Below are 72,089 nucleotides of genomic sequence, written 5' to 3'. Positions count from 1 at the left end.
ACCTAACTGGGGATGGTCTGGTGGGTACACACCTAACTGGGATGGTGTGGTGGGTGCACACCTAACTGGGAATGGTGCGGTGGGTACACACCCAACTGGGGATGTTCTTGTGGGTGCACACTTACCTGGACATGGTCTGGTGATACACACTTAACTGAGGATGGTCTTGTGGGTAATCTATTTATTATTATTATTATTATTGCCCATCAGTTCTTGAAATAAAAAAAAAAACAATAATGTTAAAAGGTTCATTAAAATAACATTAAAGGAACCAGTTCACTGACGCCTCACTGAATCTACGTAAGACTCGAACCAAGTTTTTAATAGAAAATAATGTTAAAACATCGTAAAAATATAACATCAACCACGTAAATTTCAAATGAAGTTAAAAACATCGATTTCCCTCGGGAACTGGAAAAGGGTGTTCGGACGAGGGGCATTCCGGAACACCAAAAGATCTTCATGGATCTGTCTGTACACTGCTTGTGCCTGATCAGTACCACGCAGATGCCAGCAGTCAATCAGAACGCGATTGACACTTAGGGGGTGGGTGGATCGGAACACACCATGGAGCCCCATCATTTTTCAGAATAAAAAGTGAACAGTCAAACACACAGTCAGCCACAACACAGCCAACCCCACGAACAGACAGACAGAGAGACAGATAGAGATATAGACAGACAGACAGATAGGGAGAATACCCACTGACCACGGTGGCTACGAAGGAGTTCGACAGACAGGCAGACAGAGAGACAAGCAGGGAGAATATATCCACTGACCACTGTGGCTACAGAAGTGCTGGCTATGTTTCCGTAGTGGCCCAGGTGATAAAGCTTCTGCAGCCACAGTCCCGGCAAGGCGCTGATCAGGTAGCACAAAGTGGCCGGACTGAACCTGCGGGGCACAGAGGACTATGATTATACATGTCCCAGGGCACTGTATACATGTCCCAGGGCACTGTATACATGTCCCAGGGCACTGTATACATGTCACAGGGCACTGTATGCATGTCCCAGGGCAATGTATACATGTCCCAGGGCACTGTATACATGTCCCAGGGCAATGTATACATGTCCCAGGGCACTGTATACATGTCCCAGGGCAATGTATACATGTCCCAGGGCACTGTATACATGTCACATGGCACTGTATACATGTCACCGGGCACTGTATACATGACCAAGCTCCAAGCGCTTTACAAACTCGGGATCATTTGCACAACAGGCTGCCTATTTGGGTAGAACCGACTGATGTGGGCTGCCACTGGGCCCTCATCATTCGTTTCCTGTGTCATTCAATCAGGTTTCAGGTACGCATACATACACATTCAGACATACATGGAACATTTACGTGAATGACCGTTTTGTTTATTTACCCCGCACGTAGGCAGATATACTCCATTTTCGGGGGTATGTTCTTGTTTCCACAACACACCGAATGCTGACATGGCTTACACAATATTTAATGTGCGTGTACACACTAAGGGGGTTGAGGCACTACCAGTTCTGCACATACGGTGACCTGAGAGATCGGGAAAATATCCACCCTTTGCATGTCTCAAGGCTCTGTACACATGTTACAGCGAGGGCACTGTATACATGTCACGGGGCACTGTATACATCACAAAGCACTGTATACATGTCACAGGACACTGTACATATATCTTCTTCTTTTATTATATATATTATCATTATCATTTTACGTGTTTGTATTGCAAAGGAGAGAAAAAAAATGCTGGGGAAACGTCAAAGTTGTCCAAATAAAATACTGAAAAATGAAGACAGGTATAAATCACATGCGTCAAATTAACGCACGAACACCCCCCCCCACCACCACCACCCCTCCACACACACACACACACACACACACACACACACACACACATACACAGCTACGACTTACCAATTCCACTCCTGTCCATTTCTGACGATTAATGTGACGAAGTACTCAATGAACAAACAGACGACGCCAATCGCTATCAGCCAATAGGTAGTGCCCAAAAGCACGACTGTCCGCCATATTACGATTGTTGCGTGCATTAAAAACATGCAGCGAGCAAAGGTCGCCTTGAAGTAATCAATATATTCAAAAAGAATTTCTTTCAAAATGCCCATGGTGGTTGTCCAGCGTGTTAAAATCGTTCGTTTCCACGCCAACAGTCAAAGGATGACAACCGGTGATTATTCAGGGATGTAGCCACTTCACGTCGTCATTTCAACAACAACAAAAGAAAGCAAACAAACAAACAAAAAAACCCACTTGTCTCCAAGTAACTGTTGTATGACGGTAGTTTGTTTCCAGGAGGAAAAAGAAGGGAGAAAAATTACAGGACTGCAACAGTCACTTTCTGGTCACCGTGCGGACTGTCGGAATCTCAGAAGTCTCAAACAGTGGAACGTGAACAAAGCAACACAACCAAAAGCATCCAAAGCGAGAAACGGACACGAAAGAAGTAACTTGGAAACTGCAACAAACCAAGACTGAAACTTTGTCAAAACTGAAAGAAAAGAACATCTCCCCAGCACAATCAACAGACGTCTTTCGCGAAAAGGACCCACACGGCAAAACCAGTGGAAGTAACAGTTTTCTTCTTCCTCTCGGGGGTAATGGTCCCACTGACAGGCATACGCGTTTATATATGCGTCATCCCCAACCGTGAACCTGTGCAGGTCAAGTGTAGCCGAACGTCTGGGTGCTTGAGTATTGTGACAACGATTACAACGACTTTGTTTGACGCACAGACTGTGACTTCCGTGTTACTTCTGGCTTAGCGTGACGTCATCACAACACTGTTCCCGTCTAGTAGGTTGTCGACCATGGCTTTGAGGGAACTGGCTGACAAAGTTGTATAGACGTTTTGAAAGCCACTGCACAATTAGTTTGAAATTTCGTAATCTCTCTCTCTGAATTTATCTATCTATCTGTCTATCTATCTTTGTGTGTAATATCATCAATATATCTGTAAGACTATTGTAATCTGTATAGACCTATTTAATTACAGGTGTGAACTTCAAAAAGCACCATAACGTTACTCTCAAACTATGATGAAAACAAAATTAGCGATGACAAAAGATATGAATTTTTGTCATTTTTTGGTCAGGATCATCCAAAACGTCGAAGGCTACGTTCAAACTAAACCTAGCCAGTTGCAGACAACACCTGGCCAGAAATTGTACACACGCCATTTTGCGCATTCTTGCCGTGGATACCGGCGATAAGTGTTCACACTGGCCACCAGCCGTCTCCAGCTAACTTTATGATATTGTCTCGTGTAGAAATATTAGACGGATGGGTGGTGCTAGGGACTGGGACTCTTCAATGACACAAGCAGCGTGAATCCCGATAAAATTCGTTTCTTTCGTCGTAGCTGACGGCAACTGGCATTGTCTGACTGAAGTGTGTTGCTGTGTCAGGCTGACGGCAACTGGTATTGTCAGACTGAAGTGGGTTGCTGTGTCAGACTGACGGCAACTGGCTGTGTGTGACTGAAGTGTGTTGCTGTGTCAGGCTGACGGCAACTGGTATTGTCAGACTGAAGTGGGTTGCTGTGTCAGACTGACGGCAACTGGCTGTGTGTGACTGAAGTGTGTTGCTGTGTCAGGCTGACGGCAACTGGCATTGTCGGACTGAAGTGTGTTGCTGTGTCAGGCTGACGGCAACTGGCTATGTGTGACTGAAGTGTGTTGCTGTGTCAGGCTGACGGCAACTGGCTGGCAGCAACTGGTTGGGCTTAACGTGAACGTAGGGAGCACTTTTGCAGAGTTTGTCGAGCACCGATGATTATACCTACTTCTTCTGTCTCACAATCTTCCCCCTTCAGTGAATGGCAGTAGTACTGTTAGCTGATGGTAAGGCATAAATTATGATGGAAAGGTTCATCTTCTCAGTCCGTTATCTCACTTCAGCTTGTCGTAACCTGGCCCATATATATATATATATATATATATATATATATATATATATATATATATTCAAGACGATAGAAAATGCGTTAGCAAAAACATTGATCATCAAACTATTGTGTTCCAGGTTTCTAATGTTATATGAGTCAATATTCAAATCAAAATATCGGACAGGTGCTCATTATCAAACAGCCTATACATGCAAAAAAAAGGCACCCAGAACACTCCCACCCCTCACACACACACTTATTTGTCCATGGAGGCTTTGACTTCGTAGCTCTATCCCCTGAGTCAACGGCGGTAATAAAGACAGTGGAGCTCGCGCTACCTGATTCCCACGGCAGTGTTGCCTTTGGACGTTCTGTCAGGGTTGTGACTTGTTCTGCACACGATTCGCTCTGTAACGTCCTATAGCTTTATGTCCTCCTGCTTTATTCTGTCAGAGCTCAATATCCTGAATATGGAACATGGCGGAGTGAATGCCCCACTCTTTTTTGAAACTAGGGACGATAGTTTCAACCAATGCACTCAAAAGAAGTACACCTATTCCAACTGGTCTATATTCTCAGAGCTCAGTATCTCTAGCTCAGTATCATCAGAACTCATGTGTTACAATATATCTAGACTCCACAGCTCTATACATATAGTATAAATGTATACTGCCACAGCTCAAATCACAACAGCTCTGTCTTCTTAAAGTTTAATAAGATCACATTTCTTTATAATTACCACCACTCAAATCCGCAAAACTTTTCCATCGGTCAATATTTCAACATCAATGTAATGGAGCTTTAAAAGCAAACAAATCCATGAAATACGATTCCCACCCCCATGCCAGTGTGTGTACATGCCTGGCATACAAATCAATAAATATAGTTTCGTTAATTAATCCAGCTGGAAATTATACGCGTTTGAGTGCATGTACGTGTGCATGCATACATGTATGTGTGTTAGTACGGCTGTGTGTTTGTTTACATAAGTACGCACGAAATATACCTACCTACTAAAGTGCTTGTAAATGTACATGCGTGGGGGTGTGCGTACACGCGCGCAGGTGTGTGCATGCTATGCATGCGTGATCGTAGTTTGATGGTTACACATTATTCAGAACCCAGTTTCGTGACGACGGTACAATACGAACACACAGGGGGGCGGGAAGGGAAAAGGTGAGGCGGATGGACTGAGAGGTGCTTAACAAAACTGTACATAATCAGAGTGATTGACCAACAAAGTGGTGAATGAATACACTAAGTGCAAGTGGATATATAATAACGAGAGAGACAGAAGACAGACAGACAGACAGACAAACAAACAATTGCATAGTCATGATAATCAGCCTGCTCTAACGTATCATCCTGGCAGTTTTGTTCGTCAATGTAAAACAAAGTAATGAATGAACAGACTAAGTGCAAGTGGATATGTAATAACGAGAGGGAGAGACAGACAGACAGACAGACAGACAGACAGACAGAGACAGATAATTGCATAGACATGATCATCAGCGGAACAAGCACCTGCTCTCGCGTACCTCACCCCGGCGGAACATCCTTACACTTTGTACGTCAATGTAAAACAGTGACCAAAAGACGACATAGTGCGCTGTCCTTCGGCAAAGTCCCGCCACTGACTGACACCACCCTGACTTGATGGCTGTCTGATGCAGCCAGGGACCCGAAGCATAACCCGTGACAGTGAAGGCACTGAGAAAACTGTTTGTGTAGCGATCTGTGATCACCCCCAACGACTGCCGACATTTAGTAATAATTCCATCCTCGTTCTCAACTCTTTTTTTCCTTTTTTTTTATTGTAAATTATTCACAACAGAGCTTACATGCAGTTCACACACACACATACAGACACACACACACACACACACACACACACACACACACACACACACACATCTCACGCACAATGCAAACAACGTGTCTTGAACACTGTAAAACAAATGAGACGAGTTTTAATTGTTTATTTCAGTATCGGCATACTGATACAATTCTACATGGTTATAAAAATCACCTGCGTTGACTAAGCTTCACTTGAGCGAGTCTCCTGCTCACGTTAAATGTGCAGCCCTCACCCCCTCTCTCTTTCTGTCCCTCCCCTCCACCCCCCACCTACCCCACTCCTCCCACCACCGACCAGGAAATAACTTTTTGTCCAACTGCCTGGAGGTGTGCTCTAGTGTTTGCTCACCTCCATTCACGTGGTTCGTGGTTTCTTGACCGCTGCCCAATGGTCAGTGGTCACGCCTAGCGCCTGGCTTGGACTTCAAAAGTACTTTAGTTCAAAGTGCAAAATCTTCATAAAGATCCAGAAAGCTTGCTGAAACAATCCACCAAAGATCTGCTTAGGGAGATATACAGAGGAGAAAACAGAAAAAAATGGACAGAACCACCCTGCCACCCCAAAATAAATAAATAAATAAATATACATTTTAGAAAATAAAAACGTGATAAAAATAAATAAATAAACAAATAAACATCTTTAAAAACAAAAAATTGACAAAAAGAAGTAAAACAAACGAAAAAAAAACACTTGCAGAATTGACGAGGAAACCATAATTATGCTGTTATAGTGTCAGGTTATGGTTGGGTTGTGGCATCCACAAGCCACAGTACACAACCCCTCGTTTACCACCCCCCCCCTACTCCCCCCACCCTATCCCCACTCCTCCCCCACTTGAGACTGTTGGTCATAGGAAGTCCCTTCCCTCTCCACCCCCCTCCCCCCACCCCCACCCCCTCACCCTCCCTCTCTCCGAACCCTCTCCTCCCCTGCTAAGCCCACATGCCTGCTCTGTTGTTAAGCCACTTGCAGGCACCTCACAGTCAAACATAGCCAGAACAATTAGCCTCTCAGACACCACTTCAACTCCCTCCTCCCCCACTCTCCTCATCCCTCCCCCCACCCGTTCCCTGCTGAAGTGTTTGTAGGGATCAGGACAGTGTGTGTGTATTGCATCCCTGACATCAGTCATCTTCTTGTGACCAACCAGAGGTGTCCGTTTGGAACATTTTATACACAGTGTGTTTACAACCAATCAGGTGATGTGTCTCTAAATCATAGACACAGACTGGAGTGTTTGGACCATTGGTCCACTGAGTTGTACCAGTTGGGAAAGCATGAATATAAACAGCAAGCTCACATAGTTGCGGCCTTTTCCCTGCTGTTAGCAATCTAGGAAGCCAGACTGAGAGACTGAGGCTCCACTGAGAAAAACATCTGTTAACCAGGAGGGCTGTGTGCTGCTAACTGCTAACGCTGCTAACTGCTAACTGCAAGGTTATGATGTGCTGCTAAGTTAGGATGTGCTGATAAGTGCTGTGTTAAGTTAGAAAAAAAACACACCTCAATTCATCTTACTAAAAGACACTGCTGTGGTACGAGGAGAGAGCGGATTGTGCACCTATCCTCTGCCTGTTATCCTACCTCTTCTTCCTTCTTCTCCTTCTACCCCTACCCCCCCACCTTTTTACAATGCGAAAACCCATACAACCGACAGACCTGAAGAAATCTGCATGGTAAATAGTTCTGTTCAACGCCCCAATGACTTCACAGTGTTAAGGGGGGAGAAGAGAAGAAAGCTTTAAAGTACATTCGGATCCTAAGGAAATTTGATGTTTCAAAAATACTGTCCACGCCAGTTTTTAATTTATATTTTCTGCATTGTTTTCTCCCTTCTCTGTGTTCCAAGCTTGATTACGGATTTTTGTATCTTTTTTAAAGTCAGTTCTTCAATACCTGAAGCCATGCTTCCCTTCTCAGGGCTTGTCTACCAGTTAGGTAGCTCAAATCACTCAATTTTGAAATAAATTACTCGTTTTCTTTCCTCGTGCCAATCCCAGACCAAGCCTCCACCTCCCCAATCTTTTGAAACACAGAGCATAATTATTAGGCTACATTACAGCCACCACACCTCAGTTTCCATGATATGAATTACAGTTTCCGACGAATCGCAAACAATCGTCTGCCAACCATGAGAACGGAAATGACGTCACCCAGTCTCATGCACGCCAAACGGTGAACTGGAAAAGATAATGATGATGGTGTTAGCTCAAGTCATTTAGTTTCAGTTTCTTGTTGGAAGTCAGTTGAGGTCACACACACACACACACACACACACACACACACACACACACAAAGTGACACACACAGCCAAATGCACGAAGAGCACACACAGACTTTTGACTGGAACTGCAAATGACATAGCAAACTACTGTACTTAATGATGTCGCTGAACACATTTATCTCAAGTGTTGAAGCATTTTTTGTACAGTTTTGTTCGTTAATTTCTTAATGTTTTTGAATTGTTGTATGATTTTAAACTGTTAAGAGACATTAATCAACAAGACAAACTACACTCCCGGTATTTCAGTCCCCGTGCCCAGTCCCACACGGCACTAGCCATCAGCTCTATATCTCTCTCAGTTCGTCAGTTTGCATTGATATATATATATATATATATGTGTGTGTGTGTGTGTGTGTGTGTGTGTGTGTGTGTGTGTGTGTGTGTGTTTCCATATCACACTGAAATTAATTTTCTGTAGAATTTTTTGACAAAGACAAAACTTTGTGGTTGGCGTTGCTCCTTTAAAGCGCGATGTCCACTATGTCTGCATGAATTGTCTCGCCCGGAAGACTTAGCACCCGGACAACCACTCAACAACACAAATTATACTCCAGTCATTACCGCACAGGTAGGGACAGTATCAGTATCAGTTTCTCGAGGAGGCGTCACTGCGTTCGGTCAAATACATATACGCTACACCACATCTGCCAAGGAGATGCCTGACCAGCAGCATAAACCAATGCGCTTAGTCAGGCCTCGAGGAAAAAAACCAAAACCAAAAAAAACATTAAAAAAAATAAAATAATAATAGATAAATGCATAAAAAATGCTACTACTACTACTAATAATAATATTACAAAAAAAGAGAGATGATAAATGAGCAAACAAATGGGAGACATGCAGACACACATTCACACACACATATGCAACAGACATGCAGTTTCACAGATATGAAAGCACAATCAAATACACATAAACGTACATGAGCACCAACACACACACACGCACACAACAGGACAGTGCTGGGACAGTGGGGGCAGTGTAATATAACATGACGTGTGAGTGAGTGTGTGTGTGTGTGGGGGGGGGGGGGGGCGCGCGCAGTTTTCTAGGTACATTTTAGTGTGTGTATGTAACATTGATGTAATGTGTTATGCAAAATATGTGTATTGCACCAAGAAAGCACATATGGACAGCGGTTTTCTTGACTGAGTGCTAGGTATATCAGTGATGTAATGTGTTATGCAAAACATGTGTATTGCAACAAGAAAGCACATATGGACAGCGGTTTTCATGACTGAGTGCTAGGTATATCAGTGATTCAATTATTCACCTTTATCATTATATTTGTTGCAGTCCTTCATTCTCTTTCTGCATGACCAACCTCAGCTTGTTGATGACATGTCACTGGTCAATGCTGGGGATGAACCTGTTTTCATAACGCTAAATTCTTTCATGCGTCTAGAATTTATTTATTTGAGTATTTCGCGCGCGCGCGCGTATGTATGTGTGTGTGTGTGTGTGTGTGTGGTACATGCGGGTCAAAGTTGTAATAAAGCATCATTTATTATAAAAAAAAAAAAGTAAGAAAGAGAAAGAAAGAAGAGTGATAGAGGCTGCTTTTCAAAAAATCCTTATTGATTCTTGCACAGCGATCTGTTATGGTTGAACCATAAACCCATCCGAAGGTTAGAGGTAAAAGGTCAATGCTGCACGATTAAAATGCCCTGTTGACAGATTTCTTTGCATGTCATACCCTCCCTTCCCCCCCCCCCCCCCAACCCCCCCCCCCCCTCCAATTGTTTCATAATTGTGTAAAATCACAACGGGTATCACGTGTTGTTAAGGCCTTGCATTCCTCGATCTATTACTATCACCTGCTGAAAGGATGACAAGGGTTTCCTCGACCGAAAAAAAGAAGAAGAAGAAAAAAAATAAAAAAAATAAAAAAATAAGAACAGTAAACCTCACCAGAAAAAAGTCCCATCCACCATCGGACAAAACCCGTCTATAGAATTTATATCATTCAGCTGATCTCTCGCAAGGTATGTTGCACTGTTTCTCACTGACTGTCACCTCCCTCGGTGTCTTCAGCCAGCTGAACCTCCACTGCACTACGTCGTGGATCAGACAGACCCGCACTTGGTTCAGAAGCAGTTCAGCAGTACTCCCCGATCTGTGCGTCGTAGGACCGTAAGAACCACGCACACCATCGAGTCAACTTGGTTGTCTTCTTCTTCTTCGTTCGTGGGCTGCAACTCCCACGATCACCTCGTATGTACACGAGTGGGCTTCTACGTGTATGACACACGCACACACACACACACACACACACACACACATTGGACAGGACACGTAGCTCGCATGCCAGACTACAGGCTGTCCAAGAGACATTGATATGGTTAGTTTCAACATGGAGTGCAGTCGTATATGTGTTCAGAATAAACGCTTCACTGTGAAAATTTCAATAAAAGCATTTTGGAATGACGCCTGGTAACAAACTGTCATGGATCAGGCAAGGTGGCACCACACCCGAAGACATCGAGAGGAAAGCAGGACAGCTGCAACACACACACACACACACACACACACACACAGAGAAGGCCAGGAAAGCCCATGCTGACAACCCCCAAAGGCACCCCCCTCATCCCTGCCCCAGCGCTGTCACCACAAAGTCCATGCACAGATCGGCTTTTCATCCATCATCCACACACCCGCACACAATCTCACCCCCTTCGTCCTTGGGATGACTGAAGTCATCGTCCCCTTTGACTGGTGGAACGAAAACAGGATGTCACAGACATCGTGACGTTAACTTAGTGTCAGCTTTTCATTGGCTGCTTTTTATGAATTGTCCGAGTCACGATTATTCGCGCTTTGGTTTATTTTCTTGTCTATTTGGACTTGTACCTGAAGGTGTATTTTCCTGTGTGAACTACCTGGTGTATTTTCCTGTGTGGGCGTGTACCTGAAGGTGTATTTTCCTGTGTGGACTTGTACCTTACGACGCCATTTTCCTGTCCATGTGGACTTATCATATCATCATTTCAATATCAAGGCATATAGGCCTGATAAGGCCTTTTGTCCGCTTGAAGTGGGGAAGAAAAGGAGAATCCCCACATAAAAGCATTTTCCAACATTGAGTGCGCATGCTTGTCAGTTCATAAATAACAAAATAGCTACATGAGTTTTGTTACTGAAAATTCTCTAAGTGACTGTCAAGATAATTTTTAAAAGTATTCGTGGTTTCTGCGGAACAACATCTTGTGGCAAATTGTTCCAAACGTTTGTTACTCTGTTAGTATTTTAAAAAAAGTGCAAATAGAAAGTTTTAACTGAAACTTTTAACAGTTTGTGGGAATGGCCAATTGTTATATATATATATAACAGTGTTCTAATTCAATGTAAACAAAGAATGTATAGTTCTACTGTCATGCAATCCAGGAGTCATTTTATACGTTTATATTAATCACCATGCAGTCTCCTATACTCTAAACTAGGTAACTTTAGTGTTTGCAGTTTATTTTCATAGTCCATATCAGCAAAGCCAATAACTCTTTTAGTAAATCTTCGTTTAATATTTTCAATACTGTCTTCATGTTTCACAAAGCGGCGTAAGCCCGTATTCCAAACAACATTCCCATATTCCAAGACTGGCCTGACTAATGACCTAAATAATGGCACCATAATGTTCTTATTTCTACACTGTATATTCCCAACTAACATTCCAGTCAATCTTTCGGCCTTTTTTTATGGTCTCATTAATAAGAACATCAAAAGAAAGATCAGAGTCAACAATGACCCAAAGATCTCTCTCTGATTCAGTCTTCTATATAATACTAAAAAATTTGGATTATTCCTTCTTACTTGTAAAACTTTACATTTATTGCTATTAAATTTAATTTGCCATTTATCAGTCCAGTGTATTAACTTATCAATTCTAACTTGTAACTTCAATCTACCAGCATCAGAATCTACTTCCTCATAAATCTTTGTATTGTCTGCAAAGATTTTCACAAATCAGTCCAGTATATCAGGCATGTCATTTATATTATGTAATACACAAAGAGTGTGGGCCCCAAGACACTGCCCTGAGGAACACAACTCACCATAACAGAACATGATGACTCACTCCCTACAGTGACTTAATGTGTTCTTTCATACAAGAAGTCTTTTATCCATTTCAACTATTTACCCCAAATACCATACCCTTGAAATTTAACAATCAACCTATTATGAGGAACTATATCAAAGGCTTTCTGTAGGTCCAGATAAATTGCATCCATTGGTTCATTGTTTTCAAGTGACTGCATCCAGTCATGTAAAGTATTCAGTAACTGAGTCAAACACGATCTACCACTGGTAAAGCCAAACTGATAATCAGATAATAAATCGTTTTCAATCAAATGATTATTCAAAGTGTCACATACATACTCCCAAAAACATTACAAACAACTGATGTCAAACTTACTGGTCGATAGTTTCCACGGTCATTTTTGTTACCTTTCTTAAATATTGGTTTTACTTCTACTTTCCATGCCTGTGGGATTTTACCATGTGATACAGTTTCATCAAACAAAATCTTTAATGGAATGGCTAAACTACTACTTTTAGCAAATATGGGTAAATTCCATCAGGACCAACGGCTTTGTTTACATTTATATGTAAAAGTTGTCACTTATAATCTTTTCTGAAACCTCAACATTATCTCTCAAGGCCTTGCAGTTTGGTTCAAAGGAAGGATTTGGTGACATTTTCTACTGTAAAAACACTTGAGAAAAACATATTTTGGACCTCAGCCTTTTCTTTGACGCTATTAGTTCCACGAGGTGTGCTTAAGTTCGGAACAATCTCCTTAGGTTTAGTTTATGATGCAACATAATCAAAAAATCTCTTCTGATCACTTTTAATGTTTTTTTAAAACTGACAACTCTTTTTCCTTAATAACCTTTCGTAATGCTCTATTCAACTGATTTTGAGCATGTGCATAAGCATTATAATTTTCAGTCGTCCTGTACTTCTTATACCACCTGTAAGTCTTTCTTTTCAATCTTATCTTTTCCAAAATAGAAGGTGGGGCAGTCTTTTTGTACCTTTTGCTACCAGTAAAAAATTCCTTTGATGGCACATGTAATTCCTTTAACAGTAATACAAGACCAACACTCATGCCAATATCTCCAGTTTATGTCATCAAATTCATTCCTCATTGTTTCATTATCCCCTTTGTCAAAAAAATAACGCATGCCTTATGACTTGTATCTTAAACTGTTATTTTCCTGTCCATGTGGACTTGTACCTGAAGCAAGGTGTTATTTTCCTTTCCTCTCTGTATGCTCTTTAACCTGAAGGTGTATTTTTCTATGTGGACTTGTACATTAAGGTGTTATTTTCCTATGTGGACTTGTACCTTAACATATAAGGCAGAAGAGCTTGGAAGAGTGAGGAATCATCAGAACACATCGTCCAATGATTACATGTGCACCAATCGTCCTGCACAGTTCCGTTCTCACCACAAGAAATCAAACTCCACAACCAATAGTTCAAATAGTTTACTGACAAAGACCAACAACAAAACACTTCATATCACATTTGGAATTCAAACAGCCACTCTATTGACAAGTGTACCATTGGCAGATCCATCAATATAATCTTTACACTGTCCATATGCAAAAATCCATAGCAGTGAATTTTTCAGACTATTCTGTAAACATCTGTGGATGAACACATGCATCATGCAGAGTAACTGATGATGAACTCAGCTAACAGTCACACTGTGCGTAACTGCCCAATTCGGAGATGGCTGGTCACAACAAATGAGATGGTTGCACATGAAAAAAAGGCTGCAATTTGCTCTGAGTTTTGCAGCCATTATGTTTCATTGTCTTTATCATGAAAAGCAAAGGTCTAGATAATTCCTGATTGTTTCAAACCATGTTGTCATTCACACAGAATCCACACAAAATTACTGTCCACCAAAATAATTATATTACAGATCTGCTTACACAGACACACAGCATTCATCACCCAGTACATTTTGTCAAACTTGCGAATGTCATGAATCACCATGCACTGGAATAAACTGTTAGTGTCCTTGACACACATTGGGTAAGCACCATCGTCATTCCTCTACAGCTTTTGGCCCACAGTTTGTGAAGAAGACTCTTTAAAAAAAAAATTTAAAAAAAAAGAGAGAGAGAGATAAAGAAACTAAACAATGGAAAAGTAAGAGACCTGCAATAATCAGGGAAGCTGTACAAGTCTGCCACCCTGAACCAGAATCAGACAGAATGGGAAATGGGTTTCAAGATGATGTCCGGCTTTTAAAAAAAAATTATTAATAGAAATGTTGAGGTTCAAGATATCTGTTGTAGTTCGCTCCTTAACGAAACAAATAAGGGAATAAAAGCATGCAGTGTGAATGCTAAAAAAACAACAAAAAAACAAACACAAAAACAAAAAAACTTGCAAAAGATAATGATGACACCTTTAGTTCAGTTACATTCCTGTCTGTCATTGTTTACAAAGTCCAGAAGCAAGTACATGTGAAACAGAGGAAGCTGAACATTTGAACTGATTTTCACATACAACATACTGATTGACATGCACAAAAATGCGGTGGGAATGTCTCTGGTAGATTATACATTTGCTTTCAACATGGAGTCCCACTTGAAACATCAATACTTTTCAGTCAGTATTGTTCTCATACATAATAAAATGGCAGAACTTCATATTCTTATATGTCAGTTTAGGGCAGATGATTTAGTCAATAATAATTCCTGACAGCAACTGAACATACACGTTACTGAGGCTGAAAAATATGTACAATATAAATGCAGTCTCATGCAAGCTATTACCAAATTTGTTCTCTAGGAATTCAGCACTCATATTTTTCAGCCAGACCACACATTGTCACTGGGTATTTGATCAGAATTGTCATTTACAAAGTTCAATTTCATCTTCAATTTTAGAACAAAAGCTACATTCTGAATTCCCTACAATGTTTAAAGATCTGCTACCCTGTTCCTGTTTTCAAAGGCTGCAACTGTCTGAGTGGAATTTTACATGTGTGATTATTTTACAGGTTTCATCACTTTACATGTCTGATCACTTTCCCTTCCTCTACAGGCAGTCACACTATCAATATCAGTATCAGTAGCTCAAGGAGGCGGCACTGCGTTCGGACAAATCCATAAACGTTACACCACATCTGCTAAGCAGATGCCTGACCAGCAGCGTAACCCAACGTGCTTAGTCAGGCCTTGAGAAAAAAAATTTTTTTAATTTTAAAAATAATAATAATAAATAAACAAATAAAAAAAATAAAATAAATGAAAAAAAAAAAAAAATCAAATCAAAATAAAGTCACACTGTCAGTACTGCTGTACTAAAAACAAGGGAATCGTGCAACAGTGAGTCTATGATGCTAAGACTAGAGACTGCACTTGTTTTTCATCAATGCTCCTCAGGTTCGAACTCCTGTGCCTTCCTGAAGGACGTATGATGCACTGACCACTTGGCCATAGTATTCCACACTGATTTAGTTTTCGTTTTTTTACTTTTTCTAACAGCAGATGTGGTGTAGTGTACAATCTGAATCAATCTGCATGCTCTGAAACAACCTTGAAACTGAAAACGGACATATTCACAGTACTGACAATAAATCACACACACCATGCACTTATCAGTTTAGTCAAAAGTTTTAAGGCCTAACAACTGTGATATTCTAATAATTTAATCTTCTGAATAGTTAAGGTAAACAAATAATGCATGCAATCTATGTAAATATACAATGAGGAAAGTATTGCCTGTACTGGTTAAAATTATCATTCTTAACAATTTTTTTCATCCATGGAATTGCCATTATCAAGTCTTTCAAGTAATGATACTGACAAGAGATCACAGTCATATTTTAAAGAACACAAAGCATTAATTCTCATTTGAGTTGCGATGATCAGTTAACTATTGCAACTTTGAAACAAAATGTGAAAATCATGAAAACAATGTCACTTTTGCAACAATTACACTTCCAGTGCTTAATCACACACACACACACACACACACTCAAACACACTAACACACAAAATCAACAATCATTTTTGTGTTGTTGCATGCCTTCTGATCAAGGGAGATTACACAGCAACATGCTCATAATCATGGTCATTTCATCTCAACAGCACTGAATTGCATGTGAGAACATACTTATCTACCTCAAACCATGTTTTCTGACGACAATTTCCACAATGCAAACATAATCAAAAATAGACTTCATACATCTACACCTAGTAATAACTATTATCCAGTTGGTAAGCCTCAACAATGCGGGTATACGTCAAAACGTTTTGCTACTAAAACATCTAAAACAAAGGGGGAGAAGAGAGAATGGTGACTGGACACCACAAAAAAAACCCAAAATAAAACAACACAAAAAAAAAACCCCCAAAAACAACAACAGGCAAAATAAAAAAAATTGCAAAATCCATAACACGTGTGACTACTATCTCAACCCATACCTATCAGCATTTCAGCATTTTTTTTTTTTTTTTTTTTTTTTGCAACATATATATACCAGATCTGCGTTCAGCAAAACAATTTTCTATTCATATACATTTACATATATACGAGAAGCATCATAATCCTAACGTTTTCGTTTCTTAAAAATTCATTTTTATTTCTTTCTTACAGTCTGGCACTTGCAGACAGAAGCATAAATAAGTTTTGGCAGAACATCTTTGAACTCAAACATCCATTACACATGAAACATTCACACAGTAAACATTCTCAAGTGGTTAACAACAGTGTATGCAAAAAAAAAAACCCAAAAAAAAACACAAACAAAACAAAAACCACCACCCACAGGTACACATTTATGTGTACATGAACTCACACACCAAACAAGTCTTGATGAATCTTCCTTAATGTTCCCAGCTGTGTCCCACTTTTGGCCGCCAAATGACCACTTCCATTTGAGCGAATGTGTTACATCAAACAATGCATTTGCACTGGAAATCAGCAAACACCAAGAAAACAAAACTTGTATCATCTGATAGCCAACAACACTTGTTTTGGGTTTTGTTGGTGTTGGGGTTTTTTCTCCTCAATCATTGCAATATTTTGGCAAGTCAGCAAAAAACTGTCTAAATAAAACACACACACAAATCTAACGGTATCTTTCAGCCAGTAAACATCAGGCCATTGCAGGAATAGTTAGTATTATTGTTTCTTAACACCCTTCTCCCTTCAGCATTCCCTCCCCAGCCCTATTTCTTTCAGTCTGATATCACTGAGATTGAACTGACTTCAAATCAAGCAGAATCATCAATCAATCAGCTAGAAAATACCACTGAGCGAGTTCAGTACTTGCCTTCCACCGCCTGATTAAACTCTGATTTAATTAGACACCACAAATATATTAGGAGACCATTTACCATGGTATTGGATCTTCAGCCCACCCCCGAAAACAGAGTTTGGCTGCCTACATGGTGGGGTAAAAAACGGTCATGGCAGGGTAAAAACGGTCATACACGTAAAAGCCTACTCATGTACATACAAGTGAAAATGTGAGTTGCAGCCCACAATCAAAGATGTATCTTCAGCCCAAATCCAAATTATTCGCTATGGACCCAAAGGAAAAGAAAACTTGAAATCATTAAGGAAAATTGAAAATTATTTAATATACATGAGATACTGTCCTTGCTAACATTAGTCAGTGGATAAATTCATTTTGCTCTGCTTGTCCACAACTGAGGACAGGTTCTGGTGTTTGCCAGAGGTCAGGGGCACAGACTAACCACAATCACCAAGGTGCTGGGATGACATGACAATCTGTACCATGACCCTGCAGTCTTCCAGAAACAGATGCCAGCAAAGCAACAGCTGTGTGGTATTTGTATGCCTTTCAAAGTGTTTAGTCACCACGACTTCAGGGACAGTGATTGTGTTGGGAACAGCTGTTAAATGTCTGACTGCTTTCTTTCTTTTTCTTTTCTTTTTTTAACTCTCTCCATACGAACGGCAAAAGAGACGACGTTAACAGCGTTTCACTCCAATTACCATCATCAAAATATTGCAAGCGGAAGGCTCTTATACTGAAGAGGTGAATGTTGACAAAGATACCACAATTCTGGCGACAGAAGCTAAAGGTTGTGTCATTCAGACACCCACTGGTCATCCGAGGAGTCTGTGTAGAGGAGAAGAGAGGACTGGCCGTACTGAGTGAGTTAATGGGGAACAGCTGTTAAATGTCTTACTGCTTTCTTTCCTTCTTTCCTTTTTTTTATTTTTTATTTTTTAAAGCAGATCCCCTTACACAACTTTCATTTTACATAAGTATGCGTGCGCATGTGTACGTATGTGTTAGATATCCAGGATTCTTCCTGTAACTGACAACTCAGCAATCTCTTTGTAATGTATGTCTCCTGTTACTGACATAAAACAGAACTTGGTAGCGCAAAAACATCCTTCTGATCTGATGTTCAGTCTTCATGGTTTCTTTTAGGTGTGGTCCTAATGCTCAAGGTATGATGTGGAAAACTCCACACTAACAAGACTGGTACAGGTGATGTGTGTAGGTCTTCGTGTGTATGTGCGTATGTGTGCATAAAAAAGTTATGTAAATTCTGACCATTATCATATCCACAAAAAATTTCCTAGGCAAAATGAGACAATCTCAAACTTCAATTCTATAATAGTTTTTTGGGTTTTTTTTTTTTACTTACTGTTCAACAACAGATATTTCAGTAATCATTTACTGCTTCCTTTCACAATTATCACACAACCACAGATACATGCATACACACACTCTCACTGCCCAGCTACAAACATAAGCAACCAACGCACATCATGTAATTCTGCCATGGTACATTTCAACACGAAGAAGCTGCAGAAGCACCCAAAACCCAACACAGACAGTGTGGCTCTTTGCCTGCTGTCCCAGACAGCTCTGTACACATGAAAGCTCCCACAGAACACAGCTCGGACCCACACAGGGAAACGTGCCTCAGGCGTAATACTGATTTCAGCCCACCATACATCTTGGATGACAACAATGTCCAATCACATCAATCTGTCATTCTAAAACCATGGCACCAAGCATTTCTAACAGCACACCACCAGCCGAAGTCACACGTAAACTGTCAACAAACTTCACCCCTTCTCTCTCCATGCAGTATTTCTCGTCTTGTTCATACACAAACAATCACTTCTGTTTTCACCCACACACACACAGTCTTTTTCTGTTCGAACAATTACTTTCACACACACACGTCTGCTCTTTTGTGCACACACTTACAGACATGTATCCAAATCAACATCACACCAAAAAAAAAAAAAAAATTTTTTTTAAATTTTATACACACAAAAATTGTCAGAAATTAGAAAGAAAAGAAAATACAAGGGAAAACACACTACATAAAGGGTAATTGCTGTCCATCAAAGTCAGGGAAATCCTCTGCTATTTTTGCCACTCATGGGATTCCCCATCAGGTCCAGCTGTCCAATCCACACCAGTCCCACGTACAAATCTTCTTTACTGCGGCTCAACATTCCTACAGCACATGCATACAATTTTTATGTGATCCGATCAATCAGTCAAAGTGGTAGCATGACAATTATTATGATTATTAATAACATAAAGAATTATTGTGTATCAAAACCAGACTCAGCTACAATGCAAAGTATGGACACACAGTCAAGTGTTTTTCTTTTTGGATCAGTTGAACATTTTGAGAAAGAAGGGGGAGCTGCCTCAGTTTCCACGCTATATCTGCACAGCTGTCACTAATCTCTGATTCCTCACACCTCTTCACACGCAAGCACTTTCTGCTGGCAGCCAAGCACCTGCAGTCCACTAGAAGCTGTCACTATGACTTGTGCGGCACAAAACCTCCCTCTGTTATCCATGCAGAAAGTTGACACCATTTTGTACACCAGCACATTACTGCCAAAAAGAGGATGTGAAAACCTAGTCGTCATCATCGGCCTCCATACAGGAAGGTTTCAATCAACAATCTTGATGAGAATCAATACATAGTATTTCATGTGGCTGTCAGGCCCTTTATAAAAACAAGTGTGGTTTTTTTTTCATGCCAAGCCAGCACAGTACAGTTACCTTAAACGAACCTCAAAAGAGATATACATTCAACACCAGATCAAAACAATATCATGCATTCTATTTTGAGGCATGCAATGATAATTCATTATTAACCATAACACAATACTATCTTCTGAACTATGCAATAATAATTCATTGTTAACATTACACAATACTGTCTTCAAAAGTATCAAAGCATTTCTATTTGGAATAAACTGACCAACATGCAAATGTAAACAAAAAAAGACCCATATATGAATCTGTATGTATGAAAGCTGTTCAATTCAAAATAAATCAGCTAAAATACAAATCTAAACAATTAAATGTGAATTTGTATGAACATTTTCCAACTGTTTGTCACTTTAAAAGCATTTGAAATATCTAAAATAAATGACTAACCATATCCCAATCACAATATTATCCGTTGACTATTCAATTTTGTTTTAAAAAGTGACCCCCTAAAGAATATGAAGAACATAAGAGGCAAAATGCCTACCTGTAATTCCTAATAGATTTACCATACAAATCACTGTTGGGGAGAAGAAAAAAAAAAGAAAAGAAACCCCAAACAAAGACAGGGGGAAAACCAAAACACAGACAATCAAATTCAAGAATTTCTTGAGCGAAACTGATGAGCTTTTGATACTGTTCATCACATGGTATTAATTAAAATTAGCAATTAACCGGAGAACTGTGGAAGAATAAATAGATAGGCTATCATCAACATTTACAAATATGATGCATGTCCAGGTTTTTTTTAGTGTTTCAATCAAGGCAAAAACCAGACAGTTCTTATCAGCATCTACCACTGTGCCTGGTTTACTTTCTCCACTACTTTCCACTGGTGGGAAAATACTTCTGACACAGACACACAGACAGCTCAGACAGGTTAATACACAAACTCACTCTGTGAACACATGTGAGGCAACAGATGAAAGTTGATCTTTCAAGCAGCAGACATTTGTTAAAATACATCAGAGAAAAAAAACATATATAAAAAACATACCACAAAAGATTAGGGATTTTTCACCCATTCTTCCATGTGTATATTTATTCATACTCAGGTTAAATACACACACACACACACACACACACACATGCACAAGCAAACATTCAAGCATTTCTCACTTACATGAATAATGTTAACATTCAGGTAAAAAGACAGCTGTGTTGAATCACTAAAGTACACACTGTTCTGGCCATGTTCTTCCCCTCCTTGGATCGGTCATGCTTATTAAAATAAAACAACAACAAATAGTGAAGGAGACCAGAAAATGAGCAACTTGGTCATCAATCCGTTTTCATGGCATAGACCACACCCACACATGAGCATTCAATGTCACAGCATGAAACCACGTCACATATATATCTATATATATCTAAACATGAGCATTCATTTCAACAGGAGCAGCACAATTTGTTCCCTCAGCACCTGGCAACTCAGCCGGACAAAGACAAGAATGAAAAAAAAAAGAGAAAAAAAAAGAGAATTGTTCAAACACACAAGCTGAATCCACCCATCAATAAAAACACTTTAAAGCAGGTGTGAAAGTCTTCAAGGTTGTTCAGTGACGATGACGAGGACACAACCACCAACGAAGACACACCACCACCATCATCCAACATTGAGTCACCACCACCACCATCATCCCGCCATAAGTCACCAACACCACCATCCCACACCAACACCACCATCCCACACCAACACCACCATCCCACACCCACACCAACACCACCATCCCACACCAACACCACCATCCTATTCTCAGTCACTCCAGCCGGAAGGCTGACAGTCTGGAAGGTGATAGTACAGCACAGATCTCCACACCAGCCCCAGGCAACATGACACCAGCACACACACACACACACACACACACACACACACACACAGAGTACCCCCCAGGGTGGCTCCAGCACAATGATGCGGGGATGGAGGTGTCAAACTGTGTGTAGCAGTGACATCAAACACACACACACACACACACACACACACAGAGTACCCCCCAGGTAGGTCCATCACAATGATGCAGGGAGGGAGGTGTCAAACTGTGTGTAGTAGTGACACAACACCAGCACACACACACACACACACACACACACACACATTCCCCCCAAGGGCAGGTCCATCACAAGGATGCGGGGAGGGAGGTGTCGAACTGCGTGTAGTATGCCAGCTTGACACGTTGGATCTCGTGGCACAGCTTGATGGCGGGGCCCAGCTTCAGGTCCAGGTGGTCCTGCACTGTGGGCAGACTGAGCAGTAGCAGGGCCTGGCCGTCTATCTCCTGACATGAACACACAGACAGTTAGCCACTCTATGCACTGTCTAAAACTTGTATATAATAATAATATGCAGGCTTATATAGCACGACTGCCCACTTTCAAGAGCAGGCTCTCCACGCTCTATAGTAAAAAGCAGATAGGTAACATTTCAAAGATACAGTAATAATATAAATGAGATAAAACGATTCACACCCACCTATCATTCACTGCATAAAAATGGTATATCACACACAAACACACACACCACTAATAAACCCACCAAAAAACAAACAAACAAACAAAAGAACAAAAAAAAAACACCCTAAAACAGAGAATCAACAAACAGAGGTAAACTAACAAGAGTAAAGTTTTGATGAACTACACATTGTACACAACATCAAATTTATTTACTTAAGTAAAATAAAACACCACAGACACTTCGCATAAAAGTAACCAATTAAAAAATATACTATAAGCATATGAAGTAATAATTCAATCAGACTTTCCCACTCAGTCATATAACACATATATGAACAATATTTAACATGCAGATCATTACTCATGATCACAGCTGACATTTTTTTCCGTCTCTGCCACAGTCAGTCAGTCATCCACTGTTTTCAGTGTCTGCAGCTTACAATGCTTCCATCTATCTCCTGCATGCACACAACCACCTCCCCCCCCTCCCCACGTGCACAAACACCCCCCTACCTGTTCATGAAAGATCTTGGCCACATGAGGACAGCTGGTGATTTTGATGAAGTTGACTGTCTCAGTGACACACACAAACACACTTGTGCACGCATACAAACAAACCCCACCCTCCACATGCACACGCCTACCTGTTCACGGAAGATCTCAGCCACATGAGCACAGTCAGTGCACTCGATGAAGTCAAACTTCTCAGTGACAGTCACACACACACAAACACACAAGCAAAACCCTTCCCCTCCACACACACACCCCTACCTGTTCACGGAAGATCTTGGCCACATGAGCACAGTCGGTGGTCTTGATGAAGTCGACAGTCTCACTGACCGTCCAGTGAAGGGGATTTTTGTCCAGAGGCAGAGGACTGTAGGGTGGGGGCAGGGTGAAGGAGGCACTGGAGGTGGGCAGCGAGAGGGAGGGGGCGGAGGTGAGGGACAGGGGGGCCGACAGTGACCGCGACACCAGGGGGTTCCCAGTGGTCAGGGCAGACGGCCGTCGGTGTTCAGGGCTGGGGGACCGTCGGAACTTGCTGGGGGAGTTCATCTGGAGGTTCTGGGGAAGGAACGACAATGGATCTATGTCACATTAATATATACATATATACACATCCATCTATCTACCCACTGCCTATGTGCCACATTGATATATACATATACACACACCTATCTATCTACCTACTGCCTACCTATAAATCTATATGGATATATATATATGTGTGTGTGTGTGTGTGTAAATACATAAATATCACACACAGAGATATACATACATATATATACACATACACACAAAAACATATAGGCAGAGAGGTAGGTAGGTAGTGGGTAGATTGCTATAGATGCTTTGGATAGATATATATTCCCACTCGATTTACGTAGGTAATGGGTAGATTGCTATAGATGTTATAGATAGATATATATTCCCACTCCATTTACAAATCCAAAACCTACACCATTATGCAGACAGTTTATTTAGATCATGAAGGAAAAAGGATATTATTATCAACAAAGTCATCAAGCATCCACAATGAAGATGCTGTTGTAAGTAGTAACAAGCTAAAATAATATCCCTCATTCTTAATATATCCAAAGCAAACCATCCACAATTATGAGAAGTCACTGTGATGTATACAGACATGTGCACACAATCACAAACACCCACACACCCAAGAACGCCTACACACACACACACAAACACCCACACACCCAAGAACGCCTACACACACACACACACACAAACATTAACACACACACACCCATCCAACTCAAAACACACAGAGACCCCCAACTTCACTCAACCCCTACACCCACCCAACATTCCAAACAAGACCACCCCCTCCACCAACCCACCCACCCACCTGCACAGACTTGCTGCGCAGTCCCGACATCCCTGCAGGGACAGGGGACAGCAGGATCTTTTTGTGTGTGCGCCGCTCAAAGCTGTAGCGCGGGAGCTTGGCCCCCCTGGTTCGGATCTCAGAGGGGGGCGGGATGTGGTGGGTGTACTTCCTCTTAAGCCGCTTGGAGGCAGCGGCCGTGGCGGTGGTGGTGGTGTGGGGCTTGTGGTCCGGCGGCCGAGACATGGCCGTGCTGCTGCTGCTGTCAGCCGTCAGGGAGTCGCTCGTCTCACTCATCTTGTCGTCCCCCTCCTCCTCCTCCTCCCCCCCTCCTCGCTGCTCCTTGTCGCCCCCCTCGGTGCCGGGGTGGGACTTGCGCACCACCATGCCCAGGCGGCGCCGCTTGCGTCTCTTGGTGGGCTTCTTGGGCCCGTTCTCCAGGTTGGTGTGGCCGCCCGGGGGACGCCCGATCTTCCGCTTCTTCTTCCCGTAGTAGTATGCTGTGACACACAGAGTTCAGTGCTGATGTTGGTGTGTGCTGGTAGTTGTGTTAACAAATCTCTCTCTCTCTCTCTCTCCACCCCTTTGTGTATGGGCCGGTGGCCTTCACAATTAAACCTGTGTCAGTGTCAGTGTCAGTGTCTCTCTCTCTCTCTGTGTGTCTCTCTATGTATATTTAAAAATATTAACCATACCATGCAAAAAAATGTCTTCCTTATTAAACAATTTCAATTTAATTATTTAAAAACCTATATCATATTAATTTCTTCATCATACAAAAATCCTTTGAATTGAGACAACCTTTATTTCTCTAACATTTCAAACAAAAAAACAAACAAAACTACACACACACACACATACACAAACTCTGTTCATCACAACACCTGAAACAAACCAACAGATACCACAGACTGCACTGTGTGGACAGTTTCAGTTTCAAGGAGACGTCAAAGCATGTGCAATGACCCATGCACACTGCACCACATCTGCATTAAAATGGAGAGAAAAAAGAAAAGAAATAGGAATGAGGAAGGAAGCTGGGGCCTGACTCAGGCACAGACCCACCATGCTGGTAAGGCCTGGACAGCCTGCAAAATATGGACAGGTAAGTAAAAAAAAAAAATAATAAATTAATTAATTAATAATAACGAAGGAGGAAGGAAACAGACACTTGACATATGCACTGTCTCAGCATGCAGGTAAGGCCTTGGCAGCCTACCACCAAATCTGGACAGGTAAATTAACAACTAAATAAAATTCTTTACAAAAAAAAAAATGCCACTCACTATACTTGGTCTTGGTAAGGCGTGAGCATCGCTCGGGGCAGTTGTCTCCCACAAAGTGCGGGGAGATGAGGTTGGGGCAGCACTCCAACTTGATGCACACCTGGCGACAAAAGTCATCCAGCTGACTCGTGGTGCGGCAGATCTCCACCACCGCACGGTAACTCTTCGCCTTGTACCTGCCCACACAGCCACCCAGTCAGGTGTGGTGATACTTCAAGCTTCTGAAACACTGCTCAAACCTTTTCCAAAGGGATAAATGATAATAATGATGGTGAGCATTTATGCCTAATCTTGAAAATAGGCCCTAGATGTTTACAAATAGAAAAAAAAAACAAAACAAAACAAAACAAAAAAAACCCATGTAAATATCAAAAAGGAAAAAACTGAACAAAAGATACAAAACTTTATTAAACAGGGCTCGACATTAACGGTTGCCCGAGGCAAGTAGATCATCGTGTCGGGCAAGTATTGCCCTTACCGAACTTGCCCAACCGGGCAAGTTATATTTTCCAAGACTGGCATGTTTTGTTTTCAAAAATATCAATCACGCTCCTGATACCGATCGTCTGACACTCTTCCTCTAGCAGACGATGTTTTGAGTCTGACTGTGACAAGTGGTCACCAGAAAAAGAGAGCTATCATGCAGCTCTAAAAGGTGATTTGCCATTGGTTGCTATTTTTGGAGAGCCAATGGTAATTTTCTTCTAGCGCAGTTTATCTTCCGTCCATCACAACTAAAAAAAATCACGTCGCAACGTACTCAAATGTCGTTCCACTTTAAACAAAAAACAACAACAGAGTTTCTTTCTATGACAGACCTGTTTACCAGTACCATTTTGGGGAAATTTGTACATCATTTTGACTTAGAATACACCAGTACGCGAAAATAGATTTCAGTACAACTTATGAGGAAAGAAAAAAATATTTTGGCCAACCAGAGTTTTCTCTGGCCCACAACAACAAAGTGGGAAGTTTTGACGCTGCTCGTGTGGCGACGGGTTCTTTGGAGGAAAGTGAAAAGTTCACTGCCGGCAGCTGCCCACTGGTGTTACATGATAGCCAGCCAGGCCTGTCTGTAGTCAGTCCAAGAGGGCAACCTACATGGATGGCTGTGCCCAGCTTCCTCCCCCCCACCCACCCCTACTCTTCCTCCACCTTCACCTCACCCCTCCACTGGTAAGGCTGTCAAAATCACTGCTGTGCTATCCCTTCACCACCTTCCCCTGCATTTCTTTGACCATGATCTGTCTGCCTTTCTGTCTCATTCAGTCTCCCTTTCTCTGTCTCTCTCCCTAGCATCTCAGTGTTAAGGTCAAGTTGGTTAATCAAAAAGGAAACGGCCATTCTGTAGAATCATAACTTAAACCAAGTCAACACAGACATGACCTCCACAACCCTCCCCCCCTTCTCATTCCTTCACACCCCTCCCCCTTAACTTTCTCCCCTCCTTCAGACACCACCTCCCATATCACAGACTTGCTTATCCTTTACCGACCCCCTTCCTCACCCCCTCCCTCCTTTTACATGGTCAGGCTGGGAATAGCAGAAAGGATGGAGGCAGGGTAGGGATCAAAGTCCAGTTTCGCTGAGGGGATCGACACATATCAAAGGACATTGTGGAAGCTCCGTTGCTAAGCAATTTCCATGTAGACAGAACAGCTGTACCACCTTTCCTCTCTGGAACTGTGACCCTTCACCATCCCCTTTCACTCACTCACACACACACAACACACACAGCACACACACACACATTCTCTCTCTCTCTCTCTCTCTCTCTCTCTCTGTGTCTCTGATGCCGGGTGAGAACAACTGAAACCCATCCTAGTGTGGCCATCCTGGCACATGAATTTAACAGAGTTGCCCTAATACTGTACCAGGCAAGTGAGAAACAGTAACTGCTGACCCAATCTAACAGAATCATACTTTGATCTGTCAAATCCTGACATTTCTTCTTAACTCTGCATGTTGCTGTTTGCAGTGGAGGTTAAAAAAAAGAAATAATTTCTGTGGCTGACAGTCAACTGCAAAAACATGCCAAAGGCAGTGTTTTGTCAAGTGAGTCTGAGATAAAACTTGTTCTGGCTGTTCAAAACAACAGTTATCTTTGGTGAAACCCAACAAAACAAACATCAGTTAAAGAAAAGGGTTTGACTACTTTGTGTGTGTGTGTGTGTGTGTGTGTGTGTGTGTGTGTGTGTGTGCGCATGCATGTGAGCATCTGGTGATGCATGTAAGTTTCTGAAAGTTGGGCATGCGCAAATTCTGTCCGGGCAAGTGAATTTTCCAGTGACTTGCCCAACTGGGCAAGTAGGAAAAAAAGTTAATGTCAAGCCCTGTTAAATTATTCACCCTCCACCCCCCTCGCCACCACACACACCCAAACACAGACACAAGCACGTGTGCGCACACTAGTGACCTCAAGTCAATTAAAATATACAATCATAAATTGTACACAATCAAAAATACAACCTACAAATTCCGTAAGTAGTATACAATCAAAAAAATACAGTCTACAAATACTGAAGCCCTCAAACTCAATCGCTCACTGATTTTAGTTCATACTGGAAAGGATAAGCTGTTGAGAATTTTCAGGAGGGGTAAAGGTGGGTCTTCAGACTGTATTTGAAAGGCTGCAGTGAAGATGAGTGACATAAATAAGGAAATAACTGCTGAAATATTATCAAGGATGACACAGATGGGAAACACTGAAACAAAATTCTCATCAATTAAAACAATACAAAGTGTTTGAAATATAAGTGAAAAGTAGTGGGGAAAATATCCCCTGTCCCCTCTTCATGCACTGCCACCCCCTCTCCACATTCTTCTCCCAATCCAGTCCACAATCCATACCAACTTTTCCAAATCTGAAAAATCAAACTTTTCATCTACCATTTTCTATTCTATCTCCTTTGCTGCTTGCTTTCATCCTAATCTAAACAGCAGACACATATACAAGGAGTGAGTTTATCAAAAGTTAACAAACTTGAATTCAGACACACACACGCACACACACACACACACTGAAAACAACAGCGACACAACTCCAGCCCCTCACTTGGCCTTCAATATCTGCTGGTTCATGGCGTGGTTGGGTGGCCCATCCAGCTGGATCTCCCTGAGGACGCGGGAGGACTTGTAGGCCACGCTGATCAGCATGGACAGCACCTCCTTCATCACCAGGCTCAGGGGACCCGGGCCCACGCTGCACGGCAGCTCCGCAATGCGCCCCTTGCTCAGGTGGGGGCCCGAGAAACACTTATGGTTGAAGAAGATCTTGGGGCAGTATGTGCTGCCTGCATTCCACACACACACACACACACACACACACACACACACAAATATTAACAGTGCTCATAATGACTGAATTCATTAAAAAAAACTATAATGAAAATTTATATATACCCTGAAAACATGTTATGTATGGGCCTAACTGAACAATTAACATTATTGATATCAACTAAATTAATCTAGATAAATAGAAAGAAAATTCACATGTATAATTCTGAACATATGCTACTTCTCTTCTCTTGCTGCCGAGACGTGTGCTGGCCATGAGCCATCATGTCACAAGTGTTAGTAAACAGACATCAATATCCGTATTTATATGTAAAGCACATACACCTTCTCTGTGCAGAATACATGGGGTTCCAGTAAAGTCAATGCCACAGCATAGCAAGATTTTTTTTTTAGCTGTAAAAACCTTTCACAAAACAGGCACACATTCACACGTAAGTAAATTCACATACATACCTTCACCTTCGTCTTCCCTTCCTTGACTGCAGTCTGCCATTCTGAAAACACAACACACAAAGGTTTCAGACACCTCTGAAACTGGAAGGTGACGGAGGGAAGGGATGGAGGGAGGGGGCTGTCAAGTGATCAGGGATGAGTGCAACACAATGACACGTGTGTCACCTTACCAACACAATGACATGTTTGTCACATTACCAACACAATGACACGTGTCACATTACCAACACAATGACATGTGTGTCACATTACCAACACAATGACATTGCATCACGTTACCAACACAATGACATTGTGTCACATTACCAACACAATGACGTGTGCCACATTACCAACACAATGACACGCGTGTCACGTTACCAACACAATGACATGTGTGTCACGTTACCAACACAATGACATGTGTCATATTACCAACACAATGACACGTGTGTCACGTTACCAACACAATGACATGTGTGTCACGTTACCAACACAATGACATGTGTCATATTACCAACACAATGACATGTGTGTCACATTACCAACACAATGCAATACAATGCCATGTGTGTCACATTACCAACACAGTGCCATGTGTGTCACATTACCAACACAATGCCATGTCTGTCACATCAACACAATGACATATGTGTCACATTATCAACACAATGACATGTGTCACATTACCAACACAGTGCCATGTGTGTCACATTACCAACACAATGCCATGTCTGTCACATCAACACAATGACATATGTGTCACATTACCAACACAATGCCATGTGTGTCACATTACCAACACAATGCCATGTCTGTCACATCAACACAATGACATATGTGTCACATTACCAACACAATGCCATGTGTGTCACATTACCAACACAATGCCATGTCTGTCACATTACAATGCCATGCCTGTCACATTATCAACACAATGACATGTGTCACATTACCAACACAATGTCACACTTGTCACATTACCAACACCCTGACAAGCCATCACATTCAACATATGATTTGACACTCACAGCAATCAGTCCTGTCAACTCTCAATTTCCCGTTTTTCATTCCGCTGAGTTTAGCCACCAGTAATTCCACTGCATTCCTTATTCATTTTGTTTTTATTATGTACACAGACTTATGTTCATCCGCTACAAATCTGTGTTGGCACAATGGATTCAGACAGCTTTTGGGTTGACATAGGCTATCACGTTCTAAACAAAACATCCCATGGATAACTAAGTTTGTTCAAATTTACCATCTGAACCCCCCAAAAAAAGAAAAAAAAAGAAAAAAGAAAAGACATTCCTCAGCACAAAAACAGAACCATGTGCATCATTTTGGATCTACAAATCCATTTTCAGGAGTGGGGACGACTGATTTGTGTAACACTAAAACGACGGAGGCCAGGGACCAGGGACTGCTTAACCAAAGTGAGTGTCTCAATACAGAAACAAAAGTAAAACAAAAGGGGAAAAAAAAAACAACCCAACTTTCAAAAAAAAATCTTAAACCACTAAAATGCTGACACAGCAATCTGTATAGAATGCACCACTGCTTTAACAGCGACAGAGCACAGTTCAGTTCAGTTCAGTTCCTCAAGCAGGTGTCACAGCATTCTGACAAATCCACATACGTTACACCGCATCTGCTAAGCAGATGCCTGACCAGCAGCGTAACCCAACGCGCTTAGTGAGGCCTTGAGAAGGAACAAAGACATACAAAAACAACGACCCCACTCACTCAGGCTGAACAACAGCGACCCTGCGCCTCATGGAGCCAGCATGGAGCCCGGCCCTGTGGGGAGGACGCAGCTGGTATCCGTTGCTCTCACACCAGCCGACAGGGAACAGATTGTGGGAGCCCACATGCTCCACATGGGAGGCCACGATGCGAGTGGAGGAGTCCAGGTGCACCCACATGAGGTGGGCAGCAATCTTGGTGATGGTGGCCGCACAGATCTGGTTTGGGTTCTCCGAGTTCACCGCCTCCAGCTTCATGCCACGCTCAAACTCATGCTCTTCGTGGTCCTGAAGTCACACACATCAACAGGAAATTCACATATATATCCTGAACACATGCTATTTCTCTGTCTTGTCTATAATAATAGTCTATAATATAATCAATAGCAATAACAATAGTACCTTCTCATGCTCTTCATGGTCCTGCAGTCACACACATCAACAGAAATATGTATATTCTATAATGCATAATAATAATAATATGGTTAAGTATGTGTTGTCAAATGTACATTTTTTCTACAAGGCATACAAACACTTGGGCCTACCTGCAACAAGGTGTAACTGCTACAATTAAGCTGATTGGTCCACTCAATGCTATTTCAATGTAAACACGCACGTGATTAGCTGAGCATCATCACGTCATATCAAGGTTAGTAGTGGCTGCCCTGGCCTCGTGATCGATAGGTCTAAAGCGTCTGGGTAATGTTACCACAGGAAAGCATGTGACCATGCAATGTAGTTGAAAATGAACTCCTCGGAATAATTTTGATGTTGATGTAACACTGGAACAAACTGCAATCGAGCGTAGCATAATACAGTGAAATTGTAACAGTTCCCATCTCTGCTTTCTAAACCTACTCAAAAAGCTTTACAATAACACATCAGTCAGGCACAAATCACACAAGAACATATTCACTCATACAGTCGTGTGAAAGAAACAGATGTAGATCCATAAAATACAGATATGGAATTGGGTACCTTATTTATGTTGCGACTGATCAAAAAGGAATGTTTTTACATTCGCTTTGCAAGGATGTGAGTGAGGGGCTGAAAAAGGCAGTGGATTCCAGGTTTGTTTATACTATCTCCTTCCACTCCTAAATGTAGATGTGAGATGATGTGTTTACAACATAAAAATTCTGGCACTACCAGCACAGGGGAGAGCAGTGGTAAGAAATCTGTTGCCATTTTATTACTTGGTCTAAGGAGTTTCATCATCTGATAAACCTTTTTTCTAAAAAAAAAAAAAATCACCTGATGTGCACACTTAACTGTTTGTGAATTTTCACGTGAGGCAGTTGAAGCATTCAATACACTGCTACATGGATGCCAGTACCCCACACATAAAAGTCGACAACATTTTTTTGTTTTCCACGATTGTGAAACATGTTCTGGCCATGTCTGGCACACACCAGCAGCCGACAAAAACACACGACACTTACCAGGAGGAAGCAGTTTTCGGGGGCTGGCACGGCTCTGCAGTGGTTCAGGTATTCTGTCCAGTTAAAGTCAGGTTTGGGCCAGCCTGAAATCACATCACAACACTGGTTTTTCTGCTTCACAGTGAAGTTTTCTGAACATGGAAACAAGCCATCTTTAAAAAAAAACATAATTATACAGTTCAGTCTTCCTACTGGTAAAGGATTCCACAACTTTAAAGACAAGCAGAGCCCAGGTAAACAAATGATAAAATATACAAACTTTTCGTAACAACAACAGCATCTACTTGTACTAGAAATGTATCAAATGATTTTAAATCCACTTTCTAACATAAATGGGTGTTGACACTGTTGACATCAGGCAAACAATTCTATAAATCTGAATATCACTTCACTCATCAGTCAACACAGGCCTTAACCCTTTCGCTGCCAGGGAAATAAGATTTAAGTGAAATCTATTTGCCAGGGTTTTTTCACAAAAAACGGGTATTAATTTTCAAAAAATTCTGTGCTCTTTGTTATTGGAGAAAGACCCATAAAAGTATATATTTTCTGAAAGGTAAATGAATAAAGAATACAAAACACATGCTGTTTTCCCATTTTATATATTTTTAGTGACATGCTGTTGTTTTGAAATCAGTGTTTTGTTTTTTGTCACATTTTCAACTTGTTCATTACAAACATTAGTCAGGTAATTTGCACAAAAACATCATATTTTCTGGACAAATGGATATCTGCAAACACAAAATCATACTAGAACAACCACAATATATATATATATATATTTTTTAAGAGATAGATACACAATACATTGTGACTTCTCCAAGTGATAAGATGGATGTGAGGCCACGCCCCCTCAGTCTGCACCCCCTTCCTCCTCACCCCTCTCACACGGTCACTTGATTCAGTTGTCATCAGACCGCATTGGCTGCGTGCCAAGAATATCGCTCTGCTGCTAATTCGGTCATCTGTCGTCTGCTAACATCTGTACAGCCGGTATCACTCACTGACAGTCGCATCTTGGCCACTCTCTTGATTACTCCCTTTATTTTCTATCAGATCGTCCTATAAATGTTCATCACTAACTTCTTCGAATTTACGCTTCAATTCCTTCTGAGCATCAGCTAAAGAAAGAAATCATGGTTGATTTAGTCCATCACGATCGCATGTCTTGAGCACGGCGTCAGTCCGACATTTTGTTGAGCGAGCGAGGAGAGAAGTCGGGCAAACACTTGGACAGTGACCCAACCAAAACGTTCAAATAAAGGACTGCTTCATGACGTAGATGGGGTTTCTAGCTATGAATAGAATCTAGAGAGATTCCCCAGGCTAAAGCTACCACTATTTTTGCCAATGAAGTGAATGCAAACCAGGGAAAAGTCAGAATATTTCGATGACGAGTTATCTCGTCATGCAGGCAGCGAAGCATACATGCTTGCCATGACGAGTTATCTCGTCATGCAGGCAGCCTAGGGGTTAAAGATCTAGAATCTAAATGGACTGCCATCCAGCTTGGCCATGTCCACTTGTCCTGGCAAGCCAAGAGGAGACAGTAATGAATGAATCACTTTAAAGAACAGCTGGAACCCCAAAGACTGAGTATGGCTGGCTTAATGGTGAGGCAGAAATGATAGTACCAGTAAAAGCCCACTCAAGTCTGGCCTTAAAACCCACTTCCTGAGACAGCCTTCCTCCCAGCCTCCCTCCCATGCCTCTTCCTTGTTTTCAGTTTTTCCCCAGTTTAGAGTTATGCATGCGTGTGACTGACTGGTGTGAAAGCGCTTTGATGTGTTTCTGCACAAGATTTAGCCCTATACAAATACTACGTATTTATCTTATTATTAATTTCACTGATTATTATCACTATTCTTCTTATCAACTTCAGTGATCAGTCAACACAGGCCTTGGTGACCCAGTGCCTCACCTGGGGGCACGGTCAGCTTGATGCCCTTGCAGGCAGTCCACTGGATGGGGAAGATGGTGGGGGAGGCGCTGTGGCAGCAGAAGCGAGTCCTGGTGTCCGGGTCGGAGGTCTCCAGACTGTCCATCTCCACCACAAAGTACAACTCATCGATCACCTCGCACACCTGTGGCCGGGCCGATGGTGCCGCTGTTGGGGCTCACCGCCTCCAGCTTCATGCCGCGCCGGAACCGGTGCTCCCTGATCCCCACCTGGTCCTGGGGGGGTGAAAGAAAGATGATCAATGATTCTTGAGTTAGTTACTTATTTACTTAGGCCCTTCACTCCCTGTGGAGCATAGACCATCAACGACATTTCTCCATCAAACCTGTCACTTTCTACATCCCTCCAGCTGGATCCCAGCCTCTTTAGCTCTGCCTCAGTGTCCTGTCTCCAGCTGTTCTTGGGCCGTCGTTCCTGTGTTAGTTTCTTTTTTTTTCTTCTCTTCTTTTTGTTTTTTTTCTTACCAGGTGTGCGACATACACTGTTTCTTAGAAACAATAATTCTGAGGGGAAAATGCTCATACTGCATGAAGACAACATAAAAAATGTATATGAACCAATTAAACTTATAAACTAAAGCAACATTTTCTTTTTCTGATACACACAGAACACACCCAGAACATACAGTAACATTCTGTGTGTTCGTGTGTGCTTGCGTGCGCATTGTGTTGTGTCTTGCATCGTGCTGCATTGTGTTGAGTCTTGTGTGTGTGGGCCGGGGGTTGAGGGGGAGTGTATGTGGGTGGGTGAGTGTGGATGAGTAGTGGGTGGGTAAGTATGCTACGCATGTTTTTTTGTGTGTGTGTGTGAGTGTGTGTGTGTGTGTGTGTGTGTGCATGTGTGTGTGTACACATGTGTAGGTGTTTAAGAAATAAAGCCACACAAAAACAAAAGAGACTGGCTTCATCTCATGGCTTCCAGATAGGACGTACCTTGAATATGTCTGAAGGCAGGTTCTGATCCTCTGCTTCCTTCAGTGCAGACTCCAGAATCTGTTGAATTTCTGTCTCTGACAGACCTTGCTGGGTCAACACTGAAACACACATCACCCACAATCAACTGGTACTTTAACTGGCAATCAACTGGTGCTTTAACTAAGTGGAAAATGTCCACAATCAACTGGTGCTTTAACTAAGTGGAAAATGTCCACAATCAACTGGTGCTTTAACTAAGTGGAAAATGTCCACAATCAACTGGTGCTTTAACTTAGTGGAAAATGTCCACAATCAACTGGTGCTTTAACTGGAAAATGTTAAAATTTACAATCTTCCTTGTTCCATCATCATGTTTAACTTTTCTTCCCTAAATACTTAAAAACTCTATTCTATTCATGTCTTCAATTCTAAAAATCAAATATATGACAGGAGACAGGGGAGTACACTGATCACACAGCAACACAGACAACTTTCCATCAGTCAGACTTTCTGGTAACAATGATGTGTACACCGTGCATGAGAAATAAAAATCTACGCAAGAATTCAATGAAGGCATTGTCTAAACTTTCATATTGTACAATACACAACCACTCATCAAAAAACAATAGAAAAGTCTCAGAAAACTAGGTTCTAAACAAAAAGTCTACAATAATTCTGTGAGGTCAAGCAGCTCTGAACTTCGCATATTTGTCCAGTTAAATAGAGTTAATCACACATGCATACACTCAGTGACACACACACACACCGAACACACACAACACGCCGAAACACACACACACCAAAACAAACGCACACACACCGAAACAAACACGCACACACACATACAAACTGAAACACACACACACACACACCAAAACACACATACAGACACCGAAACAAACACACACACACATATACACCCCAACACACACACACACACACACATGCACAAATACTCTTGTTGAACACACACACACACACATATGCACACACTCCAGTGACACACGCACACACACCCTCCTCCACCTACCTCTTGGAGGAACATAGGAGTAGCCTTTCTCCTTGGCCCAGCCGATGGGGTGGAGACGCTCATGCAGGTAGAATGCCCAGAAGTCGGCCACCCCACTGTCCATGCCCTCCACCCGCAGGTAGAGGCGCCCACCCACGTTCTCCATGATGCGAGCCAGCCACACCTGGACCGGCCTATCAGCGTCCTGCAGCTCTAACCGCATCCCCTGCTTCAGCTGTTCTATGGGGCTGGTGCCCGTCGTCTGTACACAGTCAAGTATTGTATTACCCTTTTTGTCACACATTTCTCTGTGCAAAATTCGGGCTGCTCTCCCCACGGAGAGCCCGTCGCTACACTGAGATTTTATCTGTATTTTTTTCTGTCTGCAATTTTATTTGTTTTCCAACTGAAGTGGATTTTTCTAGAGAATTTTGCCAGGGACAACCCTTATATTGCCATGGGTTCTTTTACCTGCGCTAAATGCATGCTGCACAAGGGACCTCGGTTTATCATTTTATCCGAATGACTAGAGTCCAGACAACCACTTAAGAACTAGTCAAGGGGGATAAAATACTGGTGATTATGGATTTGAATCAGTGCGCTCAGATTCTCTCATTTCCTACTCGGACGTGTTACCTCTAGGCCAACATTCCACTTATTTACTATTGTTATAGCTAACAACCTAGCCATCCCCTGCTTCAGCTGTTCTATGGGGCTGGTGCCCATCATCTGCAATTCAATTCAATTTAAATTCCATTCAAAATACTTTATTGTCTGCTTCAAGTGATTAGAACAGAATATTTTCTTCCGGCTCATTCAAAACCTCATCAACAAACATCAAAGTGAACGACGAATGAGTAACTAGTACATCCTTCCCTGATAAGCAAGCACACATCAATTAACATTTAAAAAGAAAATAATCCAGGAAGATAATACCACATTTTAACTTCTTAAGATAAAGTGAAACAATTGTATATGTATGTGTGGATGCCTGTGTGTGCATGTGCGCACGAATGTGTGTGTGTACATTTCAATCATCAAGAGAAAGGGAAACATTCAGTAAGATAATGAACATTTCAAGACACAAATGCTTTTGTCAACTAATACCAAAGTGAAAAATGAATGAGTAACTGGCACACCCTTCCCTGATCACCACACACATATCAGTTATCAGCAAACAGTCATGTAGTTATTTATAATTGTTGCTAACAGCGACGGTGCAATAGCCGAATGGTTAAAGCGTTGGACTGTCAATCTGAGGGTCCCGGGTTCGAATCACGGTGACAGCGACTGGTGGGTAAAGGGTGGAGATTTTTACGATCTCCCAGGTCAACATATGTGCAGACCTGCTAGTGCCTGAACCCCCTTTGTGTGTATATGCAAGCAGAAGATCAAATACGCACGTTAAAGATCCTGTAATCCATGTCAGCGTTCGGTGGGTTATGGAAACAAGAACATACCCAGCATGCACACCCCCGAAAACGGAGTATGGCTGCCTACATGGCAGGGTAAAAACGGTCATACATGTAAAAGCCCGCTCGTGTGCATACGAGTGAACGCAGAAGAAGTTGCTCACAGCCCAGCCATCCCCTGCTTTAGTTGTTCTATGGGGCCGGTGCCTGTCATCTTCAAAGTCATGGAGTTATCTAAAAAAAAAATTTATATATATAAAAAAAAAAAATTTATATATATATATAAAAAAAAAAATAAAAAAAAGAGAGCGAGTTCGAGGAACATAGTGTGGATGTAGCATACATCACCCAGAAAACAGGCCTACAATTCATCACAGACACAATACCCTGGGTAACCCAACAAACAGAAAGCAAGCAACAGTAAGCACACACACAAAAACCACACACACACAATATACATGAAGTAAACAAACCTTATCCAGTAAGTAGCTAGGAGCTGCAGGCACCGTCTTCAGTATTTCTTGCAGTCTAGCTGTCCAATCCTTGTGCTTGTTCTTCAGACCTGAAAACAATATGGATCATTTATATTCATATCATACAAATACATACATGCACGCATATATATATATATATATATATATATATATATATATACACACACACACATATATATATATATATATATATATATATATATAAACACACTCACTCAAAAATACACACATATACGTCCATGCACACAAAGCTATCAACTAATTCACACAGGCATACATTCACAAACTCCTTTCAATGACAAACAACTAGTGAAAAAGTTTTTAAAAATCAGTACAACACTCAATGACAAACAACAAATGAAAAACAGTTTTAAAAAATCTGTAAGACAGTCAAGAAACTATCTAAACCAGTGAGAAAGGATATGGACCACAAGACCTATTACAAAAAAAAAAAGTCTCATCTACAACCACTAACCAACAGACCCCTTCAGCCTTTCACTTTCCCCAAGTAGCTCACCGTCAGGGGGCAGCAAGGCCACGCCATTCTCAGCACACCAGCCGATGGGGTGGATCTCGCAGGCAGTCAGGTCGCACCAGAAGTCCTCAGAGCCGTCCTCCTCGTAGCCCTCGTAGCGCAGACGCAGCAGAGGTCCACAGGTGAGCACGACGGAAGCCACCCAGTAGGTCCCTGGCTGAGACTTGTTGGCCACCTCCACCCTCATCCCCTTCCTCAGCCCGCTCTGCAGGCTGCACTCCACCTGCCCCACAGACCACCACCCGGGGTCAGCACAGTCTACAGCTCCTGTCATTTTTCCTTCAGCCGTCTACAAAGTTCTACAAACATTTCTTCAGCTGTCTACACTCGTATAATTCATTAAGCTGTCTACAGCTACAAACATTCCTTCAGCTGTCTATGCTCTAATCATTCATCAAGCTGTCTACAGCTCCATTATTCATAAAGCTGTCTACAGCTCCAGTCATTTCCTCCAACTGTCTACAGCCCCAGTCATTCCTTCAGCTGTCTACAGCTACATTCCTTCAGCTGTCTACGCTCCAATCATTCATCAAGCTGTCTACAGCTCCATATTCATCAAGCTGTCTACAGCTCCAGTCATTTCCTCCCACTGTCTACAGCCCCAGTCATTCCTTCAGCTGTCTACAGCTCCAGTCATTTTCCCCTCAATTGTCTGCATCTCCAGTCATTTTTCCTCCAACTGTCTACAGCTCCAGTCATTCCTTTTAGCTGTCTACACATCCAGTCATTTTCCCCTCAACTGTCTACAGCTCCAGTCATTTTCCTCCAACAGTCTACAGCTCCTGTCATTTTTCCTTCAACTGTTCAACTGTCTACAGCTGAAGTCATTCTTTCAACAGTCTACAGCTCCAGTCACTTTTCCTTCAACTGTCTACAGCTCAACTGTCTACTGCTCCAGTCACTTTTCCTTCAACTGTCTACAGCTGAAGTCATTCTTTCAACAGTCTACAGCTCCAGTCACTTTTCCTTCAACTGTCTACAGCTCAACTGTCTACTGCTCCAGTCACTTTTCCTTCAACTGTCTACAGCTGAAGTCATTCTTTCAACAGTCTACAGCTCCAGTCACTTTTCCTTCAACTGTCTACAGCTCAACTGTCTACTGCTCCAGTCACTTTTCCTTCAATTGTCTACAGCTCAACTGTCTACTGCTCCAGTCACTTTTCCTTCAACTGTCTACAGCTCAAATGTCTACTGCTCCAGTCACTTTTCCTTCAACAGCTCCAGTCATTCCTTAGACTGTCTAGAGCTCCAGTCATTCCTTAGACTGTCTACAGCCCCACTCATTCCTTAGACTGTCTACAGCTCCAATCATTCCTTAGACTGTCTACAGCTCCAACCACTCCTTAGAGACTGTCTACAGCTCCAATCATTCCTTAGACTGCTCCAGTCATTCCTTAGACTGTCTACAGCTCCAATCATTCCTTAGACTGTCTACAGCCCCACTCATTCCTTAGACTGTCTACAGCTCCAACCACTCCTTAGAGACTGTCTACAGCTCCAATCATTCCTTAGACTGTCTACAGCTCCAATCATTCCTTAGACTGTCTACAGCCCCAGTCATTCCTTAGACTGTCTACAGATCTAGTCATTTCTTCAGCTGCCTACAGCTCCAATCATTCCTTGGACTGTCTACAGCTCCAGTCATTCCTTGGACTGTCTACAGCTCTAGTCATTTCTTCAGCTGCCTGCAGCTCCAATCATTCCTTAGACTGTCTACAGCTCCAATCATTCCTTGGACTGTCTACAGCCCCAGTCATTCCTTAGACTGTCTACAGACCTAGTCATTTCTTCAGCTGCTTACAGCTCCAATCATTCCTTAGACTGTCTACAGATCTAGTCATTTCTTCAACTGTCTACAGTTCCAATCATTCCTTGGACTGTCTACAGCTCCTGTAATTCATTAAAATGTCTAAAGCTCAAACCATTCCTTTCACAGTGTACAGCTCCAAACATCCTTCAACTAGACAGCTCTAATAATTCCTTAGACTGTCTACAGCTTCAACCATTCCTTCAACTGTGTACAGCTCCAATCATCTGTCTACAGCTCCAATCATTCCTTAAACTGTCTACAACTTGTCATTTTTCTTTCAGCTTTCTACAGCTCCAGTCATTTTTCCTTCAGCTGTCTGCAGCTCCAGTCATTTTTTCTTCAACTGTCTATTGCTCCAGTCATTCCTTCAGCTGTCTACAGCTCCAGTTATTCCTTCAGCTGTATACAGCTCCATTCTATCCTTAAACTGTCTACAGCAACGGTTTACAGCTCCAATCATTCATCAGACTGTCTACAGGCCCAATTATTCCTCAAACTGTCCACATATCCTGTCATTCTTTGAACTGTCCACAACTCCAATCATTCCTTCAACTGTCTACAACTCCAATCATTCCTTCAACTACAACTCCATTCCTTCAACTGTCTACAGGCCCAATTATTCCTCAAACTGTCCACATATCCTGCCATTCTTTGAACTGTCTACAACTCCAATCACTCCTTCAACTGTCTACAGCTCCAATCATTTCTTAATCAATTATTTTAATACTGCGCAAAATCTTGCGAAATGTAACGAAATGTGCTGTACACATACCACTCACACATTTAATACACAAGTAACACACACACACTCAAACAGCCATCCATACTCACAATCAGTCTACAGCATAAACAAGGAACATCTGTTGAGACATGATTTTTAATTAACTCCAAGCTGGACTGTTAGCAGACTGGACAGCAGTGAGTTGGAGGCAGTGAAACAAAAGCCAAGTTCCAAGTCTTCATTTTACATTCTGGAATTTTTTTTTAGAGATTTTCACTGGAAGAACAGAAAGCATGAGAAAGTGGCCATTATGAACTCCTTCTGTTCCAGTGAAGTCAGTCATTTCTATTCATGAACATTGTTCATGCTGACAGCTTCAAAGACTTAAATAACCACAAAAGGCCATTTGAATTATATTACCGTAGATACAGATTATACATAGGTTTCATAATATTGCATATCAATTTTGATTTTAACACTTTAATACTTTGATACAAAAATCATTTAAACCCATGTTTATTCACAATATCTTATACTATTGGTGTCTTATCTGTGAATCAGAAAGCTCATAAAAATAATCAAATTCACATACACACTGCTTGCACGCATATATACAGCAATCACCAACAAGTAATGTTATGAACATTTGTGCCTCAATATATTGTGAACTGTGCAAGTGTTAATTAAACTTCTCTTTTTTTAAAATAACAAAAGCAGCTTTGTGTGTGTATTCTTTACCGTGTTACACAACAAGAGGATATCAAAAATCCCTTTGTGACAAATAATTGCTTTTGTAAAGATGGCTAAAACAAGTCCACTCCATTGGCTAGAAAGTGGACACCCAGACTGACAGTGATAACCTTTCTTGCCAAACTGAGCTTTGAGGGAACATCTGTCACATCATGATCAATAACAACTGTTACAATATAGATATCTTTTGAGTTGATTAAAAATACATATTTGTACTCAAACAACAATAAAAAGAGGGGCAATTAATGAAAGCTCTGAAAAAATGTACAAGAACGAACAACATTTTTTTCACAATAGGAGATACACTGGACATATACACAGACTTCAAAATAGCATGACACAGACTAGTGGTAGACGTCAGTTCCATTTCACTGTCACACTGCTTGTTTCCTATTGACCACACTTTAAATTCATATCACATACATACTTACATACTATTTACACACACACAAACACAAACACACACTCTCACATGCACACACACACACTTTACAGTAGCAACAGACACATACATGCATAATATATGCAGTTAACAATGCACACACACACACACACTCACGTGCACAAACACACACTTTACAGTTGCAACAGACACACACATGCATACACAGTTCACACACACACACACACACACACACTTTACAGTAGCAACAGACACACACTGACACAGACAGAGACAGACAGAGATACGCACACACACACAAACACACAGATACGTACATGTTTGAAAGCAGTGGGGGGGACAGCAGTGGCCCCTGTCTCCTGCAAGTAGTCCTCCCACACAAACTCTGTCTCCTCCATGTCCATCATTATGCACTCTGCACAACACCACACACACTGTCACTTCATGTCAATCATCATGCTCTCTGTAGAACATCACACTGTCACTTCATGTCAATCATCATGCTCTCTGTAGAACATCACACTGTCACTTCATGTCAATCATCATGCTCTCTGCACAACACACACACTGCCACTTCATATCAATCATCATGCTCTGTACAACACACAAACACTCACTTCATGTCAATCATCATGCTCTGTACAACATCACACACTGTCACTTCATGTCAATCATCATGCTCTCTGTAGAACATCACACACTGTCACTTCATGTCAATCATCATGCTCTGTACTACATCACACACTGTCACTTCATGTCAATCATCATGCTCTCTGTAGAACATCACACTGTCACTTCATGTCAATCATCATGCTCTGTACTACATCACACACTGTCACTTCATGTCAATCATGCTCTCTGTACAACACCACACACTGTCACTTCATGTCAATCATGCTCTCTGTACAACACCACAGTCACTTCATGTCAATCATCATGCTCTCTGCACAACACACACACTGCCACTTCATGTCAATCATGCTCTCTGCACAACACCACACACTGTCACTTCATGTCAATCATGCTCTCTGTACAACATCACACACTGTCACTTCATGTCAATCATTATGCTCTCTGCTCAACACCACACACTGTCACTTCATGTCAATCATTATGCTCTCTGTACAACATCACACACTGTCACTTCATGTCAATCATCATGCTCTCTGTACATCACACACTGTCACTTCATGTCAATCATCATTCTCTCTGCACAACACCACACACACTGTCACTTCATGTCAATCATCATGCTCTCTGTACTACATCACACACTGTAACTTCATGTCAATCATCATGCTCTGTACTACATCACACACTGTCACTTCATGTCAATCATCATGCTCTCTGTACAACATCACACACTGTCACTTCATGTCAATCATCATGCTCTCTGTACAACATCACACACTGTCACTTCATGTCAATCATGCTCTCTGCACAACACCACACACTGTCACTTCATGTCAATCATGCTCTCTGTACAACATCACACACTGTCACTTCATGTCAATCATCATGCTCTGTACTACATCACACACTGTCACTTCATGTCAATCATCATGCTCTGTACTACATCACACACTGTCACTTCATGTCAATCATCATGCTCTCTGTACAACATCACACACTGTCACTTCATGTCAATCATCATGTTCTCTGTAGAGCATCACACTGTCACTCCATGTCAATCATCATGCTCTCTACAACACACACACACTCACTTCATGTCAATCATCATGCTCTGTACTACATCACACACTGTCACTTCATGTCAGTCACCATGCTCTCTGTACAACATCACACTGTCACTTCATGTCAATCATCACGCTCTGTACTACATCACACACTGTCACTTCATGTCAATCATCATTCTCTCTGCACAACACCACACACTGTCACTTCATGTCAATCATCATGCTCTCTGTACATCACACACTGTCACTTCATGTCAATCATCATTCTCTCTGCACAACACCACACACACTGTCACTTCATGTCAATCATCATGCTCTCTGTACATCACACACTGTCACTTCATGTCAATCATCATTCTCTCTGCACAACACCACACACACTGTCACTTCATGTCAATCATCATGCTCTCTGTACAACATCACACAGTGTCACTTCATGTCAATCATTATGCTCTCTGCACAACAACACACACACTGTCACTTCATGTCAATCATCATGCTCTCTGTACAACATCACACACACTGTCACTTCATGTCAATCATCATGCTCTCTGTACAACACCACACACACTGTCACTTCATGTCAATCATCATGCTCTCTGTACAACATCACACACTGTCACTTCATGTCAATCATCATGCTCTGTACTACATCACACACTGTCACTTCATGTCAATCATCATGTTCTCTGTAGAGCATCACACTGTCACTCCATGTCAATCATCATGCTCTGTACAACACACACACACTCACTTCATGTCAATCATCATGCTCTGTACTACATCACACACTGTCACTTCATGTCAATCATTATGCTCTCTGTACATCAGACACTGTCACTTCATGTCAATCATCATGCTCTCTGCACAACACCACACACACTGTCACTTCATGTCAATCATCATGCTCTCTGTACAACATCACACACTGTCACTTCATGTCAATCATTATGCTCTCTGCACAACACCACACACACTGTCACTTCATGTCAATCATCATGCTCTGTGTACAACATCACACACTGTCACTTCATGTCAATCATCATGCTCTGTACTACATCACACACTGTCACTTCATGTCAATCATCATGCTCTGTACTACATCACACACTGTCACTTCATGTCAATCATCATGCTCTCTGTACAACATCACACACTGTCACTCCATGTCAATCATCATGTTCTCTGTAGAGCATCACACTGTCACTCCATGTCAATCATCATGCTCTGTACTACATCACACACTGTCACTTCATGTCAATCATCATGCTCTCTGTACAACATCACACACTGTCACTCCATGTCAATCATCATGTTCTCTGTAGAGCATCACACTGTCACTCCATGTCAATCATCATGCTCTGTACAACACACACACATTCACTTCATGTCAATCATCATGCTCTGTACTACATCACACACTGTCACTTCATGTCAGTCACCATGCTCTCTGTACAACATCACACTGTCACTTCATGTCAATCATTATGCTCTCTGCACAACACCACACACACTGTCACTTCATGTCAATCATCATGCTCTGCACAACATCACACACACTGTCCCTTCATGTCAATCATCATGCTCTGCACAACATCACACACACTGTCACTTCATGTCAATCATGCTCTCTGTACAACATCACACACTGTCACTTCATGTCAGTCACCATGCTCTCTGCACAACACCACACACACTGTCACTTCATGTCAATCATCATGCTCTCTGTACAACATCACACTGTCACTTCATGTCAACCATCATGCTCTGTACAACACCACACTGTCACTTCATGTCAATCATCATGCTCTCTGTACAACACACACACTGTCACTTCATGTCAATCATTATGCTCTCTGCACAACACCACACACACTGTCACTTCATGTCAATCATCATGCTCTCTGCACAACACCACACACTGTCACTTCATGTCAATCATTATGCTCTCTGCACAACATCTCACACACTGTCCCTTCATGTCAATCATAATGCTCTCTGTACAACACCACACACTGTCATTTCATGTCAATCATCATGCTCTCTGTACAACATCACACACTGTCACTCCATGTCAATCATCATGTTCTCTGTAGAACATCACACTGTCACTTCATGTCAATCATCATGCTCTCTGCACAACATCACACACACTGTCATTTCATGTCAATCATAATGCTCTCTGCACAACACTTTTCTGCTCTGCAATATTAGTGTCTAAGCGTCTTAGGACATCAATTCTGCAGAATTAACCTTTCTCTAATGTACTAAGTACCATGAGGAAAATATTGTTGGTTTTTTTGGGTTTTTTCCCCTCTACTTTAAATTATGTTTAAGCATTTCCACAAGAAAAGCACAATGTGAAACTATCAGGCCTTTCGTACATCTGAACTTGCTATGTTATTGTTCTTTTTCTGGAAGCTAAGTGGGAAAATGTCCAGTCTAACAATCACTCTGACAAATCACCATTGCTGCGCTGTTTAAAACCAAAGGTGATCTACCCTGTTCCCTAAAAACCATGAACATGTTGCTTCTTTCTTCTTTTTTTTCTTCTTCCAAATACAGTAATAATCATATGTCCTAATAAGCCAGAATTAGCTCAGTGAGAATGGCTTCCCTTGTCACCACCATGCTACCTTCTCTTTTCAGCTCCCAGTGGCTGGAGGACCACAGAATGACACTGTAAAAAGTCAACCACACACTAGTCACAGTGGATGCAAAAGACTACAGAATGAGAATAAGATGCAGCAAAGAACAAAACCTGAAAAAAGAAGAGAGACTTACGGATAACTACAACAAATAAACCCCCCTCAAAAGACCCGCATAAAAAAAGAAAGCACTGAAGCTGACCTGAACCAATCAGCTGCTTGACGTCCACGGCCCCCTCCCCATCATCCATGCGGGGCCTGACGTAGGCAGAGGAAGAGGTGGTGAAGGTGGTGGTGGTGTCAGCACGCGTCAGGCGCAGGCTGGCCATGGGGGAGGGGCTGTGGCGTTGGTAGTAGCTGTCCAGCGAGTCCTCCGAGCCCGGCGTGCTGTCCACCAGACCCACCCCCATCTCCTCGTCCTCCTCCCCAACCTCCATCACCTCCTGCTTCACGCTCGTCAGCAGGTCGCCGCCCACAGACACCTGCAGGGTACTGCTGCTGGGTTGCTGGGACAGATCCGGGGTCGGGTAGAGGGTGTGGGTGGACGACGGATCTGGGTGGGCGCTGTCTGGCAGCAGGTCTGAGGCAGCCTCCACTTTGACAGGGGACGAGGCGGGGTGGGGGCTGGTGCTGGTGGGGACTGGGTACTCCATGGGAGGCGGCAAGACCGCTTCTTCTGTTTCCTGCATCATATTGAAATCATGACTGCGTGAACAGCCTGAGATGACCTGTGTGGAGGGCTGACATTAAACGCAAGCAACAGGACCAGTTTAGAATCTGACAAAAGTAGCATGACCAGTTAAAAATCTGACAACTGTTTCACAAAAAGCAACCCTTCAAACTAAAAGACCCATGGATAATTTATTGGTCAGGTTTCTCCTATCTCAACAGACAACTACTGTCTGGCGTTTTGGAAGCTTTGTCAATTACCCTCTGTCTTTTGGCATGTTTTCTTTCTTTTACATTCATTTTCCTTTGCTCTTCTGTTTTAATGATTTCCAAAAGTTTTTTGTGGGAATTAGACCATGAAATTGAATGTATGATGAAGAAAAACAGAGTTAATTCTTCAAAGTTGTGTCCAAAATCTTTTCATTTTTGAATTATCATTGTATATTTCATTATTTGTAAGCATTATCAACACAACCATATTGCAACAGTGTTAACTAGTTGTATATCGTGTTATAAAATAATTTACCTCTGTTCATGACAAATTTAAGCAGTATGCAAGTGAAACTAAAAGTTATCATTTCACAACTCTGTCCCAACAATGATGAATCAGAAAGAAAACAAGAGAGGCAAGGCCTTCAAGACTCACTTGTGATACACTTAAAAAAAAAACAAACCCCAAAACAATCGTTCAAATGTGTTCTGTATTTGTTATTATAAAGCTTCAGGGAAAAAAAAAAAAAAAAAAAAAGCCTGAGCACAGATTTGAACTCGGCATGTTCAGCTGGGAAGAAATTGTCTTACTCACTGCACTATTGCGGATCCACAAATGGCGTTCAAAAAATCACATTTTTTAAATTTTAAGCATGCTTTTTAAAAGGACAATAAATTGATTGCAGTATTCCAAGTGATAACACTGTTTAAATCATATCATTTTGGTGTATCTCAGGCATTTTAAAATTCTATATGGGCACTTAAGAATTCTTTAAAGTCCGCAGTAAAGGAGACATGGATATCGCGGCAATCACACTGCAACATTTTGCCATTTTTCTCTGCATCTAGATAGATGTAGAAGTTTAGTTACACCCGCGGCAAAAGTATGAAACGGTCGATTCAATTGTTCTTTTTTGTTCATTCTTCTTTAAAAGATCCATAAACAGTAAACACATAGATGATGTAGTCTGTGTCACTGTATGTGTTCTGTCCAGAACTTGCATTTCTTTCCATTTAATTGCGAACAAGAAAACTGAGGTCACGCCATCACTCACTGAGCATTGCCAATGCTACTGCAACTGGAATGCGGTTATATGGTGTTTCCAGAATCCTGGAAATGGCCTCAACAAAATAAACTGTTAATTATATGGGAAATACGGCTTAATTCCTGTGAATTACAAACTCTTATTGGTGTGACTGTGAAGAATTTTTTCCCAACGATTTTTAAGCCAAAGGTGGTACTGATGGACAAAGTATTTCCAGAGAAAATTTCAATATTAAAGTTTACCACGGACACACACACACACACACACACACACACCTGAACACTGGGTTAAAACATACTCACTTTGTTTACACATATCCTATAATGCTTCCGACTCTACTGAATACAACTTACAAGAGAGAAAAAAAAGAAAAGAAAAGAAAGAAATTAATTTTCAAGTCCAACCGACACTATAGTGCAGCCAGCACAGTAATTCTCAGCATGTTTCTGGACCCTGCTGAACACAAAACAGGAGGGAGAAAAATCTCCAGCAGACTGGATTGCAGTAATTCTCAGCAGTCTTAATCAAATCAGACTGCCCAAGTCTTTTCCAGAACCAACATGCCCGACACATCTCATCTGCCCAGGGTAAAACAGCCGTTGCTTTACACTGTGCCTCCCCCCACCCCATCCCCCAACCTTTCCCCCACCACCACCCGCCCTTCTGTGAAGGACGTGGAGAGAAGATTACCATCCTTCGGAGTTTTTTGCTCTCTTTCATCAAACAGGTTTCTTCTGCAAATTTCCATTCAGATCACCTTTTCACTGAAATGATGATGGAGATAAATAATAAGGAGCTGGTAACTGGTGGAAACTGCTTATAACATATTCTGCAGCAGAAGTTCACTGCTTTTAATTAAAAATATTTTCATAAAAATTATTTTGTTTGTTTTAGTTCTGCTGCTTTGAGTATAACAAATCAATTATGACCCTTGACTTCTCTTCCATGATTGAGTTACTACAAGAGAACTACATCTGACATAAGCAGAAACTGGCATGATATAAAATAATGATAATTAAAGAGTAAATACTATATTGCACCCTCAAACCTACTGAGTTCATAGCAATTTCACAAGTTGGACACAAAGCACACAAGAACGAACACATGCACAAGTATGCAAGGAAGAAACAGATGTGAATCCACAGAATACACATGAAATTGAGTCCCTCGATTATACAGTATAGATGTAAATTGATACCACTATGAGAATGACTATGTCCTCAAGAATCACTGGGGACAACAGAGTACTGCTGTTGGATCTTCTTTTTACAACCCTCAAGACCACAACTCACCATGACCTCTTGCTTGATATCGTCCAGACAGGCATTGACCTCACTGACTCCCTCCATGGGCTGCTCCTCACACACACTGACTGCTGCCGCCGGTTCACAGCTCTCATCCACCGTGCACAACTCCATGTTCATATCACTGTCACCTTTCTTCTCTTCAACAGCATCTGCTGAATCAGATCCAGCATTCTCCACCCCTGTGTCTTTCCCTCTACATGGCTGTTCCACCTCTGGAGGTGGGGGCTCATCACAGGTGGATTCAGCAGGAGGGTGGGGTGGTTGTTGGTCAGTTGCAGGAGGTGGACTGTCTTTCTCCCCAGTCAGCGGCGGTGGCTGTGCAGGTATTTCTGAGCCAGGAGGAGTCTCCGCCATGTCCTGAGCCATCGTCGTGGCAGCACCCTGCTCTGTGGATGGACCTGCAGCCTCCCTCTGCTGTGCTGAACCCTTGGGGGGCTCTGTGTCCCGCCCTGTCTCCTGCTCTTCAGCACAGGCTGGGAGTTTCTCTGCAGAGTCTGACGGTCCAGAAGATTGTGACGCATTCTGCTGACCAACAGAGGTAGTGGTTTCCTGAGCAGTGTCCACCACTATGGGCTGTGTCTCTGACCCCTGCTGGCTGGAGGCGGAAGCACTCTCTTCTGCTTTGTTTGTAGCCACTGAGGGCTGCTGGGCTGCCTGCTGCCCCAAAGACACTGAGGGTTCTGGCGACTTACTGGCAGTGGTGGGCAGGGGGAGGTTCTGAGGGGGTTCTGCGGGCTGAGAGGTGGGCGGCAGCTCTGTGATGACAGGCCCCGTGGTGAGAGGGAAGGACAGGGACTGGGGGCTGATGGTGGGGATGGTCTGCAGGGGGGCGCTCTGCCCGGGGGAGGAGCTGCCCATCAGGGCCCCCTGCAGCACGGAGGGCTGGCTGCCCATGATGACGGAGGGCAGGGCGGGGAACTGGCCCAGGTTGGTGGACAGGAAGGGGGTAGGGGAGGCCCCGGCTGTGTTGGACATGCCCAGGAGGGCCTGGCCCAGGGGGAAGTTGAGGGACTGCGGCAGGGAGGCACACAGGGCTGGCTGCTGGCCCATCGACAGCGACTGCACCAGCTGCTGTGACAGGGGGGCGCCGGCGTTGAGCGGGATGGGGGTGGAGTTGAGGGGGATGGTGTTGGTGTTGAGGGGAATGCTGCTGGAGTTGAGGGGAATGGTGCTGGTATTCAGGGACACAGCGTTGCTGGTCAGCGCCGCAGCTGCCGCCATGGGGAAGCCCAGGGTCACTCCCAGAGCCGCTGTCTGGTTGGCAGCTGACACGGACGTCTGCGATGGCTGGGAGGGAAAGCAGAAGTTCTGCGGCAAGCTGACGATGCCGGTCATGGGCTGGGACGCCAGGAAGGGCTGTGAGGAGGGGCTCCCTGATGGAGCGTTCAACGTACTGAGGGTCTGGGCCGGAGGAGGGTTGAGAGCGGCCAGGGTGGGGTTTGTGGTGCTGAGCGTGTTGAGGGTCTGGGTGGGGTTGTTGAGAGCGTTAAGGGTGTTGAGGGTGTTAGCCGACAGGCTGAGGGTGTGGGTAGCCCCCAGAGATTGGGCGGGGGGCAGGGGGGAGGCCCCCAGGGGCTGGGTGGGGCTGGTGAGGGTGGAGAGGTTTGATGTGGTCAGGCTGAAGGTGGCGGGCCCCACGCCCAGTGACAGGGCCGGGGCAATGGTGGTCAACTTGTTGTTGGACATGGTGCTGGACGTCTGGCCTCCAAATCCTGTGTCTGAAAAACATGCCGCACACTTCTTGACCCTTCACCCATGACCATGCCGTGTCACTGTTAGTAGTATCACAGACACTGTACAATAATATCAATACTTATGCCCAACTGATAAAATACTCATACAAAGTTGACAATTGATAAAAAAAAATCATGCCTAATGTGATTCTACCCTCCCCTTCTCTTTTTTCGTTTTTTACCTGCTCTGAATGTTATCACGAAGAATTAGAATGTAGGGGTAAAATAAGTGTCTTGATTATGCATGCTCTTGAAACTTTTTCTATATTTCTCTTTTTAATGGAAGCTCTTTCCTTCATCACCCCCTGCCCCCACCCGCCACCGACTTCTCTCTTTTTTTCCACTCGGACATAGGCAAGCACCATTCTTTTACGCGCAATATGCTGAAGTACAAACACACACACACACGCATGCACACGCACACACACACACACTCACACACATACCAATCCCTCTCTCTCACACAAGCACTGGTACCAGTGACAGGCCAAATAATCACTCAGCAGGAGCTTTACCCCAGTGATCATGACCGGTGAGAGTTGACAAGGACCACAGAGAGCAACCCTTGACATCTGGTGCAGCCCTCAGGGCATGGGGGCAGGAAGCAACCCACATCAATACTTCATCAGTTCCTAACTGCACCACTGACTCCTACAATGAGATTAATTGAACAGGCTGCGCTAAGAGATTAATCTAACCCCCAGGTCTGAACGTTCACCATGGAACAGGTTACTCGGGACATCAAGTATGAGGGTGATACTGATAGCCTCTCTGCCTGAACGTACAGACAGTACTGGTGACCTGACCCACGCAGAATTGTAGCTGAACAAATCAAGCATAAGACTGACAGTGACATACTAAATTCAGAGAGACAGACTGACCAACCTTGACTAAACTCTGGGAGAGGAAGTCAGAGACTCTAGAAACAGAGCAGACCAACAAAACAAAGAGGGTAACAGAGAGACACAGCCACAGAGAGGCTAACAAAGCTCAAGGAAAGACAGAAACAGTAACAGAGACAGACAGACAAACAAAACTCTAAGAGAGGGAGACCGACGCAGACTGACGGACAAACAAAACTCAGAGAGAGGGAGACCGACAAACAAAATCACAGAACACGAGACAGGGAGACAGACAGAGAGACAGAACACGAGATAGGAAGACAGACAGAGAGGCAGACCAAGGAAACTCAGAGAAAGAGAGGAAGACAAAGACATGGAACGAGACTAATTCAAACTGGAACAACCTCAGGGGGGATATAATGGGGAGAGAGAGATAAAAGACAGTACACAAACAGATACTCTTTTCACATGGTTTACTAATATGAACTGATTAAGCAAAGGCGACAGGCCTACATAAACTGAAACAACCGAACACAGGAAAACAACTGACTGCTGTAAATTTAAACTAATTCTCTCTCTCTCTCTCTCTCTCTCTCACACACAAACTTACAAAGCGGGGAGAAATGAGACAAAGACAGAAACAGAGAAGAGACCAGTCTTGCACACTTAAATAAAATTGGTAAACTGCTGTACTTCTAAATGGACAGCAGAGTGACAGAGAAAAACTAGGACAGGAAAACAGGACAGAATCACCTTAGTTCATGCCCCCCCCCCCCTCCCCCCACACGCTCACACACACACACCATGTCAGTGCAATAAACTAAAACTGACATGGTAGAAGAATGACAGTGAGAGTCAGACTGAAGTGCTCCATGCACACACACACACGCACAGATCTGTATTTGTCAGTTACATGATACAAACAGCCAGTTTAAGGACACATTCCGCTGTGCTGAATAAATTGCAATCATCACACTGCCATTTTATCATCATCTAAACTTATGCCTGATATGCACACAATCACTCACAAAAAAGCCAGAAAATTCTCTCCTTCTTCACCATCTTAGAACCTCCAACAATCATTTACTGTCACCACATTCACTCCCAGCCTCAAACAATACACCTACTCTCAAAACAGAGCATGGCTGCCTAAACACCAAGGCAGAATTTAGTTTTCAGACAACAGATATGGTGCATACAGTCCATAAGACGCAGGGGTTAGATTTAAATTATAAAAAAAAAACACCAGTAATGACTTGTACGCCAAAAATTTCAGTACTGAATAAAGTCTTACAGTCACACTTAAAGGCTCACCTGCAGGAGTTGCAGACCCTGAACAAAGCACAAAAAGAAAGAACGTACACACCAACATGCATGCATGCGCACACACACGATTAACCCAATCCAAAACAACACATTACCAAATAATCAGAAAATAAAATGACAAGACTCCAAATCCCTGCACTACAACTAAACTGCACCTCACTAACCTTGTTCTTTCTTTTACCTTGTGTACCCTTTTTTTTTTTTTTTAATTGCTTTTTGACTTCTCCTACCCAAGACTCCTTCCCCCTCCCCGACACAAGAAACCACAAGGGCCGTCCCTTCACACTTCTGAGGAAAATCAATATGTTTCAATTATCTCCCTGTCCTGCTTGGTCTCCCCTGGGGGCCAACACTACTGCTGGGGTCAAGCAAACTCAATTTCCCTTTTGTAATTTGTTTCATGCGGGTCAATTTAACGAACGACGGCATGCCACATCTTCAACATCACCTGTTCATTGTAGCTGAAATCGGAAACTGTCATTCCATTACTGACAGTGGTGTCACTTTCGTCTGTACATCGTCACAAGAAGTGTAGCTCTGAATATGACTGGTGGAGTGTAGGGATACGAAGGCTCACAATATGTACTGTGAGGTTGAAAAAGTAAATCTATGTGTGTCTGTTCGTCTATTTGAAATATAGTGCGGGTGTACATGCATATGTGTGTGCAGATATGATTGCACAAGAACTGTTATCACAAGATTAAGAGTGTGTTTCTTTTCTCTGTGTGTGTGTGTGTGTGTTTGTGTGTGTGTGTGTGCGCGCGCGCATGCGCGTATGCATGTGCACATGTGTGCACTTACTCAAGCACAATGCGAGTGTAACACACAAGTTACTCAAGCTAATTTGAGTGTAGGTGTGTGAGAGTATATAAACACTGGTACACGGGTACAAATTCATGACAATAACCAGCAGAACTTTATGTGCCCACAGAATCTGTATAAACCCCTGGGAAATGTAATGTTAATGATGTTTCAAAAAGAAAAAAAGAAAAAGGAAAAAATCTGCAACACCAACAAAGTAAACAAAGTTTGTGACGTACCGGTTAAATCATTAAAAAAAAGTCATTAAATAAACCCAGTCATTCAGTCAATGAAGCTGTCTTGTTTTGTCTTCACACACACACACACACACAAACATGCACGCACAACACACACACACACACACACACAAAACCACTCCCAAAATAGATATTCTGTGTCCTTCATTCTAAATGGTTTCAGATACATAGAATACATACTGCTGTACATTTTCTGATTAATGCATCATCAAAGTTAAAGTCAGAAACACCATCAAAACACACACACACACATACACACACACACACACACACAAGATCTCAAAGTACTGCAGTGATAATAGCAGATTTTCCTATGTCACAGGCAAAACCACCATTGAGTGACAGAGCCAGCTACCTACATTACAGTGTTCAGCGTGGACAGCCTGACAGCTGAAGATGGTACCACTGCAGAAGTGCCCTGGACCAATGTCCTGCTGGTGATCAATACAGTCAGAGACACAGAGTGTGGACACAGAACTGTATTTGTGTACGTAATGAGGGCTGTGGAGTTCAGATTCATTCCGTTCTCTCCTCACCTCCATCACCTACCCACTGGGTTTTGATTAATTAAGCTGGGTCACAGCTGTGCTGGCCTGATACATTTTTATGGACAGGGTCTTGGCAACAGCACATGGTGGGATTTAAAATGGTTAAAAAATATGTATACAAAATTTAAAAAATAAAATAACTTCACATATAGTAATGAGTAAAGAATGGTAATAGATTATGGTGTCTTTTAAACAATTTTTTCCTTCTTTTTTTTTTTTTAAAACTGAATAACACTTTTTACCTAACATTGTAAAACAACATTGTAAAACATCACTTCCTTATTTATCTTTTTTTTTAACTGCTTTCCAGTCACACTTTGGCACACTCTACCACTTCCCAAAACATGTTGCTTATTTTCTTCACACACACACACACACACATTTTTCTACACACACACATACACACACACACACACAACTTTTCAACACACATACATGAGCCACTCTCAAACATACAACCATTTTTCATTTCAACCGGAAGACAATGTCCATTTCTAAATGACCCACCCTCCTGACATTAAATCAAATAGTGATGCACACTACCTGCTGACAACTTCCCATTTTGAACCTTTACCAAATAATCATGTGATTCAAATATCCCTGTTTCTTTGTGTTGCACACACAATTCCACAAAAGCAAATTCACCCAAACATGTGCTTGTGTCCAGCAAAAAAGAAAAACAAAAGAAAAACAGGATGTTCATAATCACACATGACACTTTCCTTTTAAATGGAAAAGGTGCAATAGAAATAACAACAGAAACCTTTGATTTCTTTCTTTTTATGATAAAGTGCAGTTGAAATAACAAACACTTTTCTTTCAAACAATAAAGCACGGAAAAAATAATGACAGTCTTTACTTTGAATTTAAATGAAAAAGTGCAGGAGAAAAAACGACACACTCTTCTTATAAATGATAAAGAGCATTACAAATACCAACAGACGTTTTTCGTTCAAAAAGTAAACCCAACAGGAAGAATCCACAGTTAGGAGCCTCTCTCACCATAAATCCAGATTGAAGTGGCAGCAGTGTTGTCATATGGCTCAAAAGGGTTTAAAAACATTGTGTTGCCTGCCTTCCTCCCTCTATCCTGATCAGCAAAAGCAGCAGGGCCAGACGTGGTCACCAACACACACCACCAGTGACGACGCAGCCGACAAATCTCTGCCACATAACGTGTCCTGCCCACCCGTGGACTGACAAACGCAACCCAAAGCCTTCCGTGTCGCCCAGACAAAACTTTCACTTGACAGTGACATATCTTAACACAGATCCATGGCAACTGGGTCAAAGCAATTGTCTGCAGTCTACCACCACCACCACTAGCCCAGTGAAGCAGCGGCAGCCAGTTCCGGCATCAGCTCCTTCAAGTCAATAGTTGTGACATCAAACCCTAAAAACAGCACAGACAGCCAAACAGTGCCAGCAGTGATCAGAGGAAGAGCAGCAGCTGATCATGTGGGAAGGAAGCGGGGCCCCCGCCACAAGACATGCTGTTCAATAATCCACTGGCTCCCTGGCATAACTCCACACCCGGCAGCCTCCAGGCGCTTTCCACCAGCCGCACTCTTTCACACACACACAGTAAACTGCAGAGAGACAGACGCAGAGAGACAGCCAACTGCCTCAGACTATGGGGAGAGACAGAGACCCATCCAGGGGAGAGTGGTGGCAGGCACACAGGCAGGCAGCAGGCGTAGCAAGGAGGAGGGTCTATTCAAATGGTGAACTGAGGGGCGGATCAATACTCGGGCAGCCTGGGAGTTAGCCAGAGCTAATGGAAGGCAGGGCCTGCCGCCCCCGATCAATAGATAGAGCACAACCCCCCTTTCCTCCCCCCTTTCCTCCCCCCTGTCTCCAGGCCTGTCTGCCCCTCAGCCCTTACCCCCACCACCCCACCCCCTCCCTGCCTCTTCCCACATCTCATTAGTGAGTGGCAAACACAATTTTCAGGGGAGGGGAAACTCTGGATGAAGAAGATCGGTTTTTAAAAACAATTTCATCTCGTGCTGCCTGTCTGTGAGAGATTAGAATGAAAATACAGTTTGTTAAAACTCCCTCTCTTTGTACTGTGCCCCCCCCCCCCAAACCCCTCCACTCTCTCTCTCTCTCGCACACAAACACACATGCAAATATTTATGCACTCAATTTACCCCCTTTAATTCTACAGTCAATAACTCCTACACAATTAAAAGTTATATACTTTTAACTGCACTTGTTTAATGTGTCCTACTTCAAGCAAAACCAACATGACATTTTCTTTTTACAAATAAAATGTACAGTTTATCAATGCAACAGCCCACATAACAACTAGTACTACTGTTTTGTGTTCACCATTGCATAGATGTGTGTGTGTGTGTGTGTGTGTGTGTGTGTGTGTGTGTGTGTATAGATAGATATATATATATAAGAACAACAACAACCTATGATCAGTATGTTTACAAATTCTTTTTTAAAACCCATCTGATTTTTTGAACGGGAAACCACTATTCTAGCAATGAATTATGGGAAAGAAAGTGTTGATTGTCGTTGTTTCTATACTTTAAATAAAAAATTATGAAACAAAATATCACCATGTATATGACTTCTCAGAGAATATAATCATAATGCTGTCATTGTTTTGATTTTAAGAACTATAGGCAAATAATTGTGTTTTCAAATCCTAACAGCACTTCTTCCATCATTCTATGTAACTGGTTATTTTAATCTCTTCAACATCAGACGATCAATTCAGCTGCAACTGGCTATGTGGCAGCCAGCACACTTCACACACACTCATCTTTTACATCATGAGCTTTGGTGATCCTTCTTCTCTGGCTAGGAAGTAGGCAATATTTGTGTGTCATCACCCACCAAGTCAGACGGATCTTTCTACTTTTTTTTTTCTTCTTCTTTCTTTCTTTTTTCTTTTTTTTTTTTTTTTTTTTACAATGAGTTTTGCTTGCTGATTTCAATAAACTAAAGGCAATAAATTTCTCTGTGTGCGTGTGTGTGTGTGTGTGTGTGTGTCCCTATGCGCATACATTCATGTGCACATACACTGATATAGAACGCATGATTTCCTAAAAGCTCATGTGCAATTCTTTCAACTTAGTGTCATTGCGGGTGTCACTGTGAATGCTGGTGGCATAAATTTGCATAAACACATACATGAGTGCCACCTCTCCTGTGTGCGCATCTCTTTCTCCCTCCCTCTGACTCTTGTCCCCTCTTGTCTCCTTTTTATCCATTGTGCACCAGTGTGAATGCAGTCTTGCATAATTCTGCATAAGCACATGCATGCACATCACCTCTCTTTCTAGAAGTCCATCTCTCTTTACCACCACTGTCAATCTCCCTCTCACCCTTTCTCTCACTGTAACTTTCTCTGTAATTTCATGACACATCTTAAAACAATTACAAATACAATACATAAAAGCTGGCATTTTGCTACTTAAAAAAAAAAAAAAAAAAAACTGGAACAGTATCATACATCGGACCTAAAGTAAACTGCAAACTAATCATGTTTGTTTGTCTGAACAAAATCATTTGGTGATGACTGACCCCCAACCTCCCAATCACCATCACCCCCATTAGTCCCCCACACCCCACATCCCCTCCCTTTTCCTCAAGCCAGACTCAAGTTGACAGTGGGTTGTTTTTTTTACATCATACAGCTGGCACTGTCTTCATGCCAGAAGGTGAGACGACAAAACAGGTCATGTTTCCTCCCTTGTACAAGTATGTCATTTTGAAACTTGACACAGTAAATGGTCTCTATAGCACCCCAGGCAATCTGAAACTATTTGACTGGTGTGACAGCTGAGTAGTTAAGAGCAATGGACTTTCAGTCAGAGGTGTCTGGGTATCAGCACCTGGTAGGGGAACAGTGGAAATGTTTTTTTCCAATCTCCCTGGTCAACTGTGCTCCAGTCTGCCAGTGCCTAAACCACCTTTCTGTGTGTACACATGCAGAAGATAAAATACACATGTGAAAAGATCTCGTTATCTTTCTATACCAGCATATGTTCTGTAAGCATGAACATACTCTGCATAACCACCCCTGAAAATGGAGTATGGCTACCTACATCAGGGAGAATGGAGAAGCTGAAGCATAGTCTATGGATCTCAGTGAACAGTCCAAAAACACTTATGAAATATGCAATGCAACAAGACTGCCAACTCAATCGTCACATTTTTTCACCAGCACAATGTAACCCACTCCTGTTGGTAGCTGAGCCTTTATCCTCTCACACTAGTCACAGTCACACAGTGACACTTGGTCAGGAAGAACTGGGTTCAAACCCCTCACTGGACTAAAACACTGTTGTTGGTAGGAACCAACTTAATGTCCCACCACACTAACTGCTGAAAACATGAGTTTTCACATTTGAATATCATCATGTTTTTTGTGTGTGTTTTTTTTAATGCATAAAAAAGTAGGAGATCATGGCGGTGAGATGTAAGCTTAAGGTAAGTTGGGAGAAACATGACATAGGAAGAGTGGAATAAAAAAAAAAAATGAACATTTCAATTTGAATAAATGAAACTAAAAGTGCATTTAAAGATAATCACTTCACGGAATTTGTAAAACAGAAGTTGTTAATTCAGCGAGAGATGCAAATGATAATGAATGTAAAAAGAGAGAAACAGCAACATACAAAGTAGAAGTTTTCAGCTCCAGACAGCTCCTCACCACAGCCTAGTGTAACAATACAGGTTTCACTGAAGAGACTGGGTGTTCTCCATGACAAAACAAACCAGAAGATCCTTGGTAACAATCCTGCACCCAACATCCATGTTTTTTTAGAGAATGAAATCCAGTTTGCTGAAAGCAATATCAATTAATGACAACTATTTTGAGAGAAGAAGCCAGTCGATATATACAGTGCTCAATAAATAAAAATCAAGCCCTTCTGACTCACATGTGTTTACAATGTAAACTGTCAACTAACAAGCCAGATACATTGGTTTCACTTCCAGGGTTTGTGTGCATGTAATTTCAGCTTGCAGGCTTATCAACAGGCAACATGAATTATGTAATAAGCTTAGCTTACATGATAAATCATTCATCTTCCTCCTTTGAAGTCTTCTGAAGACAATTATCATGTATGATCCACAGACTTAAGCTTTAGAAAATAGTTCCTGTTCAGATGTTCTCTCTGAGTTAGTCTTAAGTTCAAACTCTCAAACCTTCCCTCTCTCTCTCTCCTTCCCTAAACTAATATCATTGCACACACTGCTTTGAAACAACACACACACACACACACACACACACACACACACACACACACACTCACTCACACATTGAGCTAATTTCAGAATTTTCTTCTGTAGAAATCAATTCCATATCTGATCTAAACTATTTGTATCAAATAAAATTAATATTTCAAGCATTATGATCATGATTCCAATCTGTTTTTGTTTTTTGTATGTTTGTTTTTTGTTTGTTTACTTGTTTTTAAATAAAACAAAATAACATGACAACTGGACTAGTTGAGGGAAAAAAAGTTCCTTCTTCTTCCAATAACACACACCATGCCGTTAACAAATACTCAAGAAACAAAAAACCGGAAAAAAAAAACTATTTAATATTTCTTCATTTTCCAGCAATCTGAAGGGGAAGAAAGTGTTTCCAGGGTGCATTATGCACTATACCCCCTGAGGCAGTGTTCATAAAGCTTTGTATGGTAGAGAAAGCACTCCAGAAATGCCATGGTAAGAGAAATCTTTCCATTAATACTTCATTCCCTCTTTCTCCAAATTACAGTCCAAGGTGAGAATGCACTCGGCAACTGTTTTTGTGGTCTGAGGAATCAATCAGTGGGGCTGTAAAATGGGATGAAAGTACGTATTGACACTGTGTGTGTGTGTGTGTGTGTGTGTGTGCGTGTGTGTGCCTGTGCGCGCATGTGTGTGCACATGACTTTTTTTTGTGAGTATGCTTGTGTGGATGACACTGTGAAATGGGTAAAAGCGCAACTGACAAAGTGTGTGTGTGCATGCATGTGGACATGCGCGTGCGTGTGTATGTGTGTGTGTGTGTATGTGTGTAAAAATGACATACAGTGGAACTGGTAAAACTTCAACTGACAACCTGTGTGTACATGTATGCATGCTTGCATGCCTCTGTGTGTGCATGTGAATAACACAGTGAGACTGAGAAAGTGCAACTGATAGCCTGCAGAGCATCGAGGATGAAAGATTGGGATGGGGGCTGGCATGGGTTGAGGGGATAGGAAAGGGAGTGGCAGGTGTGATGGGATCATGTTTACCAAAGCAAAGCATCATGTGAAATGAAAGACTTACATGAAGTTCATTATGTCCTGGAGAGAAAATGCTTTTTATAACTTTTTTTTTAATTATCTAATCAAAAATCTGATGAATAACTGGGACATGATTATAAAAAATAATTTTAAAAAAAGGACACAATATGAGTGAAAATTCTAAGTTTCTAGTCACCCAAGTTTGTGTCCATCGTAAACTGTCCTGAACATTGTGTAAGAAAGTGCTGTCAACCATAATCACTTCCGCAGAGAAATAATCCACTGATTAATAAAAAATAAAAAAGCAATATATAACAACAGCTAAAAATAGATACATAAAGAGCTTGTATTAATGAAATCCGACTGCTTTTAAGCTTGTAAACCTAAGTCTGCATCAATGCATTCATCATGAAAGCTGCCTGAATTAATAACACAATACCTACAAACTGACAAAGGCTATAGTGTATCTGTGTAGCCTAAAGGAAGGTCAGAATAGCACAATGCACAAAATACAAAAGGCAAGTAACTAATATAAAAGTAACTTTGATGTGTGTTCACAGCTGTTACAATGGCAATGCACAATTCCTTTTGAATCAATATCATTATTCATATTGTCAGCTATTCATAAATTTTGGCTTCTCGAAGGTAGGGCATTTTGATCGACTGGTTGATGTAAACTCAAGTCTGTACACATTCCATCTCATTCTCTTTAGATAAACCATACATTCACCTGCAAACTCTGAATGTGCAAATGATCATGCGTGTAAAACTAAAAGCCTTTTTTTTTCACTCTTCAGAGTGAATGTAAGAGTTGTAACCCATAAACACAGAAGAAAATTGTATAGAACCATGTGTTCCTTTAAGTTGTTTAAAATATTAAAAGACTGCACTTCATAACATATACTCTGAGATTACAAGCATAAAATACAGGTCAGTCACTCAGTGGTTAGGCAGCTGTTTTCATTTTGTTTTAAAATACCCTGAAACGCTCAACAGATAACCGTGTTTATTTCTGCTATTTACTGGTGTAGAATTAGGAGCGACTTGTTATCTCAAATGTCCCCAAAACAAAACGCACTGGAAGGGACAAGCAAATTCAAGAAGATTAAACAAAAGACAAGAGCTTGAATTATAATATCATACCAACAGCAGTCACACAGACCCCTATACCCAGCCCTCATCAAAAAACAACCACCAAAAAACATCAATAACAAAAACACACAGATACAGCTTTGACTAACATGATGGCCATCTCTCTACATCAAAGCTGGACTCAATCACAGTCCCAAAGAATCCACTGCACTATATCACGCGATCAATACTGGCCTTCAGTTTCACACTCACAAAGGTGGTTAATCACATGTTCATGGAAACTGCCCGAACTTCTCATTAGCCTTGGTTGCTATGGATTTTCTACTGGCACACACATCAGCGGCAGTGTCATGACATAAATTACCCTTGTTGGAGTGAGGGGAAAAAAAACTAACAAGGCCCCAGGGACTGAGAATGTGAGAGGAATCAAGAGTCACATAGCATGCATCCTTCAAAAGGATTAGCCCATGAAATATGTCAGCACTGTATTCATTAAAACTGGTCTTCCACCTCCACTATTACAGGCCATTATTATATGTTTCATCAGGATGTATTTCATTTCAGAAAATATGATTTCAGGCACACCCTTACTTTGGTGCTGCCTATAGCATCTAAATGTAACTCTCCAATCAGTGTGAATTTCGATAAAAGAAGGAGAAAGGGGTGAAAAGGAAAAGGAGGGAGAACAAAATCTAAGAGAGAGAGACAGAGACAGAGAGAGAGAAACAGGACACGCTGACACAGAGAGGTGGTGGGGACAGAAAGATCACTTTGTCTGTTCTGATCAATGCAAACCTTGGTAAAATTCAAGACAGGATGAGGATGCAAGAACCGCTGCCAATTTTTCACCCTTCAGCAATTAAGTGCAAGACCTGGCTTCTTCTCTCCCCCCCCCCCCACCCACCTGACCCCCCCCCCCCCTGCAACCTGCCACCCCCCCCCCCCTCTGAACCCCCACCCCCCTGCCTACCCCTCCTTTTTCTCTCCTGCACTTGGCTGCAGTTCATAGACCCATGCACATTAACCTGCATACACGTGTTCCTCACTGTTTGTTGGAAAGCCAGGCTGTAAAAGCAATGCTTGTACAATTGTTTAGCTTTTCATACTTCCACAACCTACCACATGTGTACTTGTGTAATATGGCCCAAAAAACTATGACCAAATTTTGATGTGTGTATTCATATGTAATTTTAAAATGTTAGTGGCTGAGAGTATCCTAAGGTCAGTCACTGCAGATTTCAACCAAACTATGTCTGTACATGTTTACATACATATATATATGATATACATATATATATATATAAATAATATATATATATATATATATTATTGTATTGTATTTCTCTTTTTGTCACAACATTCTCCATGTGAAATTCAGACTACTCTCCCCAGAGAGAGCGCGTCACTACACTACAGCGCCACGCTTGTCCTATCGAAGTGGATTTTTCTACAGAATTTTGCCAGGATCAACCCTTTTGTTGCCGTGGGTTCTTTTACATGCGCTATTAAAATATGTTGTAAGTCTCCTGAATTAGACAGTATTTCCAGATCATTAATGGCTTTTTTTTTTTTTTTTTTTTGGACAATAACTACACCATTGACGTGTTTACTGCATATGAATATTCTAAAGTGGATACTGAATAACTGGAATGAACATAAAAGAAAAACTGAATCAATTGTTTCTTTCAGTGTCAGATTGGTTTGTGCAGATTTATAAATGTTGCAGTTTCTCTGAGGCGATGTGAACATCTCCTTTAAGGCCGAATTAAAAGAATTTCTTAAACAAATTTCTTAAACAATCTAGATATGTCAAGAAAACAGGATTTAAATGGTGTTACCACTTCATATACGACAACATTTTTATCACACAAAAAAGACCCATAGCTTTGAAAAAAAAAAATCAAGTTGCAAGTTACACAAATACTGAAAATAGACACAAGTTAATTCAGAGTGCATGACTTCTGTTTCTAGTTCATGATCATACATGATACCAATGAAAACTGGGTATGCATGTGTGTGTGTGTGGGGGGGGGGGGTGAGGGGGTGTGTGCCTGTGTGCACATGCGTGCATGCTCGTGCATGCGCATGCATGCATCTGGTTTCAGCATGTGAGTGAGCGTGCTGTGTGTGGGGTGCAGGGTGTGGGGGAGAGGGGTTGGGAGGAGCAAGAAAAGTTAAAGAGGGAAAAAGAGAAGGTACTTAAGTGTAGAGGAAATTGACAGAGAGAGAAGAAGAGACACAAGACAAAATTCTTTATTTATGAGGATAATAGATAAGCTCTGCTGCACTCTTTCACATACAGTCCCTGCCCTGAACAGGGTCTACGCTGCTGACACAATGCTAAAGTTGTAAATATGGTGTTAATAGAAAGGCATGGGAAAAAAGAACATTAAACACACACACAAAAGAGAGAGGGAAGAAAAGAGAGAGAGAACAAACAGGCATATGTGCATGTGTTTTAAACAAAGGCTAATGTGGGCTGTGGTGAGGAGTCAGTGTTTTCGAGAGAGAGGGGGAAAAGAGAACCACACACTGATACAAACAGATGGCAAAAAAAAACAAGAGACAGAAGAACCACGCCCATGCTATACAGGTATTCATCTACGTCAAATTTTGCCTGTTGATCTGTGGATTCCCTATGTAACCAAAAGGCATCACAATAATGTGTATGTCGCTGTGTGTGTTCATACCTGCAATTTGTACTAATTGTAGTATTGTCTTAATGTAAAGATATGCATACATGTGTTGTTTTTTCATGTGCAGATGTATGTTATTGTGCACCATTGTATATGTGTTGTTTCATGTAAGGTGCTTAGAGCCCATTACATGGGGAGTTTGTGCCATATATACTATCTGATATTATTGTTATTATTATTATCTGGTTAAGGCATTACTTGGGTCCTTCATAAAACTTGTCATTTTGATTCTCCACTGAGTTTGCGCCATATAAGTACTATCTGATTTTTTTGTTATTATTATTATCTGGTTAGGGCATTACTTGGGTCCTTCGTAAAACTTGTCATTTTGATTCTCCACTGCCATGCTGAACAAGCATACAGACCTCTGCCTTATGAAAGCGAACAGCTGACACACAGTGACACTTCACTATTCAGCGAGTCATTCCAACATTCTATTTCGGATTTCCATAATCTACTGTCACAGGTCATATTTAACATCATAAATCTCATGAAGTGACTGATACATTCTGAGCTTTTGTGTCAGCAGAACAAAGAAATGATGTGACCATTTCTATATCTGAGGGGATATAAAACTGCACAGACCCCCACCCGCATCCCTAACAGAGACCAGCTAGATTCTTACACTCTGGTAAAAAAAAGAAAAAAGAAAAAAAAAAAAAGACTGAAGCAAGTCAGTGCTGTGCCAATGCCCCCAGCTTTCCCAAAATGTTTAAATGATTTAATCCTTTTTTATAATTCAAAGGTCTACAATGCTTTGCACACAATATTTTGCAACAGTAACCACTAACCAGATATACCACAATCGCAAAAGCTTTCCTTCAATTGGAAAGCCATCTTCCAATATGAAATTAATTCAATTATTACTTTTCAGGAATAAAATGACCTGTACTGGGTGTTGTGTTCATCAATTTCATATATCTTATGTGTGTACATATGTTGTATATATATATGTATGTTTTACTCTGAACATGATTTTGCACAAAATATTATATGTGTGCACGAGTGTGTGCATGCATGTGCACACATGCATGCATGCATGCATGCATACATGTGTGTGTATGTGTGTGTGTGTGTGTGTGTGTGTAAAAAAAGAACACATTAAAATATTTGCTGTACATTTGCAAAAAGAAAAAAATGTTTTTTCATAGTCCACATCTATAATTATCAAAATTTTTCAAAACAACAAATTTTCACAGCCTCATAATTTTTTTTAACCCATAAAACCAACCAAATTGCACTGTCTTGCTGCCAAGGACTGTGATGTCGACCCTGTCACTTAAAGTGAAACCACCTCACACCCACACCTTCTCTGCTCTCAAATTCAAAACAAATCTAATCTTTCTCTCTGTCAAGAAAAACCAAATCAAATAAAACTAACAAAACCAACAGAAACAATAATCTCAACAATTCTGAAATTATAATAACAATGAACTGCTCTGCACAAACAGCATGATCAAGTAAATATTTCCAACAAAACTGCCTTTTCCCAAACATAGTGATAAACACATATACACTTAATGCCTTGTGACTTACATAAAAATCACCCCCATACCCAAGAAATGTATCCAGTAAACTCATGGAAAATAGTTTAAAACTAACAAAATAGTTAGAAATTATTCTGACATTATCAAATTATAATTATATGAATGCAACACTCACTTACAAAATGTAGCTATTTGCTCTGCTGGTCACAGGTGTGTGTGTGTGTGTGTGTGTGTGTGTGTGTGTGTGAATCAGAATCAGAATAATTTTAATGTCAAGTAAACCTCAACACGGTTTATAAGACACGCATGCAAAGTTACATGAAACCACGCACAAAAACGCAAAACAAATATGTGTGTGTGTGTTTGTGTTCAAACTTCCTTTAAAGCTCTGTGTGTGTGTGTGTGTGTGTGTGTGTGTGTGTGTGTGTGTGTGTGTGTGTGTGTGTGTGTGTGTGAGTGTGAGTGAGTGAGTGTATGTGTGTGTGTGTCCAAACTTCCTTACATGATTCTGAATACTTTCTCTTAAAGTTATTTGTCCTTTTTTCTTCTTTTTTAACAAATGGTCCAGTGTAACATATCTCTCATATCATTTTTTAAAGCCATAAACACTTAACCAGTAAAAACAAATTAAAGTGTCTTCCTTAGAAAAAGAAAATTATTATTTTGGGTAATCTGACTTACCACATCATATCAAAATCACAATATAAAGTTTAGTTGTGTCATAACAGTAAAGTGGTACTTTTAAAACACGATTCTGATTTTTCTTTACTATAAATCATTATTTGATAATATATAAAATCAAACTTTTAAGTTTTAGTTACTGTAATCTTCCGAAATACATTATAAATAAACAACGGTCTATTTTTAGTATATGTATACATGTCCACTGTTTTCTAAATGGAAACGAATGGCCGCCATTTTGTCGAAGTCTTTAAATAAGATAAACAATGTCGAACGTGGGATTAAAACAAGTAAAACATCAAATCCGATCAAAGTAATTAAAATAAAACACGTGTACTGATTTGCTTGTTAAATATCACACCAAGTAAGTCTTAAAATAAGTTCATGGCGAATCCAATTCCAAAACATTTTTTTTTTTTTTCGAAGTTAAAATGCGTGCAACCTATCCACTGTGCACACTATCACCATCAACCCATGTTACACCAACTTCGTCAGAAAAGAAAACGCAAGATGCTTGTAACACATGACCATAAACATCTTCAAACTAAAATCTGAGCGCTGTCTTTCCATATGCAATGTAGTGATCGATCACACACTGGAAAAACTTAGTACTTTCATTATGCTGTCAACGAACCCTCGCCATCCATTTTGTTAGACAGACTACGATCTCACTAAGTTGAAAAGAAAAATTAGTAATACTCAACATATTACAGACAAAATACGTGAAAAGCTTCATAAACAATACTACTAACGTAAAATGGAAAGAAAAACTCACCAGGAATTAAGACAGTGAATATAAATTAAAATTTCATTCAGGAGGTCCTGCCGGTCCGCAAAGCATTAAACAAAATGGCAACCAACAGCTGACGCATGCGCAGTTGTTTCTTAAGTCCTCGTGACCAAGACGAAAGAGCTTCCCCAACGCGAAACCCAGAGCTCAGAAACTGGTTGAGATAGAAGAGTACAAAATCCTTCTTTTTTTTTTTTTTTTTTTTTTTTTAAATACATTCCTTTTGTAACCTCTATATCCCAACCATGATCTCAATATTCTTTTTATTTCAAATAATATTTGTTTTTAGTGAAGGGTCCACGTGTGTTAATGAAAATCCGCTCGCGCGTGTCCACATCAGTAATAATTAGTTTTCGTATTCGTATGTCTGTGGGACTGTTATAAATGTGTAGTTTCCTCAAAATATGTTATTCTCATTACATTTCTGTTCCAGTTGCCGTTCAACTGCTTCAGTAGTGGCCTATTGTGCCGGCGCGCAGCCACTAACTTAACTTGGCATGCACTGGCAGCGGCCACTTTAGTGTGCTCGGAGCCGTGTGCTTTTTATCATGAATCTTCTCTTCTAATTGCTTCCGACTTTTTTCTTCTTCTGTTTTTTAAAGTCATACACAGCCGGCTGACTGAAAAGAGAGACTGACTGGAGTTTTCGTACATCCGAGTCAGTTGACTTACTGAGATTTTTCAGTTCACTGAGGCTCACTTTACGACTCGAAAGTGGAGCTTTAGTTCTTATCCACGTCTGTGACGTAAGTTCAGCGTACTGAAGACATTCCGGTTTCGATCCAAGCGAGGTTTGTTCGAGAGAGAGAGAGAGAGAGAGAGGGTGCATGGGGAAAGGTATTTTTCCAGTTCATGCATGTATTCTGTAATGACCTTGAACTTTAACCAAAGCCGGCATTGACGTGAACGTGACGAGAACAAGAATCATTGGGGAAATTTACTTGTTCATGTCCCGTGATTGTGTACTAACTTGCTCGTGTGGGCTTTTTTGTTTGTTTAGATTTTGACATCCTCCTCCCTTTTTTTTCTCTCTCCTTTTTTATTGCATGGTGAGTGTAAAAGATAGCCTACATATGGGTTGTTTCACTGACTCCCCCGCCGCATATAATATAGGCTCAGTTCTTGCCATGCCTTGCCTCACTAGTCGCCTTGCCACGTCCTCTTCTCTCTGCAAAATCGACTCATGTCGATGTAAGTTCTACTATATTTCCACTTCGCCTTCGTCAACTGACCGGCACAAAGACGGGTTTCTACGTGCCCATCAATACTCCCTCGATCACTGATGACTCAGTGAGTGACTGATTGCAGGGTTGGCGGGGTGGCCGGCCGGGTGGGTGATCTTTTCCTTGGACTCCATGAACTGGATCCAGTTGATTTTTTTTTTTCTTCTTCTTCTTCTTCTTCTTCTTTTTTTTTTTTTTTTTTTTTTCCACTGACGTTCTTCTTGTTGTTCCTCGTATATTCTTTTATTTGATTGACAGGCTGGTAATGTTGCCTGACAGACTCGTTGGCTGCCTCAAACTGGTTGATTGGTCAGTTGAATGCTTGGTTCATCACCAGCGAACACGGCCGGGAAGCAATGGCCGGGTCTTTGTGTGTGGCCAGAGAGAGATAGATACCGGACGGTGGGAACGACCTTGCTGCGCGTCAGTGCACAGAGCCGGGAGAGGGAGAGGGAGTGGGTGTCAGGAGGGGACTGACTCGATCTTATCGGACACTTTAAAACCGGCTGTGAATAAGTCACATGCTATTGCCTCAGCGGCAGCGAACGAGTCACTATAGTATGTATTAACCTTTTCAGCCGTCAAACCCTGGATGATTTCATCCCCCAGCGGTCTCGATCGCCTCGAAAGCCTGCTGATCCAGTGCCAGCTACGCTGGACAGGACACGTTGTCCGCATGACAGACAGCAGGATCCCCAAGATGCTCTTGAATGGCCAGCTGAAGGAAGGCCACCGTGAACTTGGAAGACCCTGCAAGCGCTTCAACGGGACACCTTGAAGACCGGACAAACCTCAAAGCCTGTGACATAGTAGACATCGCTTCCTGGGAAAGTGATGTCCTTGACCACTCTCGCTGGAGGATCAGTGCTGTGCTCTAGTGGCATAAAGATGTTTGAAACCAAGAGAATGCTGGCCATTGAGGAGAAGCGTGAGCAACTGAGGAAGCAGGGCTCAACTTCTGGAGATGTTTTCCCTTGCAACACCTGTGCCGTGTGGGAAGTGCTGCGCATCCAGAATCGGCCTCTTATCCCATATGAGGACACACACCGACAGATAAGTCTGCCTGCCTTCTCATCCGTCGGTCCGACGGGAGACTCCATTATATATATATATATATATATATATATATATATATTATATTATATTATATTATATATAAATACGCATGCATGAATTTGAAATTAACTTTTAATCGAAAACTGATCAGAAATGAAAACGACAAACACAATACATGTTCATCATTGATTAAAAAAAAAAAAAAAAAAAATTACAAAATCCATTTCGCCGTGTAAAACATCTGGATGAAAACAGAAATTAGTGGTGAAAAGGAGGGACTCAGCCACCTCCAGCGTCTCTGTTTCACCTCAGTCATCCACCGGCGATGTTGCTGATGCCCGTGCGTCTGCTCGCTTCCAAGTTTGTGTTGCCGCGGCCGGGTGACATGTTCGTTATGCGGCTGTGAAGACAGCCGAGGATTCGACGGAGACACCGTTCTTCGATGCTTTGAAGCCGGCTTTCAGTTTTCTTGTTCCTTCTCCGGGTTTCCGAGGCATATAGTTGAACTGAACGGACATTTGATTTCAATGTAGATTTTCCGTTTGGTTGTGAGTACAGTGTGACTACGTGCTGGAAGGAAATTTAAGAGGCTAAAATGCGTGCGGAGATGGAAAAATATTTTCTTTTTTCTTTTTTTCTTTTTTTTAAAAAATTCCATCCCGAGTAAACGTGTTTCTTCTGTAGTATCCGTTCTCAAAAATGTTATTTTCATGAATGCAATTGAATGCGTGTATTGTGGGAATTAGTTTCAATCAGCTCTCGTGTCAGGTAACAGGATTGACAGTACCCGTGAGCTGTCGTGGAATACAATTTCTTTTGATGACACAGAATTCTCTCCCCTCGACGATTGTTTACTAGTTTTTGTGCCAGCAAGTATCCTAAACTTCTCAGCTCCAAGATTCTTGATCGCGAGCACACTTGGAGGAGTTAAAGCGGAAAGCGGCGAGGTGGAAGGAAGATTCTATCCTTATCTCGCGGCGAAGTTGCCCTGAAGGCTACCAAAGACATGTTTCTCACTCGCGAGCACGCTTGCGCGTCAGTGGCGAGGGCGAGGAGTCCATGCGCAACGAAACGACTGCGAGGCGGGAAGTATTATTTATGTTCAGTTTCCTCGCGGAAAAGTTGCTGTGATTCGGAAGGTTACCGGAGGTGCGTTT

The 72,089-nt window shown here is 41.8% G+C and overlaps 2 protein-coding genes across 2 annotated transcripts in view; both read right to left on the bottom strand.

The window, feature by feature from the left end:
• Positions 1–2,583, bottom strand: part of LOC143284980 (uncharacterized) — an 8,791-nt gene extending 6,208 nt beyond the window's left edge. The window contains exons 1-2 of the mRNA XM_076592142.1: positions 1,903–2,583; positions 780–894 (exon numbers count right to left, since the gene is read on the bottom strand). Of these exons, the coding sequence (XP_076448257.1) occupies positions 780–894; positions 1,903–2,114 (327 nt within the window). The 5' untranslated portion in view covers positions 2,115–2,583. The remainder of the gene's footprint in view (positions 1–779; positions 895–1,902) is intronic.
• A 19,209-nt stretch (positions 2,584–21,792) lies between these two features.
• LOC143284587 (scm-like with four MBT domains protein 1) lies at positions 21,793–68,721 on the bottom strand. The gene is given in 18 exon segments (XM_076591407.1): positions 21,793–22,347; positions 23,294–23,587; positions 24,390–24,868; positions 25,655–25,830; positions 28,710–28,947; positions 29,405–29,445; positions 31,130–31,416; positions 32,571–32,653; positions 34,492–34,654; positions 34,656–34,745; positions 35,463–35,563; positions 36,475–36,715; positions 38,339–38,427; positions 38,877–39,117; positions 42,896–42,993; positions 47,126–47,606; positions 50,141–51,873; positions 68,639–68,721. Coding segments are annotated over 17 exon segments (4,962 nt in total). The 5' UTR covers positions 51,842–51,873; positions 68,639–68,721; the 3' UTR covers positions 21,793–22,188.
• Positions 68,722–72,089: the final 3,368 nt, after the last annotated feature.

The sequence above is a fragment of the Babylonia areolata genome, chromosome 8 (genome assembly GCF_041734735.1).
Source record: "Babylonia areolata isolate BAREFJ2019XMU chromosome 8, ASM4173473v1, whole genome shotgun sequence".
NCBI lineage: Eukaryota > Metazoa > Mollusca > Gastropoda > Neogastropoda > Buccinidae > Babylonia > Babylonia areolata.
This window is presented reverse-complemented; position numbering and strand designations above follow the sequence as displayed.